Source organism: Pinus tabuliformis, chromosome 4_1 (assembly GCF_031772625.1).
Source record: "Pinus tabuliformis cultivar Carrire ecotype Pingquan chromosome 4_1, CPIR1, whole genome shotgun sequence".
In the NCBI taxonomy this organism is placed as follows: Eukaryota; Viridiplantae; Streptophyta; class Pinopsida; order Pinales; family Pinaceae; genus Pinus; species Pinus tabuliformis.
Window position 1 is genome coordinate 88,632,240 of NC_142303.1, and position 72,089 is coordinate 88,704,328.

General features: G+C 37.1%; 2 protein-coding genes across 2 annotated transcripts; both read left to right on the plus strand.

The window, feature by feature from the left end:
* Positions 1–23,826: 23,826 nt before the first annotated feature.
* On the plus strand, positions 23,827–26,982 carry LOC149174325 (LEAF RUST 10 DISEASE-RESISTANCE LOCUS RECEPTOR-LIKE PROTEIN KINASE-like 2.4). The gene is made up of 3 exons (XM_089420803.1): positions 23,827–24,658; positions 25,311–25,349; positions 25,469–26,982. Exons 1-3 carry the CDS (start codon positions 23,827–23,829, stop codon positions 26,581–26,583), a joined length of 1,986 nt encoding a protein of 661 aa, XP_089276929.1. The 3' UTR covers positions 26,584–26,982.
* Positions 26,983–52,447: 25,465 nt separating this feature from the next.
* LOC149174326 (uncharacterized) lies at positions 52,448–53,020 on the plus strand. The gene has a single exon (XM_089420804.1). It carries the CDS (start codon positions 52,448–52,450, stop codon positions 53,018–53,020), a length of 573 nt encoding a protein of 190 aa, XP_089276930.1.
* Positions 53,021–72,089: the final 19,069 nt, after the last annotated feature.

Here is a 72,089-nt window from a genome sequence, read left to right on the forward strand (position 1 = left end):
ATTTTATTTGATATGGACTTATTCATCAAAAATCCCTAACATTTTTTAAATTGAATACTCTTTTTGTCCATATCCTAACTTAACATTTTTTGAAATATATTTTCATTTTTTGACTAATTGATACTAACTTACCAAAACCAAAAAATGCTACAACATCGGCTCCAACTGGGGAATTCTTTCTCCTATAGAATGCAGAGAACCTGCAGATCCACGTGCCTTCTCCTCGGACTATGGGGTACTTGCTGTAAAAAATCACACTGACATCTTGAAAAGTAAAATAAATCGGAGTTTTTACAATGATAGTAATGAAATCTACTTCAACTTCTCAGTACTTAATGTAATGTTTGAGAAACCTTCCATTAACAGGATAAGTGGAATACCCTCAAGATTTTGTAGCACAAAAGTGTTGTTTCCCTTTACTTCAGTAATAGCTAAAGGTCCAAACCATAGGTTATCAAACTTGCCATGTTTTCCCTTATCTTCTCTTCTGGAATCCCATCTTAGAACTATATCACCCTCCTTGAAGTCCCTTTCCCTGGCTCTTCTATCAAACATGCTCTTCATCTTATTTTGATACTTTTTCAATTTATATTGAACTTCATCTCTATTTTCATTTAGTTCAATAATATGATTTACTCTCCTTGAAAAATCATCAGGTTCATCAGTTGAATCTTGCAGGAATTTTAGAACAGGGAAGGCCAAGTTGGTAGGGAAGATTTCATCTTTCCCATAGACTAACTGAAAAGGAGATTTTCCAGTAGATATCTTTGGAGTAATCTTGTTTGCCCATACTGCATAAATTAGATGAGAGTCCTAACTCTTTTTATGATCTGCTAAAGTCTTTTTGATCACCTTTACCAGACTTTTATTTGAGGATTTTGCAAGACCATTACCTTGACGGTAATATGGAGTTGAATGATGTAAAAGAATCTGATATTTCTGGCAACACTCAATCATTTTAACACTGGAAAATTTTGCTAGATTATCGGTAACAATTTGTGTTGGGCAACCAAACCTAGATAAGATATTTTCTTCAATGAATTTGATTACTACTAAATCAGTAGCATTTCTTACTGGAATTGCTTCCACCCATTTGGTAAAGTAGTCTGTTGCAGTGAGAATCCATCTATGATGATTTCTTGAAGTAGGATGAATCTCTCCAATAAAATCTAGCCCCCATTGGAGAAAAGGTGTTGAGACTATTGTTGGGATTAGTGGAAGAGCTACTAGTTTTTGCTTACCAGTAAACATCTGACAAGGGACACAACTTCTGACCTTTTCTCCTACTTGTAAGAACAATGTGGGCCAATAAAATCCTGCCCTCAATATCTTATATGTTGTTGCTCTCCAAGCATAATGTTCTCCACAAAACCCTGTATGAAATTGATAAATGATTCCTTCAGTTTCTGATTCTATCAAACATAATAACAAGATATTTAGTGGGTCCTTCCAGTATATATTTGCATTTATGATACAGTATTTGACTGCCTTCAATTTGAGAGCTTTACATTGACTTTTAGAAAATGATGTTAGACATTCAAAATGGATTAAGAAATTTACAATATCTTGATACCAATTTGAAGAAAGAAATTTCTCATCAATGTGTAAAGGGACGATCTGATCTGAAGGTAAAGGTTCTTGTGGATTATTTTCTTCTGCAAGAACATAAGGTTCTTGTGGATTCTTCCCTTCTGCAAGAACAGAAGGTTCTTGTGGATTCTTCCCTTCTGCAAGAACAAAAGGTTCTTGTGGATTCTTCTTATCTAAACTTTGAGAAGGTTCTTGTGGATTCTTCCCTTGTATTTCCAAAACAGAGTTGGTGCCAAGCACTTTACAGTTTGATTAAAATAGAAGCTTAGCTAATCCTTGACCCTTGATTAGCTTTGTAGTTTTGATAGTTAGATCAAACTCCATTATTTGAGTGATCCATCTACCTCTCTTCCCATCAGTGTTAGGTTGGGTTAAAACAATCTTCACAACATTGTTAGGAACATAAGCGGTAATAGGTGAATGTAGGACATACATCCTGAATGATTTGAGGGCTTGTATAAGGGTATAGGCTTGGTTTTCAATTTTTTCATACTTAATCTCGACATCTGCCATAACCTTACTGAAAAAGGCTATAGGTTGGTCATGGTAATCTAAATTATTTTGTAATAAAATAGTAGCAAGGTTGTTTCAGAGGCAAAGGAAAATATACTGAATGGCTTGGTATAATCAGGACTAGCCAAGGTTGGAGCTTCAGAGATAGCTTTCTTGATTTGGTCAAATGCATACCTAGAAGAGACAGTCCATTTAACTTCATGATCCTTTCGAAGCATATCAGTTATGTCTTTCACAATTTCAGCATAATTTGGGATGAACCTCCTTAAAAAATTAATCTTTCCTAGAAAAGCTTGGATCTCCTTCTTATTTCTAGGTAATGACAATGTTTTTATTGCAAAAACATGTTTGGGATCAATCACCACTCCTTATTTTGAGATTATATGGCCTAGCATCTTTCCTTCTTTGATAGCAAAAAGAGACTTTTTAGGATTGAGGGATATTCCAAATTTCCTACACCTGTCAAAAACCTTCATCAAGTGCTTTAGATGTTTCTGATTAGAATTAGAAAAAACAGTTATGTCATCAAGATAAATGACTACAAATTTGTTTACCTGTCCCACAAAATCTATGTCCATAGCTCTTTGAAAAGTTGCTCCAGCATTGGACAAGCCAAAGGGAATTCTAGAGTACATAAATGTACCCCAGGGTGTAGTAAAAGTTGTCTTCTCTCTATCTGCTGGATCAACATTTATCTGATTGTAACCTAAAAAACCATCAAGCATGGAAAGTCTTTGTGCTCCTGAAACCATCTGAAGTAACTGATCCATTTTGGGTAAAGGATAGTTATCTTTTAATGATGATTTGTTCAAATTTCTAAAGTCCACACAAAGTCTAATTTCTCCATTCTTCTTTCTAACAAGAACTAAATTAGCAACCCAATTAGAATATCTAAGAGGGAGAATAATTTTGGCATCTAATGTTTTCTTAATTTCCTTTTCTACAGCTGGTATAAGTGTTGGATTAATCCTTCTAAGTTTCTGTTTACAAGGTTTTGCTTATGGTTTTAAAGGAATCTTATGTTGTATGAGTGATATATCATAAGTTTTCAGATCAGCATAGGTCCATGCAAAAACATCCTTGTATTTTTCAAATAACTTAAGGTATTGAGCTTTAATTCCAAGATCTAAGGATGCATAGATTTTGAGGCTCCTAATATCATCATTTGTTCCAATGTTTACCTCCTCTATGTCATCTTGTGGAGAGATTGACTGTGGGTTTCTAAGGACATCATTTTGATCAAACAATTTCTCTAAAGGAATGAGACCTTTGGGAATAAAATTGTTAGACAATTGAATGATATCATGATTGGAAATTTTTGAGTTGAAATCTGAATTATCATTTTCATTTGAATTCTCAATTGTTTCTGTTGTATTTTCATCAATTTGTAGAACTGAAAATTCATCTATAACCTACAGAAAAGATTTTAACTGTTCATCATCTTCAAATATCTGCCAGTATTTTAGGTTATCTGGGATGGATGGCCTGTATTTGACTTGTATTTGATAGAGCACATTAGTTTGATCAGGGATTTTAAATGAACTAGCAGAAACAGCTAGGGAATTTGCATGAATATTCTAATCCCTTGGGATATAAGTCAAATTAAAATCATTGAAGAAATTTTCAACTGAATCCCAAACCTCATTTCGGTAGGATCTAAGCCTAGGATGTTTTGTTTGGAAAATATTTCTAATATGTTTAATAATGAGCTTTGATTCGGTAAAAACAATTAGGTTTTGTAATTTTAAGCTCTTGGCTAACTGCAGTCCTAAAACGAAAGCTTCATATTCAACTACATTATTTGTAACTTCAAAATCAAGACTGCATGATTGTGTAATGTTTTCTTTTTCTGGTGAGATTAATACTACCCCAACTCTTGCTCCATATTTTGTACAAGGACCATCAAAGAATAACTTCTAGACATCAGTCTTATTTGGTACAGGTCTTTCAATTGCATCTTCAATTTTTGCTTGAGTTTCATGTGTTTGGTTTGAAGAAAGTTGGAAACAACCAAAATCTTGATCAATTGCATATATGGGATGGTTTCTTGGCTGATCTGTTTTGCAAACAGTATGCACAAATCTCACCTCTCTATACACCCTTAGTTTCTCTCCACCATAAACTGTGATAGTGGCATAAGACATGTCAATCTGAAGAGTTGCCCCTAATTTGGCACAGCAAGACCTTGAAAAAAGCATTCTAAATTTGGGAGGGATATCTGTGACAACTATATCTAATACTACACTTTTTACTAGGATTTGGGTGAGAGTGACTACTAAATCCTTTATCAGTCCTAGGCAAGGCACCCTTTTGGAATCAAAGGTATACAAATCATGATAGGATCTAGTTATGTCAAGATTTAAATGATCCATGATAGTTTTTGGAATAAGATTATGTGATGCTCCAGAATCAAGCATACAATTGTATAACATAGAATCATTTGTTTTAAGAGTCACATAGAAAGGGGGTATTATTTCATCTACCATATCTGAGTTAGGACCAAAAACAACTGTTGGTTTTCATCTTGAAGACTAATGATATCACTTTCAACATCAACTGAGGTATTTTGTATCCATTTGGAGACTTGATTTTTATATCCAGGGTTTTTGGAAAGTTCTAAAAGTGGTATAGGGATTTTAACTCTTTCTAACTCCTTTTCAACATTAAATGCAGTTAAAACAATTTTTTCAATTTGAGTAGTATCAGTTGACTGATTTAATGGTCGAATAATAGTTGTTTGAGTTTCAACAGCTTTGGTTCGAGGTTCAATTTTTGGAGTTTCCTTAGGGGGTCTTCGAGGACCAAGTCTAGGCCTAAGATCATATCTTTTGTTTAGCTATGAAATTAGGAACTTAGAGAAGGCATGGTATTTGAAAGCTTGTGAGGAGTCTTGATCTTGTTGAACCTACTTTTGTTGAGAGAGAGGAATGATAGTAGTCTGACCTAAAGAGGTATCCATATTATTAATATATTCAGCTATAGTCATAGTATTCTCATCAGGCTGTTGATCATCTATCAATAAAGGAGTTGGAACCTGTTGATCATTACTAGGCCTTTGAAGAATTTGTAATGGTGGATTTATTTTGTATTGACCTTGATTTTGATTTTGGGGTCGAGTGACCATTTGTTGAACTGTTCTAGGTTGAGTCTCAATCTTGGAAATTCTATTGGACATATTTCTAAGAAGGGAAGTTATTTCATCTATTTTAGAGTCTTCTGTTTTAGTCTTAGAGGAAGTTGAGGCTTCTTGACTTGATTTAAGTTTTCTTTGTGCTTTTTCCTCTTTAGCCTTTAAAGTGGCTAAGGCAGACCTATTTTCTTCCACCTCTATAACATTACTTTGCATGTCTTCAAGAGTCCTTGAAGTTATTTCTCTTAACATCACAACAAAGTCATCTTCAAAATCTTTTGAAAACCTAGATTTAGCTGCTGCTATAGGTGCTTTGCAATCAGGGGGCATCCTATGATAAAGTTTGTTAAACCTTTTGATAAAATTAGAAACAGGTTCACCAAAGTTTCTTTTAAGTTCTTCAAACTCAGTCAAAAAGTAAAGAGCATCTTTTTCCCCCCCATTGATTTTTGAATATATTTGTTAATTATTCCCATTTTCTAATGGAATTTGCAGATAACTGCCTAAACCAAGTCCACGTTTCCCTCAAGGGACTGAACAAACAACCTCATGTAAACATTTTCTTGTTCTATGTTCATGTTATTTGCAAAGTCTAGAAAGGCTTGAAGGTGATCCTCAGCTGAGGGACCAGTTTCTCCATTGTATCTAGGAAGGTGCTTTAAATATCCATTAGGGAAAGCATCAAGGACTAGAGGTAAAACTAAAGCTGCATATATTTCCTGTACAATGGGTTGAAATGCCATAGTAGAGGATGATGAATGAGACGTTTATGAAGATTATGATAAGGAAGAGGGAGATGGTGAAAGAGGGGGATAATTACTATGTGGGGGTGAATAATGAGGGGATAAACAAGGTGGAGACTTCCTGAATGATTTTAAAGGAGTTTTAATAACCAACTTGTGGACCTGAGAATGAATATCTTCTTCAGTTTCAAAGAGTGGATTTGAATATATAGCAAAGGTCCCTTCAGGTTGTTTAGAAGTAGAAGATTCTGGTGGTTCATAAGTGGAATGAAATGAATAAGTGGTAGGGGATATAAAGTCTGTAGGTTTGTATTCAGGTAGATGAACACCTAGGTTAGACTCAGATTTAGGTGATCCTGATGGAAGTGGGGGTTCTGGATGAGATTCAAGTGAATGAATAAGGAAAGCTGATTTGAAATCAACTCCTCTATCCAAGATTTCAACAACCCTAGGTGATAGGTGAGTGTACTCTGGATTGGATGGAATGTTACTATAGGGATCAAATTGTAATATATCTTTAGATATATTACAATAGTAAAGTATGATATATATATATATATATATATATATATATATATATATATATATATATATATTTCATCCAAAGTTTAGCAACCCTAGGTGATAGGTGAGTGGAAAATTTTGTTCACTATGTCCATAATCATTACATAATGAGAAAATTGGATCAAACTTGGTCAAAGGATCAAAGGAGTTATAAGTCTTGACTTGTCCCTGCTCTTGAGACCACGTGGTTTGCTTGTTTGATCCTTCAATCTTGGTGTTGTATTCTTATGAGCCATGCAATGTTTAGCTTGATGACCAAATTTTTTACAATAATAACAATGTCCAAAAAAGATAGTTTGGTACCTATTGTAATAGCCACGATTTGAATCAACATTATTCCTTGGAGTTACTCTTTCTTCATTATTTGGATTTGAGATGGGCCTTTGATGAGATGATTTTTCTTCTTTTGGATTGCTGGAAAGTATGTCGACATAACTTATTGCATTATCCTTAGTACTTGATGATTCTCCTTTAAAACCAATCCCCGATTTGTCATATTGAGGTTTTTGAGAATTAAGGATATTGTCAATTGTTTGGGAGCTTTCCCAACTCTTTTTGACTTGCTACAATTCCTTCCTCGGAGATACTATTTCAACTTCACGATTTTCATAGATTTCTTCCTTTTTCTTTTAGCTTATTTTTCAAGAGGTCTTCCCTTCTTTTTGCTTCCTCCTTTTCTACCTTGAGAGAAATGATTTTATTTGGTAATTTCTCATTTTCTTCAATGGAACTCATTAAAAATTCATTTACATTTCCTTCTAGTCCTAAGTCATCATCATTTTTGAATGCCATGAATAATACTTATTGGATTCCAGCATAGTTATTTCCTTCATTTGATTTATCATTACCTCCTTTGCGATGAGGGAAATTTTTAGTTGATTTCTTTTTTATGACTAAAAATTCATCTTCATCAGACTCATCTTTCTTAGAGAATAAATTATTCTTATTAAACCCTTTCTTTTTGTATACCATCCTTTTAGAATCTTCCTCATCATCACTATCATGTTTATGAGGACATTTTGCAACATAATGACCTATTCTTCCACAATTGAAACAAATAAGAGGGTACTTACCTTTTAACTTGGATCCTTTCTTGAGTCTCTGTACAAATTGTTCTAATTCGGTTTCATCATCAGAGTCATCACTACTGGTATTCCATCCTTTCTTCCTCTTGTTGATTTTGAGGCTTTGAATGCTACTTCTTTGGAATTTGAGATTCCTTTCCTCATTTCATAGGCAGTGAGAATTCCATGAATTTCATCCATATTGAGGGTGTCTAGATCCTTCATTTCTTCTATAGCACTTACTTTGGAGTCAAATTTGTCAGGAAGAGATCTCAAAACTTTTTGAACAACCGTACTTTCTTCGACTTTTTCTCCTAACCCTTTAAGGGAGTTGACAACTTCAGTCACACAAAGAAGGTATGATGCAATATATCCTTTTTCATCCATTTTAAGACTTTCGGATTGTCTTCTATGAGTTTGAAGCTTTGCCTTTTAAATTTATAATCCCCATCATAGAATGCAATCAGCTTGTCCCATACTTCTTTGGCCAAGTCACAATTCATGACTTTTGTAAATTTAGAATCAATGATTCCACTAGTGATGGAATTTAAGGCTTTGGCATTTGCAATGTAAGATTTCCTTTCATCTTGATCAGTTGGAAGAGTGGAAGGAGAAGTGTACCCATTCAAAGCAGAATGCCAAACTTGAGGTCCAAGGGACATTAAATAGTAGGACATTCTTTTTTTCAAAAAACCAAAATTTGTGCCATTGAACAAAGGAAGCCTTCTTGACACTTCTTGATTTTTCATTGTGACTAAGAATCCTTCTTCGAGTTGTTAGGTTGATTATGAAGAAGCTCGCGCTGATACCAATTGTTGGAAATACTAAGAGGGGAGTGAATCAATATTTATTTTCAATTGTTATTATGTCTAGTTAGATTCTTCACAATTAAAATCAGAGAAATGAATAATATTATTATAGAAAAAACCTTTTATCAAATGAAGAATTACAATAAGATGTGAGGGTTCCAACCATTAAGAAATTTAGGCACCATCCTATTTCCAAGCACAAACTTGGACTTAATGAGGATCCGACCTCTAGGACTTCGACCCTATCTTCGCCAAGGCACCAACCTTGTGTTTATGGGCACCTACCCAAAGGACACCAATCCTTCTTTGTTGTTTTACTAAAGTTGTTAGTTCAATGATGCTTTATTTCACCAACCATAACACATCATCTTTAATTATTTATCAATACTACACCAATTGCACTGGAGACAATCCTGTATAAGTCTTAATCCAGAATACTATACATCTGAGTTCTATATATAACCATCAGTTTGTATATAAAGAGTTGCCCAAAACAGAAATGTAGACACAATGCTTGTGTACAGGCAACACAGTCTGAGAATATAGATAAGCATATGTGGTAAGATATAAAGCCTTGGCTGAGACATAATTCCATTCCTTTTATTGTAGAAGTCAAGAGACAGTCCTGCAGTGGGCTTGAGAATCAATCCTGTAATGAGGTCGACAAATAGTCCGTAGACAATGTTATACTCCTATACCAATAGGTGTCATATTTCATGATTGACTTGTTGAGCTCTGTAATATGTTCATTCCTTTCCTTGTTGCAAAGGTTTTCCATATTATCAAAAATAAAAAAATGTAAAAAATGTAAAGAGGGTATGCCTAAAAAGAAAAATCAAAGGGTAAAACGAATAAAATGGTCAAAAAAGTGAAATAAATGAACCCCAAACAAAGAAAGACCAGTAAAGTGTGTAAGTCCAAAATGCCACTACTTTTTCATTTTCTATAATAATCTGATTGTGTGCGGCTTGTTGGTTATGCCACAAGTGATGAATGGCCAAACAGCTTAATTTTGGCTAGTTCATATTTGAATTTCCTATTTTAGAGATAGAGAATAAAATCTGACCAAGTTTAATCTTTGTAGATAATTAGATAGGTAGAGTATATAAAAAGGAGCTCAACAATTTAATCTGAGCCCTTGGATGTGATAAGTGCAGACATAGGTAGGCTTACCATGAAAAGAAAAGGAAAATTGATACGGGTTTGCCAGTCTAAGTGCACCCAAATAAAGAAGGAAAAAATGCTAGGTTAAAGTATGCATGGTAGGTAGATGGTGTTGCAGAATGATACTTGTGATAAATTATGTCTCTAAATGTGTTAATCTTTATCTCTATCACAAGTGCTGGGCACATATTATGCTTGATGCAACTCAAGCAAAATGAGGTTAAATAACTAACTCCCCTTCATATTTTTCCCTAATCATTCACTAATTCCCCCAAAAGTATTAAGATCTGTGCTTAATCTCACCCATCAAATCATTCATTTCACTTCATGAAGTTTCTCTTAAGTAAATCCCTATTTTACTTAGGAAATGCATAATATCGCTTGAAAAACCCCTTTTCCCACTTTAGCCTAAGTTTTAAATGTAAATTCCTAACATTATAACTTAGCGCTTTCATTTTCATAATTCATATTAATTGTTAACATATATTATATAAATCCCGAAAACATTTACCCATCCCGTATTATATAATTATATTAAAAAACCCCGAATATTATTTATCCCCACCCTGGTCGCATACAACCCTAAACGCTGTTTAAATAGGAATTAACGATTTCATTGGAAATTCATTAAAAACCTTCCCGCCATGCACCATGGGATTAATTAACCATTTGGGTTAATTAATAACCATCCCCGACCAATCAAAATAACCCCGATGCAATTAAAACATGTTATATCATACCGGGCCCGCCACAGTTAACTCTCCGCCATCTCCAACGCCCGTCCGCCGTTTGATCATTCCATTCTCATCCGATGGTGGAAAACAATATCGCGACCCCCCTTACCTCTGCCCGTTAACTCGCGATCACCCGATGGTTTTGCGCCGTACTCTACCACACATCGCCTGTTCAACTTGCTCGCTCGCCCTCTGCTCAATACCACTTAGCCCCAAAAGCGGTGCGGGCAAAAACCGCTTACCGCCCTTTGCTGACGTCATTTGTCCTTTGCTGACGTCATCTGCCGTACAGCTTACGTCATCCTCCCAATTAAATGAAAAAGACCCGCCAGCCTTCGTTTTGTCAAAAAAAGGGTAAAAGGCCATTTTTGCTGTAATTCTCTCCACCCCGTGCTCTCCTACAAACAATGACCTGCTTCAGTTACAAACAGGGACCCGACCACAAAGACACCAGCACCAAGCCCGCAGCTTGTCAGCCAACCCACATTTGTATTGTTTTCCTCTTCAACGCAGAAAGCACAAATTGACAGAGATGAACAGGGTAAACATGGTCAAAGTGTATCAGATCAAAACAGGTCAAAGAGTATCAGATCAGGGTTAAAGAGTATCAGTTAAGACAGATAGCCAGCGCAGAGCTACTGAAGAAAGCAACTGCAAGCCGAATCCTAGAGCCTTCCTCCAGCACATTCAACAAAAACCGGACCAGCACACCATCAATTTATCTTTTTCCATTTTCAAGACTAGCTATTTCTATTTTGTTGTAAAACTATTCTTAGTCATCCTAGATATTATCTCACTCTGTTATGAGATATTTTGTTGTATAATTTTTGCATAAATACCCCTTCCATTGAAGTATTGGAGGTGGAATTCCTATACTCGGCTGTAATATTGATTTTTTGGAATAAATAGCTATTGGAATCAACTGTTGCATGGCCTACTGGATGAAGAATTGAACCAGAGGACTTGTCATAGACTTCTTGAATCAACCACCGGATCAATAAGTCCTCTATATCTTGTGTTTTAAAGTTTTCTTGTTTATTATATCATCTGTGTTTCACAATATGAATGATAAAGAAAGGATTAATTTCAGAATATGCTTGATTGCACTCTGTTTTCAGTCATTATTGTTCTCTGTGTTTTTCTTCAGAATTAGGGTAAGCAGTGAAATCTTAATTGCTCCTGTTTCCTAATTCTTTCATGTTGATTATTTGTTAAAGAATACTTCACTGCTTCTTATCAGTAATCATCCAATTTCCCTCTTTAAATAGGTTGAAGGACCCTTAACTGCCCTTCACCCAATTTGAGCCCATTCCATCTGTTTCAAGTCTTTATTTGTTCCTTGTTTGACTACCTTTCTTTGTGAAACCATCCTCTATTAAGAAACCAAATCCAGAAAGCAATCTTCTTTGACTCCATTAGCCCAATGGACTGAAGTACTCTGTCTTACCTCTCTGTTCTATTGAATCTCACCACCCAAACTCAAACAAAACCCTTGAACTTCATAACTAGCCTAATACCTTTAAAAACAAAGCTAAATCATAAAGAGAGAGCCCTCTCTGGATACAAATTGGCTAGATTTTGTATCCAAAAGATTGGTTAGTGGTTACCTCAGCCTCCTTTCCCTTTCTTACAATTTTTGGGAAAACTTGAGTGACAACAGACAATCCTACAGTGAATCTAAGGTGCAGTCCTGTAGTGATGCGGTCTTTTTGTCACATGTCAGAAGATTATTTATAAATTTTTACCCATACATACTTAGTCTTTAAAGCTTCCTCGATGGTTTAGTTCACGAGATGTGAACTGCTATGTTCCGTTCCTGTAATTTTTTCTTAAAATCATCGATGAACTGAATGAGATCATGCCATATATATATATATATATATACACACACTTATTTGTTAGTTTTGAACAGTCACGTCCGAATTGGTGGAGCCGACCAGTCACGTCTTTTTGAATTTAGATGGCCAACAGAATAGTTTGAGTTGATTTAAAAAAAATATTACCAAGACAACAAGCCTTTCACATATTTTAATATCAATACGATTTGCCATCACTATCACATTGTGTGTATTAACCCAATTCAAAAACATAGTAGTTAACTTCCCATGCCACTTTCGTTGATTGTTTTGGAGTGAATCAACGCAGATTTTATCATGATGTGGTGACCATCGAGGAGTGAATCCAAATGAGTGTGTATTGCATGGGGACTGTCGTATGGGTTTATTGGGACCACATGTATGAAATGAATGTCATATAAATATAATATATAATGGTTTTTTTTTACATGCCTTTTTTATTTATTCATGTCTTTATAACCCATCAACACTCTTTCATTAGTGTACCCTTTTATTAATATGATTTAAGGTTAGGGTTCTAGGTTTGTAGCATATTAGGGTTTTCATTAAGGTTTTATTAATAAAGGCTAGGCTTTCCTCATTTTTAATCATACTAGGGTTTCTTATTTTAGGTCTTTGGATGTAGGTATCCCTTGTAGGGTGTGCACATAGGATTAGAGCTTAGTAAAGCTAGGGTTAGGGTTATGAATCACAATAATATTTTCCATCTCAATAATGCCATATTATCATCAATGACAACCTTGATTAACACCACATGACCATAAATTGGGCTGAACCAAATCTTTCTTTTAGCCAATCACCCCTCTCCCATATTCCAAGCATGAATGTGGGACTCACAACAAAACCAATCAAGGCTTCCTCAGGCTTTACCATATATCCACAAGGGATTCCTAGGCCTGAAACCTTCATTAATACAACCAGGCTTTACCACAATCCCACCAGATCACTAGGCCCTAAACAAGCATGGATGCCTCCGAATCTCTCCATATAAACCGTGAGGAATTTGTCTGTCTCCACCTCTAGGATTTATCATATATCCTTCCATTCACCATTCGAGAATTCCTAAGCCCAGTGAGGCTCCACCCTCTATGATTTAACGTATATCCCGTCATTCACCGGTCGATGATTCCTAGGCCTATCGAGGGCATACATAATAAGGCTTTACCACAATCCCACCTTGACCGGTCCAGGGATTCCCAGGCCTTGTGTTTCTCCCTTGAGACCACCCCACTCAACTTTGAATCCATCTGACAATCCAACTCAACAAAAACAAGAGAACCTCATCACACCATGACTATCCAAAAATGGAAAGGCAAGGCCGGAAACCACTGTCAAACCTGGAAAAACCCATGCCAAAGATAACAAGAGAAAAAAAAACACACATGCATGTGCCATGCATGCCAAGAATAGTAATGAAATCATACATGCAACTCGATATCTGCAAGTAATCTTAATGTATTCGCTTGAATCTCACTTTTCCTTGCTTGATCCTTGCTTCCTCTTTCTTTATTGTTCTTCCTTTTCCTTCTTTTCCTCCAATGCTAGAATGCTCCAATAATACTCTAAGTGTCCAAGAGTATGAGAGAGAGAGAATAGAGAGAGAGCTCCAAAACTAAACTGACAAAAGGTTGTGAACTGATCCTCATAAGCCTTTTTATTAATGAGGCCTCTATTTCCTTTAATTTCCATTATTTTTCTTCATTTTCCGCCTCACATGTAACCTGTGACCATTCACCTTCCTTTTCTCCTAATTTCCATTATTTTCATAAATAAAATGCTAATTATTGTTTTTTCCTTTCCAAAATGTTTTCCTTTTCCTTTGCTTATTTCCTTAGCCATAATAAACCAAATGAACACCCATACTAAGATGTTTTTCCCAATATTCAACTTGGAATAGGTGTCCCATGACCTTGGTTATTATTTTTCCTTTATTAACTTTATTACATGGAATTTTGAGTAGGGATGTTACAATTATTGCACTAAGAAGTACTCTACAATGTTTTTTTTTTGTAAGCTTAGGTGGGACCTTCTCATTTTCGAGTTTTTACATGTCCGTTATTTCCAGGGTAGCACAAGAATCGAACCCAAGATCTCCGGTTCTGTGAGACTTCATTTCCACGGCCATTGCCACTTGAGCTACCCCATGCGGACAGAAGTACTCTACAATGTTGAAAATAGCAACAAGAAATGATAAAAATAGAATCCAGAATATTCCAATTTTAATTTGTCCTAGAATTAAAATTGTGAATTAAAATTCGAATTTAGTCTCACCAGCTACTTGGAAATAATTAATTAATTCATTATGGATTAATTAGTTGGAGAAATTCAAGTTAGAAGTCTTTCTGAAGTCACACAACAATTATCCCCTAAATTAAGGAGATTATCCCTTAATTAAGGAGATAAGATTGAGTTATATTTGAGTTGTAATTAGTTAGCTCGGTTTACTGAGTTAAGTCCAGTTAAATTAGTTCCAAACTGTTTGAGGAACTAATTGTGAGTTATCAGTCAGTTGATGCATGCATGCACTCAACCAGTGTACTTGATCTGGATTTAAACAGGAACGTAAAAAATTACAAAGATAACCATAAACACAAAGATGCAATGGAAATAATACTTCATTTCATTAATGTAAAACACTGAAATATGCTTACAAACAGAAATGGAAATAAACCAGCTAGGGTAACGGTAGCTTATCTCTGAGAAGAGATGTGGCGGCTACATGCCTTTGAACTACCTTACAATGAGGCTCAAGGGCCTTTTCATTATTGAACAATAAGAGAAAACCCTAAACAACCAAAACCCTAACCCAAGGAGATGTAACACTAAGAGTTTATGGGCCCCGTTGGGTTGAGTTGGACAACCAACTTCCCAGGGTCGCGACTTGGTCATATTATCTCTGTTTGATGCACATGATAGCTCGTTGGAAAGATCTCTCCGAGGACTATGATGAAAAAGACAATTTTAGACAGAAAATCACTCGCGTTAGATTTCCAAAAAATGTTGTTTAGGGCCTCAAAACAGCTCTGGAAGTTTAGGACCTGAAAAACTGCTAAAAATAGTAAACTGTGCTACAATTAAGGAAACTGAAAAACTAAAAGAAGCAATGGTGGGGGTCCAAGTGGAATTGGCGGGTGGCCACCAATATCCACATGGATCAGTACTCCAGATAACTGAAGATTCCCTCATTAGGAACTCATGCATGTATCTTCAGAGAAAGACCCAGTTGAGATTAAAGACAAGGACAATGTACTATCAGTTGCATGTGTTTTCCTATAAAGGAATCTCATGCATGCAATCAAGGGAAGGTTCCTTGAGGATTGTGTAGTTCTAACAGTGTGTTAGAGCAGTGTGTAAGAGCAGTGTTCCACTGGGTGAAGGAGATCATCGCAGAGGAACTGCACAAGGAAATAGGAGCTTGGATGGCAAAGGAGAAGGCTTGTGAGAAGCTTTGATTTCCTGTGAGAATCTAGGAGGATTGTACTGAGAGTTGGCTAGCTGTGAGAGCTAAGGCTTTGTATAATTCTGATGTATTTCCACCTTGTATGATAATACAGACAGTGGGGCTTTTAGCTGAGGCTTTCCCATGAGTATTTTATGTGTTTCATGTGCATTGATTCTTCTTCTTCTGGTTATATGTGTTCAGCTCGATCTTGCTCAATCTTTAAGCTTCCTTAAATTGATAGTAGAAGTAGATTATGGTATTTTGCTTTGGTACATTGCATTATCGGGTTAATCCACAGTCAGATTTTCTACATGGTCTTAAACGAGATTTGTAGAGAATTTGCAGAATTTCTACATGGTATCAGAGCTAGTTGATCTATAGAGAAATTTATACATGGTATCAGAGCCAAGTTTATTGGAGAAAATTTTATCAGAGTTGTGAATAGTATACGAAGAAGAGAATTCAAAGTTTGAAGTTCGGGGTTGCAGGTGCAAATCGAATTCTTATCATACTTCAAGGTTGGCCAATGGCGTTCTATGGCTTGAGACTTAAGTATGCCTTGGAAGGTAGCTCGAATTACATAGCATGGAAAGATCGCATGGAGGCTATATTAGAAGACAACGGCTTGAAGGATTTCATTGATCAAGAAATCCCAAAGCCAGGTTCAACTAATGCACAAGAGTTGGTTGAGTGGAAGAAGTGTGTGGCGAGGGCGAGACAGATCATCCTTGAGGGAGTTCGAGACCATATTGTCTCGAGTCTCCATGGGAAGGATACTCCATATTCAATGTGGAAGACATTGAAGGACCTCTACCAAAATAGTAGCGACTAGAGGAAATTGGCGCTCAAGGATAAGCTTCGAAGAATCAAGATGGAGAATGGCGATACTATTTCCACATATCTGAACAAGATCACCACTTGTAGAGATGAGCTTGGTAGTGTGGGAATAACTACTGCCGATGATGATATGGTGAGCCTCGCTCTCCTTGGCCTTCCAAAGAGCTGGAATAGCTACCAGGACTCTGTGAATGGAAGGGAGAAACTACTGGATTGGGAACGATTGTGGTCGGATCTAATGTCGAACGAGATCAGGAGGAGCACTCGAGATGGTTCTTCATCCAAGGATGATGATGAAGAAAATATAGCCTTAGCGAGTAAGGTAAGGAAAGGGAAGGGGAAGGATTCCCATTCCAAATCGAATTCTTCTCATGGAGGGAAGAAGGGTGACAAGTCTAAAGTGAGATGCTTTAATTGTCACGAGATGGAATATTATGCAACTAATTGCCCATCGAAGAAGTCCAAGAAGGGATCCTCGGAAGGACCAGAAGGTGAGGCATTAGCCTCTCAGTTCAAAATGGACATTACCCTCATCGCATGCATGGTGTCATCGATGATGGGTTGTGTTTGGTATCTTGACAGTGGAGCCTCATTCCACATGACCGGCGATAAAAGTTTATTTAGTGCCTTGGAGGAGAAAGACCTCAAGATGCACATAGAGATGGGTGACAACGAAAGGTATAGTGTTTCAGGAGTGGGCACAGTTGCTTTTCAGAGGGAGCATGGAGCTCCTATCACCTTGACAGATGTGAAGTATGTGCCTGGACTGAAGAACTTGGTATCGGTCGCGATGTTGGAGGAAAAAGGCTATGATGTTGTCTTACATAAATGAAAGGCGTTCCTTAGACACATCACCACGAGACAAGTGAAACAAATTGGTTCATGAGTTAAGAACTTGTATGCTCTTGAGGTTCAAGATGCATGCAAAGCCTTGAGGAGCAAGGCAAATGTTAGAGACTTGGTGGTTGAGAGGGAGAGTAAATTACCTCTCAACATTTAGCCCCAGAAGAAGTCCCAGATAATTGTGGAGGAGCCACAATTGGAGAAGTGGGCAGAGGGATCACATGTAGCCATACCTCTAGGTGTGAGGTGGGGCGATGTGAAGTGATAGTCTCAAGAAGGTTGAAATTGGGTAGGGTCCATTGAGAAGTTTTATCTCATGGATCGTACCTTGCTACGGGAGCCCAAAGTACATAGTAGTGGGAGGAATAAGTGGGATTGGCGTGGTCAGAGATCAAAGTGACAAAGACTAGAGTAGTCAAATACTGAAGAGCATAGAGAAGGATTGACAACAGTGCAGAAAGGTAGAGTCAGCCAAAGCACAAAGTTTTCAGTTGACAGAGGCAATAGCAGTCAAAGACTTTGATGACAGATGCATCATACTGATTTAGGTTGGATGTTTTTTTGTTTCTGGAGTTGCTAGAGCAACAACACTAGAGAGAAGTGTTGCATGCATAACATTCCAAAGGTTCACGATCGAGATCAAGTTGAATTCCTTTCTTGTTGAGAGGGAGTGTTGAAAATAGCAACAAGAAATGATAAAAATAGAATCCAGAATATTCCAATTTTAATTTGTCCTTGAATTAAAATTCGAATTTAGTCTCACCAGCTGCTTGGAAATAATTAATTAATTCATTATGGATTAATTAGTTGGAGAAATTCAAGTTAGAAGCCTTTTTGAATTCATGCAACAGTTATCCCTTAAATTAAGGAGATTATCCCTTAATTAAGGAGATAAAATTGAGTTATATTTGAGTTGTAATTAGTTAGCTCAGTTTACTGAGTTAAGTCCCATTAAATTAGTTCCAAACTATTTGAGGAACTAATTGTGAGTTAATAACTAAAGATTCCCTCATCAGGAACTCATGCATGTCTATTCAGAGAAAGACCCAGTTGAGATTAAAGACAAGGACAATGTACTATTAGTTGCATGTGTTTTCCTATAAAGGAAACTCATGCATGCAGTCAAGGGAAGGTTCCTTGAGGATTGTGCAGTTCTGACAGTGTGTTAGAGAAGTGTGTGAGAGCAGTGTTCCACTGGGTGAAGGAGATCATCCCAGAGGAACTGCGCAAGGAAATAGGAGCTTGGAGGGCAGAGGAGAAGGCTTGTGAGAAGCTTTGATTTCCTGTGAGCATCCAAGAGGATTGTACTAAGAGCTGGCTAGCTGTGAGAGCTAAGGCTTTGTATAATTCTGATGTATTTCCACCTTGTATGATAATACAAATAGTGGGGTTTTTAGTTGAGGCTTTCCCCTGATTATTTTCTGTGTTTCATGTACATTGATTCTTCTTCTTCTGGTTATATGTGTTCAGCTCGATCTTGCTCAATCTTTAAGCTTCCGCAAATTGATAGTAGAAGTGGATTATAGTATTTTTCTTTGGTATATTGCATTATCGGGTTAATCTACAGTCATATTTTCTACATGGTCTTAGAACAAGATTTGTAGAGAATTTGCAGAATTTCTACATGGTATCAAAGCTAGCTGATCTATAGAGAAATTTCTACATACAATTCAGTATGGGGAATGTTGTAGTACTGTAAATGTTCTTTTGTAAACATTTACATGTCAACTCAATTAACATAAATAAAAATAATAAAAAAATACAATGTAATGTGAGACATAAGAAAACACAATATGTATAAATATACAAACAAATCACAAAAATCAGTTGTATGTACTCTTCTTCGCTTAGTTCATTAGATTTGCTTTCTCTTGATTTCTCTTATGTTACTGGATTCATTCAATTTCTAATCTGTCACATACCGCAATAACTAGGTAAGAACTAATGCATATTCTTTTCTTTGTAAATTTCTACACTGTGCAGAGAGACATCTTACTCTGTAAATTTTCAAAATTGTCTCTTTTAAATGCCACGCATGTGAATTTGCTTGGAAAATAAAGTTCCCCCTAACTATTATCAAGTTTCTACCATAAATATTATCGAAATATGTTTTAAAAACCTAGAAAGTGACTAAACAGATCCAACTATGTATTAAAATACTAAACTTTATATTACATCATCTTACCGCACAACATTGTATTCATATAATCATGCAGAATGTGATATTTTGCAGAGGTGCAACAACCTAGAGTTTGCTAAGAATTATGCTTTGGCACAGAGATGCAGCGGTTACCATAGGGTAAAATACATTCTGGACACTATTGAATGTCGGTTACCTAAATCCTATGCAACGATTCAAAATTTGTGTACATACGGGTGTTTTTTAGTTACAAAATAATAACAAATTCACGATGTTTTTGTTAGGTATATATTATGTTTCTACATCCTCGCAACCAGGGTGTGTTTGTTAGGTATTTATTAGGGTTTCTTCATCCAGCTAGGGTTTCTTTCCCAATTTTATAGATTCTCATGCACCTAATTCTTAGTAGTTGATTATGAGGCGCATAAATGCATAAATTATTAAAATCAGATGAGGCAAAGCATCAGTTTTCATATTTTGCTTTTCCCATACATTGTTTGGATAACTGAGTCATTTTTTGTTCTCCCAACTTTCCATTAAAAGTTGTGAAGGTTGTTTTGGGATTGATTGTAAAGCCTCCATGGATCTTTCTCAAACAATTATAATAACCTAAATTTGTTGTGACTTGTCTTTTCATTTTATATGTTTTGCATGGTCTCAAAGAATTATCCAACTCAGTTATTAGGTACTCTACATCCCAATATGACAAATATGTTGTTAAATGTTATGTAATGTAATGTTACATTGACTTGATCAAATTATTTGAAATAAAATTAAAACCAACTTAAATTCATATTAACTTTGGATCTATCTAGCACCGAGAGGGATCAAATCTACTAAGGTGAAAACCTATTTTGAGTGCAAAACTTGAGGATGGTTTGCACCTCAAGAGATTTGATCCCTCTCGACACTTGATAAAGCCAGAATTAAGATAGATCTAGACTCGTTATGTTTGATTTTATGCAGTAATTTTTTATATTTGAAGTTGGCATTTTTTTATAATATTTTAAACAAAATAGAAAGAGGGAATTTGTTAAAATTTTTATATGTTACATAAATTTAATGTTAAAGTCATTTTTTTAATTGATATAAAATTTTAATTAATTTTATGCTTGTTTTTCCCCTAAATATTGTTTATCCGCTAAAAGATTTATGTATTATTATTTTTTTTAATAATTATTTTTTTCATTCTATTCTCTATTTAAATAAAATTTTATTTATGGTAATTTTTATTATAAATTGTAATTACATTATCAAAATTATAACCAATTCTTGAGTTCTCATCCCTCACCTACACAAGCTCTTCAATTTAGTTGTGAAGTATTGGACATATTGTACTTGTTTTTAAATGTAAGGATAAAAACATTTTCTCTAATTATAAGACCATTATGATTAACCTCATTTTAGATAAGCTATATAAAATTATTGTGGAAAAGAAGATTAGCCTACGGCTAGAAAGCCATGGAAAAAGAGCTAAAGGCTAGGCCAAGTTATGAGATATCATTCAATTGAGGACCACCTTGTCACTCTAAGGATCATTGTGGAGGACTATCATAATAATAAAATTAATATCTTGTATTATTTTGTTGACTTTAGAAATTATTTTGACACAATACCAAAGGCAAATCTTTGGAATATGTTGGAAGATATAAAGGTTCCTTTTTAGTTGAAGGTTGGTGTGATAAAGTTGTATAAGAATGTTATCGACAAGTTTATGAACACTATGGGTTGGTTGGGAAGAAATTACTTGCAATATTAGAGTAAAGAAAGGTTGTTCCTTGTCCCCTACCCATTTTGGCATATACATTGACAAGTTAGAAGATCATTTGAAAGAAATAGGATGATTGGAAGAAATTAACTACAATATTAGAGTCAAGAAAAGATGTCCCTCATCCCCTGCCAAAACTCTTGTCGGTATAGTCATCACTCTTATTATTTATACTGTCTTATTCTTTATATTCTCGCTAGTATAGTCATCGCTCTTCTTCTTTACATTGATGGTATTATTCTTGTGATGAGGGGGATCTTGCAAGAAACTAAGAATCCTTTAGGTTTTCTTCTTCACTATAGTGATGACTATTAATGAAAGCCATGATAATTAAATACAACAATATCATCTACGATATTTTTGTATATGAAAGAAACTACTTTGTGAAAGTGTCTTCATATAAATATCTCGGAATTGATATTCAATTGGAATTATGGCATTGATAAAAAATTAAAAGGATGGAAAACTTATTATTGGCTTGAAAACAATTGTAAATTGGCAAATATTTACACATGAGATAAAAAAAACTCCTCTTTGAGACTCTTATTACTCCTATTATTTTATATGGATGCAGATTCAAAAGAATGTTATAACTTATAATCTAAAAAAAAAATACTCCTTGTCTTATCCTCCTCATAAAAGTAAGCATTTTCCCATTGAACATGACTACTACCAAGATTTCTTTAATTCCTTCAAACTCAAGCCAAAACAACATTTTCCTCAAGAGGAGATGGCATAAGGATAACAAGTCTTGGCTAAACCACTGAGGAATAAAGGAAGAGATCATATTGTTGAATAATGATTATATTAAAATTATTATTACATCAAAATTTAAAGAGAAAGATTTTTATTCCATAAAGAGGGGAAAAAATAAATTAATATATTATAAGGAGGTAATCAACCCTAATATTGAAGATCAAAAGTATCTCTATGTCTTGATTAGTGTAAAGAAGAAAATAAGAATTGTTAATATACACAGAAATTCTCATGAGCTCCATAGTGAGAGTGGTTGTTGTTTGATTCCCAAAACATAGGGACAAACCAGTTTTTCACCTTTATGACATTAAATAGGTTGAAAAGGAAAATAGCTTTTTTGTTAAAAGATATACCTAAATTAAATCTCAATTTCAAGAAATTTGTCACACTACCAAGTCGAACCAACCTTCCTAACATTTTAATATAGTAAAAACTATGGTGATCTTGGAATGCTCTTCTTAATGCTTGTTAAGCATAGAAATACAATTCTAAAAAATTCCAAATAATTTTTTACTTTAATGTTGGATAAACTAAATTCGCTCTAAGTGGACATTTATGATCATCATTATCATCCAGTACATCTCATAATTTGAATTTTTTTAATTTTTTTTAAATAAAATAATAATTAAAATTAAAAATTATTAATGATTAGCTCGTTTGAGTGGATCTAAAGGTTAAAAGTATGTATAAAATTTAGAGATAAATCCCTTATTTCATAAACAATAAGATTTTGTACACCAATCTAGTATTTATCTTAACAATGATCTAAAATTAAATTACTATTATTAGTATAAAGTACAAAATAGAACAAAAATAATTTAAAAAATATTTATTAACATTAAAATTTGTTATTATGATGAATGTTATTATTATAAAATATGAAATATAAAAAATAATATTAAAATAATTAAGATCTATAATCTTAATTTATGTATAGTATATCTGAAAATAATTAGAGGGTTGTCAATGCTCTTAAATCATGTTGATAATTTTTATTACACAAAACGCACATACATTAATAAATTTCCAAACCCTAACCATTACTTTGAAAGTGGGCCAATAAAACGCACATATATTAATAAATAAACTTCCGAACCTAACTATTACTTTGAAAATAGGCCAATATTCCAAGTAATCAATGATTATTCCGAAAAATGTGGCGATTAATTCAATACAAAGACTTTTCGAAATGAAAATACTGAGCTCGAATACATGTGCAGTAAACCAAAATTAGTCCAGAAGACGACTGAAACTTTAACTCGAAATTCAATGGACGCATGTGAGAAGCACAAAGTTACGAACTGTCGGCATAAAGAGCCAAGCAATTTCTATTTGACGACTCGAAGTCTTTTTAGTGCTGCACTTCCATGGCGTTCTCCTTACGCCCCCTGAGTCCAAACCCATCTCAGTCTTACTTGACTTGTGATGCTCTGAAGTCCTCTGTGATGCAATCCCATGCCGTTTCCCTCTCGCCCACTCTGTCCAATTCCACCTCCCGCGTCTTCTTAACCTATGCATTTTAATCCCTTAGATGAATTTATGCCTGTAAATCAAGAATGGATGTTAAGACCAGATCAAAACTTTTCAAAATTCAAATCATGAGTTTCTCTAGAAGAAGATAATTTTTTCCCTCACCCCTGTCACCGAATCTTTTAACTCTTAAATTCTATGGTCGGATATGAGAAGAACCACATTACTGACTTGCGGCAAATTCTACATTGGCGTCTTGACTGCCAAGTCTTCTGCGCTGTAATTCCTTGCCGTGTCCGTGGCCTGTCACACCTACTTTGTCCAATTCCACCGTGTTCGTCTTCCTAATCTGTTTGCAGAACTCTTCTTCGTACATTTATTGTCATTGGCTGTTTCTGGTAAGATGAATTGGCCAGTGATTAATCTTCTTGGCCAACGGGAAGACCAGAGCATGAAAATGGCCGTCCTTCTTCTTCCCAATTCAATGCCTCTTACCATTCATCTTGCTGCCCTGCTCCTCCTCCTCCTCTGTTTCCCCATATCATGTCTGGGCACTCAGTACGATCTTTGTCTTTCGGAGAATACATGTGGTCACTTTCAGTTAAGCTATCCCTTTGGTACAAATAACAGAGGCTGCGGCGACCCTGAATTTCAGCTGAAATGTGGTCCAGATGACCAGAGCGGCCATTTTTTGCTCACAATAGACAAACACGAATATAGAATCTTGAAACCCTCTTTATTGGGCAATAACAGCACTAACACCATGACAATTGTCCACGACCATTACTGGGGGATAAAATGCAGTCTTTACAGTAACTACTCTTCATTCTGGTCATCCGCCTCTAATTTTCGTATCCTCCCTGATACTTACACCAATCTCTCGATTTGGGGGTACTGCGATCGAAGTACTGGGCATAATTATACATCAGCATGGCATAATTTCACTTTCTGTGGCGATATTTGGTACTACAGTTTGGTACCAGAGGCGGCACCCTTCTGTCAAAAGTATTTGCAACTACCAGTTAACAAGAACCTCTCTGTGCAGCGCATTACTAATTCCACTATAGTAGTGCAGGGTTTTGAGGTAACATGGCATGTCGACCGGAACAGAGAACTGAGATGTGAAGATTGCCAGAAGAGTAAGGGCGTTTGTGGTTATAACATTTCGGAACCAACAGCGTTTCTTTGCTATTGTCCTGATGGTACCACGAATTCAGACAAATGCCCTGAGAATGGTATTGTTACTTTTCTCAATCCCTTCCTCCAGATTTGATTACAAACCTCAAAGTTGTATGATCTTAACATAAAACAATGTAAGAGAGTGAGGATTTCTAGAATATAATTTCCAAAATGAATTTTATAATTTGTTTAGGTGGACACTGAGTAAAGATTTCCACAATTCTATTTATGGTTAGGGATTTTGCTTTAGAGAGGGAAGATTTCCACAATTATTTAACCTGTTAAATAGAATTTCCGAAATAAATTTTATAATTCGTTTTTAATAAACACTCCACCCATCTTTAATGACTTGAGAACTTTGCTTTCTAGTTTCCAATGATAAGTGGATGGAGTGTACATCTAAAATATCAAACTGATTACAAAACCCATTACACTAGATTTCCCTTTTACCAGTAACCTTGAATGCTGATATGCATTTATGTTGCTCTATGTGTTAGCTCTGCATTTTCTTCTCAAAGTCTGAGGTCCGTTGGAGTGGCTAATAATACTTGCCATTTACAAAACCCATTACACTAAAAGTTCCCTTTTACCAGTAATCTTGAATGCGGATATGTATTCCTGTTGCTCTATGTGTTAGAACTTAGCTCTGCATTTTCTTCTCAAAGTCTGAGGTTCCGTTGGAGTTACTAATAATACTTGTTATGGCAGGGGTTACAGGTCATGAAAAGAAGACCGGCATTCTAATAGGTAAATCTGATTAATTCCAGTCTGCAATCTTAGAACTGCGAATTTGTATCTTGTTTCCATTTTTCTCCTCGGGATTTGACAAAGCTTACAGTGATATCATTCCCTTGATTTGTCCACAGGTTGCTCCTTTGGAGGAGTTGCCCTGGCTGCAATAGCAGTGCTGTTCATATTGTATTACAGAAAGAGGAGAAAACCTCCTCCTGGGAGCTCTAATTCAAAGGTGGAAAAATTCCTAAAGGAACATGCTTATGAAATGCCGATGCCAACCAGATATTCACACTCTCACCTCAAGAAGATCACAAACAACTTTGCAGAAAAGTTGGGAGAAGGAGGGTTTGGTGTGGTCTATAAAGGAATGCTTCGGAATGGCGCTCTAGTGGCTGTAAAGCTTCTTGATCGGCACAGGCATACCGAGACCCAATTCATGAATGAGGTTGCTACCATTGGACGGGTCCATCACGTCAATCTGGTTCGTCTGTTGGGGTACTGTTTTGAAAACCCTATAAGCGCACTGGTATATGAATACATGCCCAATGGATCTCTGGATAAAATTTTATTTGAGGAGGGGCAAGTCTTAAGGTGGGAACAATTGTATTCAATTGCTTTGGGTGCGGCCCGTGGAATTGCATATTTACACCACGATTGCGACAAGCGCATCATACACTTCGACATCAAACCTCACAATATATTGCTGGATGCCGACTTCACACCAAAAGTTTCTGATTTTGGTCTGGCAAAACTTTGTGGGAAGGGAGACGACCATATTTCAATGACAGCCTGGAGAGGGACGCCGGGATATGTTGCGCCGGAGTTGTGCCATAGTGATGCCGGTCCTGTTACAGATAAATCAGATGTCTATAGTTTCGGAATGCTGTTGCTAGAGATTGTTGGGGGCAGAAAGAATATTGATGTGCAGGTTAACCGGTCCAGTCAGTTATACTTTCCTGAGTGGGCTTTCAAGCTGATTGAGAGTGGTGAGTTGGGGATGAGATTGAGAGGAGGAGAAATGGAATGTGCAGATGAGGAGAAGGCGAGGAGACTCACAAAAGTTGGATTGTGGTGCATTCAGTACAACTCCAGAGATCGTCCTTGTATGATGAGGGTTGTCCAAATGTTAGAAGGTGATGAAAACGATGTGACAAATCCTCCATTGCCCATCAATTCCTTGCCTTCACCTGAGAAAACTCTACCATCTTCTTCTGGAATATTTTCTTCCATTGAACTTACATTGTAGTTTTCTCTATTGGACGGGCTTATTCAAACCATTCTTTGAATTGTTGCAAGTCGATAATCCATTCCATACCATACTGTGCGACATTGGGTGACTTAACTAGAGAGGGAACTGACAGGCACTTGAGACCTTAAAACCTAACTGTTGTGACAGCTCCCAACTCCCTTACCATTTCTGTTGGGCTTCAAGAATACACAGTTATCTGTGGTTAAAGATATTTGTAGGATAAGTGCTACCTAAAACCCAATGAAAGACAGTGAACTTATTGTGGTTGTACTGGACGACTGAATAATCTATGATGGTATTTTTGGTCCGGAGGGAATATCTAGCATTGATTTTCAGTTTCACTCATTTAACATTGAGTTTTTTTGTCAAATTGAACTTGGGAACAACAATTCAAATTTTGCCTCGTTGACCCAATTTTTTGTAACGGTAACGGTACGTTAAAGTTTAATTTATTAATTCTCACATATATATATATACTCGTTTAAAGGGTGTTAAAAAGGTATGATGCAGTGTGCCTTGGTTCCTTTATGTCATCTAAGGGGTAGTGGTTGAGTAGACAACATTGTGTTTTATTGAAACGTCCGGTACCTCCCAACTTTATATCCAACCACCGGACGTCATCCAGTTGCATAAACTATAATGCATAAAACACGGAGAATCCATGGACGCGATTATGCCCCGGACTTTCTTTTCCATATATATAAAATACTATTGTTTCTCATTGGGGAAACTGTTATGAAATGATTCGAAATTTGAAAATGAAATGGCTGGATTTTGATCACTGCATTATCAGTTTGCCATATTTTAGAGTGATATTGGAAAATTTTATTTATATTTACAATTATTTATCCATTAAATTTTATCTATCGACATTTTATTTCAAACTAAAAAAATTACATTTCTACAAGGCGGGTCATGAAAATTCGTACATGTTCTAATTTCAAACCAAATTCAGCATTTTATCTATCGACATTTTATTTTAAAATAAAAAATTACATTTCGTTGAAGTGAGTATGAAAATTTGTACATGTTTTAATTTCAAACCAAATTCGGCAGTACTTAATTGTCAAGGAAAATTTTAGGAGCTAATATTTCCAAGTGGGTTAATTTTTCATGTTTTTGTCAAAATGAAGATTAGCCAATTTCCATTTTTTTGAAAATTGATTCGCCCAAATTTTATAGTATAAAATTAGTTTACCCTAAAAATCGCCAAAATTTTATATGTACTAATATAAAATAATTAAAAACCTAAATATATTTACAAAAATATCATAATTTTTTTTTACCATTTACATATGGGGGACTAGTAATGTTCGCCAAAGTTTTTAAACTTTAAGATAAACTTCCTTAAAATTTTCCTTGTTAATTAGATGATTTTTTTATAGAATTTGAAGATATTGATGCCCGGGATCCCTTGATTAGATGTTTGAAAAGCACTGCTTTCATAGTTGTTCATTTAAATAGATTTTTCACCTCTAATTAGGGTTGGAATTTCAAAAATCAATAATCTATTAGATTGAACTGTTCAAACACGTTTTTATTTTGATAGTTTTAACTATAGTTACCAAGTTATTCGGATTTGATATGATAAAAATTCAAATGTAAAATTTTTGATTTGGAAAAAATTAGATAATATACATCTTAAATATTTAGATATATATACTTTTTCTCTTCATAATATTTTTCTCTTCTAATTATGAAATATTTTCATGATTCCCACATTTTCTCTTCCTTCCAAAAAAATTTAAATAATTTCTAATAACACTAAATAATATAACAATGTTATAACTATAATTTAACAAAAATAATATAACAAGGTTATAACTATCCTTTAACAAAAAGAAAAAAAATCCACATTTCCTTTTCCATCTAAAACTTAAATTTAACCTGCTTTTTTAAATTCAAAATTTATTTCTCCAAAATTCTTATATAATAGATAAATACAAAAATCATTATATTAATTTAAATTTGTCCCAAAAAAAAATGAAATGTGAAAATTTTCTGGCTTAAAAATGATTTTTAAATAAAGCCAACTCTTCAATTTAAAAAATAAATAAATAATTATTTCTAAGAATCAGAGTCAGCCCTTCACGGAGCCGAAGCCGGAGCCAGAGCCAACGCATACTGACCCGTTTCATGTGTAACGAGAAAGTCCAGCACTCCAAACTCTTTATAAAACAATCCTACGTTAGACGTGCTCGAATGGAATACTCCTTATAAAACAGTTCGAATAATGGACGTGCTCTAATCGACAACACCATGGAAGAATCGAATTTCATCCAATAATTCACGAATTGCCGATTTTTTCCCTCTGATTCCGCCAAATTTGGTAGCGATGGTTTTAACAACTGTTTTTTATTTTAATAATTTTAATAAAGAATATTAATTATTATAAAAACAAGTATTCTTATTTTAATAATTTTAATAAAGAATATTAACTATTATAAAAACAAGTATTCTTATGTAATTGACAAGTTATTCCATGATAAATAAGATTATTTATTCACCAAATTCTATATTTATTATTAATTATTGCTATTTTAATATTTATAATTAATTTGTTTTGATGATGAATGATATGAGAGGGTTCTAAATTTTGACTCAAAAAATTGTTTATTATTAAATATGGCTATTTTAATATTTATAATTTGAAATTGTGATTCATAATTGCTAATTACATGAATAAGTACTTTTATTTTAAAATAAAAAATCCACAATATAGATTTTCTATTATTATCTAAGATTTAAACAATAAAAAAAATGATAATTAAAATAAAAAAATCTACAATATAGATTGTGTATCTTGTTTGACTCATATGTTTCTAAGTAATATCCAACCAATTGGGTGAAACAAAAAGGGAATGAAAGATTTTCTTTTTCAAATAATTTGACATTCTTCCTCTTCCAAAGACACCAGAATATAAAAAAAGATAATGTTTTATGTGTGTGATTCTGTTGTGCCCATTCCAGCAGACAATCATTAATGGAGAGTTGATTCTAATTTGAATGGATTCTTAACATTATTCATCTTCAGATTCACACAATGTGCACATACAAGGTCAAAAGAAAACCCCTTTTTTATTGTTTTTTTATTATCCCATGTGAGTATACTGTCTTTGAGGGTCAGCCAGACGAATAACTTAATTTTTAATGGTGCTTTCCATCACCATATTTTAGTAAACCACCAGTCTCTCCTCTGGTGCACATGTTTTTGCTGTATGTGAATATTCATCTTTGACCGAAACAACGCCATCAACGCCAAATCCTTTCAACTAATGTTATCTACATGTTGGTTTAGCAAGATCCCAGCATGTAATAAATGTTGGGTATATGTCTACCTCTCTAGCCTGTTCACCTCATAGATCAATCAATTAATTTATAAATTTGACATAAATAAAATATACCTTTTAACCTGAACGTATATGTCTCCTTCAATTGTGGAGATAAGTTAACCTACCATGATGTCCCAACGATTTTATCCTCTCCACCAATATAAACGGTCCCGAATTGGCAACCCATTGGATATTCCCCAAAACCCATTGTCCCACAACATTCCATCTATGCATATCAAATTTGCTACATTCATTATATATGTGGATTAATGATTTCGATTTACCTGGATTCAAATAATTTTATGTTCGATTTCCTAGTTTCAATTTGTGGATGCTCTATTTGTATTAAAATTTTGATTTTTGATTTTGCAGTTCCACGTTCAATTTCATTGCGCGTAGGATTAACAATTTGATTTCGATTTTGCCGAAGTTTGAATTTTTTTTTTCAGGTTCAATGTGTAGGTTTGATTTAATTGTAACAATACATTAGTGCTTCTCTATGATGCAGATATTAATAAACCATACTTGCTCAACGTCAATGTCGAGAAATCTAAGGCCTCTACGCCTGTAAGAAAGGACGCCATATTCAAGGGCTCTGTGCCTGCAAAGTCGCACAACGCTGATAACGAAAGTAGTAGATGCTATGGATGTTGGTATTCTTCCTCGGGCTGGAGAAGGATTGCAGAACGGCTCAATCTAAGGCGAGAAGTATTTGAGGTTCGTCTGAACAACATATTGTTCCATCCTTCGGGCTACAAGGTATGTTTCAGATATCCTGTGGAGGTTTTTGATTTCTATGGGCATCTGGTATTTGGCTCTGTTCCACCCTGGTTGACTCTGTCTTCGAATGCTGAGTATATGGGTTGCAATAGAAAAAAATTCCCCATATGCTATTTTTCTATATACTTCTAGGATTCTGGGTTTGATAGCATGTTTCTATACAACCTCATGCACTCTGTTCTCTGTCACATTTTGTTTATTTTCGCCATTGCACTTTATATTCTCTTTTGTATATATGTGACCCATTTCCACCCTTTGTGACATCGTCCATATGCCATCCGGGTCTGATACAATTCAAGACACTTGGTCGGCCTTCTTCACTGAGGAAGAACCTTGTCTTCTCTTTAATGTTTTTTCTTCCATCCGGGACCGGTGGCCGTGCATCTGCTATATCACCAGACCTTGCAAAAATTTTGGCTTCCGGGTATGTAATTTTTGGATGACCTGCAAAGGCTGTTATTGCTGCTGTTGCAGCTAAGAATCTGTAATTTTCTCCATCCTCTGGTCTTCTCCCGCCTGAATTGGTCATTCGGCTCTGGTCTCTTGCCAGTTTCATTTTCCCGGTACCGGAATTGTTCTATTCTCTGGCGGTTTGTATTGTCCCAAGGCTAGTAGGTGGCATTTACTACCAGGATCACATCCCATTACCAACACCTGTCTGTCGGACACTTCCCCATGTGCTCCGGGATCCTCGTATATCGCCCCTATATATCTGGTATTATTCCCCGTGTCAGCATCTGCATTTTTGCTTGATTTGGATGACCTCCTAACGGCGTACTTCAATTTTGGTTGTATGTGGGTTTATTCTCCACACGAGTCCATATCCTCGTGAACATTCCTTCCGGTTCTCGAGGGGGTCGTAGTTATTTCTGGAACCTGTTTATATCTTTTCACAGCTACCCACTTGTACATCCCCATTTATTGTTGTCAGACTACGCTTTTGGGATCCGTTTGTGGTCTTTTCGTGCTCTGTGGGGTTATGGCGGGACACTACTCTGACTCATCTGCCAACGAGGCCCTTATACGAGCCACGATGGATGCCGAGTCACACCTCCTGCATTATGTTGGTGTTGACCACCAGGGTGGCCCACGATCTCTGATGCTTGGCACAACATTTTGGGTGATGTCCGTATGCCAGATGGCGACCATGCATCCCTCCTTTCGTAGGTTGGCGAACATGATGCATGGGGACGATGTTCCAAACACAAGCAACGTTCTATTAAAACCACATCCCTGCCACCTGCATTGTCTTTGGACAATGTTGTACTGATTGACAGGATTACCAATCTGCAGAAGCGCGCTCTCGTATGAAGGTGGTACTTATCAGAAGTTAGTGAACCAGACATGAGGGACTGAATAGAGAATAAGTGGAAATCGATGCTAGGATATACGTCGACTGTCATGCGGCTTTTGAAAGGTTGGTATAGTTTCCATTTTCTAAGTCAGGAGGACTTGGAAAAAATCAAATCAGTGCCATGGATTAATGGGAAGAGTTTCCGAGCACTACATCACTAGTACATTGGATACAATTCACTCCACAACACACCACAAAAAAAGCTCATCTGGGTGAAATTACCGGGTTTACCAATTGAGCTATGGACGAAACAGGTCCTTATGGATATTGGTAACGCTATCGACAAATTCATTTATGTAGATCCTCGATGCTTGGGGGCTCCAGACAAATGGGTGGCTTGGATCCTGATTGGAAAGGAATACCGTGGTGGCTTTCCGGACCATATTGATTTGTTCTAGGGCGAGACTCAACTATCATAGAGATTGGACTTTTGGGGGGTTCCTTTCTGGTGTTCACACTGTCACCACACCGGACATCTATTAGCACAATGCCCACATTGGCGGGAGGACGATTACATGGCAGGCCTTTCTCTGGTGCATTTTCGAAGTCTCATTATGGGGGAGGTCGGCCTGCACAAAACATTCGACATGGAATTTCTGCTCGGCAGCATTCAGGTATTCCCCTTGGCTCCTATCCTCCCCGCTCACATACATTTGACTCTTCATTAAATGGTTCATCGCCCATTCTGGTTCCTTATTCCCCATTATCTTCATTGAAGTCTGATTTCCCGACCCCCTCTAGTCTAGTAATACATTCCCGTAAACCCTCTCTGGGATCAATCCACCCTGGCCCGGAAGACCCGCCACCTTTCTCGACTCCATACCCGACCCACGACTTACCCTCCACCACCCAAATCACGTACGTTCCATCTTCTTCACCTTCCATTTTCGCTAACAGGAATTAGGGGCCTAGGACAAGTGTCACTCCGCCCAACTCGCCACTAGACTCACCTGCAAACTTAGTGGGCAGTGACCTGGACTTTCTTCTCGATAGGAAATCATTGGAATTGCGGACCCTTACCATCCACAATCCATATGGCTCTCCTACCCCCCACCTCAACCCTACTTCTATAGGTAACATCACTGTTTGGCGGAAACAAAATTGAGGAAGTTAGCATTTTAGAGGATGTCCCAAGCCTAATCCTCTTTCCTCCCCTATGGACCGATTTTTGGTTGATGTGCCTATTGCTGACATCCCCCCCTCATGGGCCCTTAGAGCACGGTTGCCTGAGCAGGCATCTCCATGACGTTCATTTTGTTGCTAAATACACGGGGTTTGGCGGCTACCCCGAAATATCAGGCCCTCAAGAGTCTTTTATCCTCTCTTCACCCATATATCATTCTACTGCGAGAATCCATGCACTCTGTTCCTCAGGCTGTACAATATTTCTGGAAAATGCTCTCAGAATGGCATATATCTGCTACTGTGGCTATGGGTCTCTCTGGTGGTTTATTGGCTATTTGGGACCCTAGATGGGTCAGATTTAAAGCTTATAGATGTTTCGCGGGCATCCTCCTTGAAGGACATATCCGTGGAATGGGCAGCCGCATTCATATTTTGAACGCCTATGCTCGTTACAGAGATAGGACCATTTTCTGGGACCATCTGTTTTCTTTTGGTATTATGGAGTTGGCCTTCCTCATCATTGCTGGAGATTTATACTATACTATTTCTTTGGAAGAAGTATGGGGACGGTCCAGAAGGATGGACCCTTTGGTGGGGATGTTTCATGATGCTCTACTAGCACACAACTTTGTGGACATTTTCCCGGATGAAATGGATCCCACTTGGGAAAATGGGCGCGCAGGCGAGGCATATGTCGCCAAGAGATTGGATCGTTTTTTAATGCATGAATAGTTGGTTGCTCACCTAGGAGATGTGCAGACAGAGATTATCAGGGATTTCTTATCAGATCACAGACCTATTACACTTGTTTGGAAGAGGTCGATGGTGCACCTGGGCATGCCATTTAAATTCAACAGAACCTAGCTAGATGCTCCGAATTTTAACACTATGGTGAGGGATACATGGTGCCGCAATAGGGATATTGGATCCTCCCCTATGGATCAAATACTAGACAAACTAGAGACTCTCTGTGAGGAAGTGAAAAACTGGCAGAAGAGGAAAAATTAGTCCATGAAAAAGGAGATTAAGGATATTCAATGTGAGTTGGACCTCCTCCTCCCGTTGATGGCCAAGAATAATCTTCCAGATGCTACCCATTCTCACATTCTAGAGTTGGAATTAAAAAGGAAAAGACTCTTAGATTTTGAAGAAGCCACTTGGCGCCTTAAGAGCCGGGCTATCTAGATTAAAGAGGGAGACATAAATACTAATTTTTTCCATCATTTTGCAAACCATAGGTGTAAAGAAAATTCTATATGGGGGACTCATGATGCTGAGGGAAACCATATCCAACCACAGGAGGAAATCTCCAAAGTTGTAACCTCACATTTCAAAGTGGCATATGAGCGCAACGAAAACATTATTTCCGAAGATCTCATATGGGGGATTGAGCACTACCCGACTATGTTTGACCAAGATTCAAATGATGCACTGTACAAAAACATCACTGAGGAGGAATTACTTAGTGTCCTTAAATCATTCAATGGTGATAAAATCCCAGGGCCGGATGGGTGGACTCTGGAGTTGTTCATGCATTTCTTTGATCTTTTCAAAAATGAACTACTGCAAATGGTGGAGGAGTCTAGACTCACTGGGAATGTACACCATCGTATTAAGTCTACATATATTGCCCTTATCCTGAAGCGCAATCCTCCTGCCTGTTTTGAGGACTACAGGCCAATCTCACTGTGCAACCTTATCTACAAAGTTATCTTAAAAACCATTGCTGGGCGTATGCAGAGTACTCTATCGCGTCATATATCTCATGAGTAACATGGATTTCTACAAGGAAGACAAATCCATGACGCTATTGCAAATGCACAAGAATGCATGCATTTGATTCATACAAAAAACCTCAATGCTGCCATCATGCAAGTAGATTTGAAGAAGGCTTTCGACTACCTGGATTGGGGTTACCTCAGGCTAGTCCTATTCAAAATAGGCTTACATCCCAAATGTGTTGAATGGATTATGGCATGCATGATTAATATTTATTATTATGTGATTATAAACGGATACCCTACAGAAATTCTTCTAGGCGGGGCGCAGACTAAGACAGGATTTCCCTTTGTCGCCGTTATTATTTATCTTGGGTATGGATGACTTGAGCCTGCACATTTCAAAAGCAGTGGAACGAGATCATTTCCAGGCTTTGCATATGGGCAACAACATCAACATATCACATGGTTTCTTTGTAGATGATGTGCTCATCATGGGTATGTTGAATCGTTTTTTATGGTTGTGCCTTTTTCATATTTTTAGGATATTTTCTAATGCTACTGGTTTGTATATGAATGCACACAAATCTATTATTTATCATGGAAATTGTGATTTGGACATCATTGCATATATAAAAATATGTTTGGAATTGAAGCCGAGTTGATGGGTCATGGTATGAAGTACTTGGGATACCATATCAAACCCTGTAAATATAGGAATGCCGATTGGCTATGGCTTGTAGATAGATATTTTAAGAAGATTTCTGGGTGGGAATATAGATGTTTGTCCCTGGGGGGTCGTGTCATCCTTTCACAAGCAGTCCTTAATCAACTAGGGGTATACTAGGCCCATCTTTACCATATTCCTGCTGCCATCATTCACTGTCTCAACCGTATTATGGCTAATTTTATATGGGGTGGTAGTCATGAGCATAAGAAATTTCACTTGTCTAAGATGTCCAAGATCACTCTGCCAAAGGTCATGGGGGGATGGGGAATTCTAGACCTCCGTCATTTTGGATGGGCATTATTAATCAAGTCTCTATGGAGAGGTATTTTTGGGATAGGAACATGGAGTCTGGTCATCAGAAAAAAATACTTAAAGAACCATGATTTCATATACTGGTTCTGAAGGGGTTCCATTGGGGTTACAAATGGATTGGCTATCTGGCTCAGCTTCCAAAAAGTCACTAAGATCTTCCTACAACACCTAGCTTGGAACATTGGATCGGGCCACAACATTCTCATTGGCATCGACCACATTCTGGGTGCTGGCAATGAGGATATGATCCTGGAGCAACTTATACATACCCTAAATAGAAGAGGCATATACTTCTGGTGTCAAGCCATTTCACTATGGAGGGGTCCATACCCAGTTTGGAAGAGTGCACAGGAATTGGGTCTATCTGGACATTGGGACTGGATTGTAGCCGGGATGAAACAACTCGGGATATGTCGTGCTGGCATTCATGATAAGTTAATCTGGTCAGGGAAGATGAAGAATGATAACATTAAAGTTGCAGATATATACCTCACTCTCTGTTCCGTGGATGCACAACTGAGTGAGAAACATGTTTTATTTGCCTTTTGGAAAACTAAAATCCCAAACAAAATCATCCTCTTTACTTGGTTGGTTTTCCATAATAAAAATCTTACTTGGGAAAACTTGCAAAAGAGACAATGGCAAGGACTTGGCATCTGTCCTATCTGTAAAGAGGAATCGGAAAATAACAATCATATTTTCCTCACATGTCAACATACAGTTCAGGTATGGAAAATACTTTCTTTATATATTGGTTTTCCGTATATTCAACATGAATGCATTATGGATTGTTTACGTGGTGGAGCTCTCAAAATTATGTCTGGAGAATCATTCCACCTATCATATTTTGGGAAATATGGAAGTGGAGAAACATCTGCATCTTTTAGAATTACACTGGAGATTTCTATAAGATAATTGAAAGTGTTTTAATCAACCACACACTGCATACATCAAATGAAATATGCTCCAAAGCACCTCGTTACAAGAGGACTGAACTTCAGATGGAATACCCTATGGGTTTTTTTGATGGTGCTGCTCAACGGCACACATGTGGTTGTGGTTTTTGGCTTGCCATCTCAGAGGCATTGACATATAGAACATACTGGCATGGAGGTAGAGGCACTAACCGAAAGGCTAAATCAATGGTCTTATGGGGCCTCCTATGTAATAGATCTGACCTGGAAATACATAAAAATACAAATAGACCCAGAATAACAAGAGAGAAATAGATAAACTTCATATCTTTATTAATAACAAAACCCTTAAGGTAGGGCAACACCATATACTCCTTAAGGAAGGAGAACACTCCACAAGCGGTATGCTTTTCAATACATTATTCTTTGACATCTCTTAATGGGGAGTCTTTAGCCTCTATATATGATTCATACATACAATACCATGGGTCATTACCATGGTTCTCTCAATACCATATATCCAATACCACGGGCTTACCTTATAATTATGGCCCATCTCATTATTACATTATTCTCTTGGGTACCTCCCTCTGTACCCCATACTATCCCCCCTAGGTATACTACATTCCACCTCCCTTAAACATGTTTCGTCCCCGAAACATAAGAAGAACACAAATAATACGGTCTACTCAAAAGAGTAGTCCACTGGTCCCATGCACATGCATCTAGCCATCCAAGATAAAGGTGAACCTTCAATCTAGTTGGTGCCTCGCTCGCTTGAGATGAAAGTTGACCCTCGCGGCTCTTTTGTGTTGATGTGTTGTGGGTGGATTGTCACCCCTCTCTATCTGTCATGCAGAGGTTGTTGTCCTTGTTGCTGATGCATTGCCATCATGTTGGTTGTTTTCTCACTGGGTGATGTGGGTGGTGATATGCTGAAGTTTTAACCAATGGTGTATCTTGCTTTAATTCACCACCTAATTGAGCCTGATTGGTATCTGGTACATGTTGTGGCGTCTGTTATTGTTTTGTAGTATACCTAGGGGGGATAGTATGGGGTATAGAGGGAGGTACCCAAGGGAATAATGTAATAATGGAATGGACCATAGTTATAAGGTAAGCCCGTGGTATTCGATATATGGTATTGAGAGAACCATGTAATGACCCATGGTATTGTATGTATGAATCATATATAGAGGCTAGAGACTCCCCATTGAGAGATAGAGAGGGGCGATGATCCACCCACAACACATCAACAAAGAAGAGTCGTCAAGGTCAACTTCCATCTCAAGCGAGCGATGCACTAGCTAAATTGAGGGTTCACTTTTCTCTTGGATGCCTAGATGCACGTGCATGGTACCAGTGGACTCCTATTTTGTGTAGATCTTATGGGTCTCTCTGGTGGTTTATTGGCTATTTGGGACCCTAGATGGGTCAGATTTAAAGCTTATAGATGTTTCACAGGCATCCTCCTTGAAGGACATATCCGTGTAATGGGCAGCCGCATTCATATTTTGAACGCCTATGCTCGTTACAGAGATAGGACCATTTTCTGGGACCATCTGTTTTCTTTTGGTATTATGGAGTTGGCCTTCCTCATCATTGCTGGAGATTTATACTATACTATTTCTTTGGAAGAAGTATGGGGACGGTCAAGAAGGATGGACCCTTTGGTGGGGATGTTTCATGATGCTCTACTAGCACACAACTTTGTGGACATTTTCCCGGATGAAATGGATCCCACTTGGGAAAATGGGTGCGCAGGCGAGGCATATGTCGCCAAGAGATTGGATTGTTTTTTAATGCATGAATAGTTGGTTTCTAATCTAGGAGATATGCAGACATAGATTATCAGGGATTTCTTATCAAATCACAGACCTATTACACTTGTTTGGAAGAGGTCGATGGTGCACCTGGGCATGCCATTTAAATTCAACAGAACCTAGCTAGATGCTCCGAATTTTAACACTATGGTGAGGGATACATGGCGCCGCGATGGGGATATTGGATCCTCCCCTATGGATCAGATACTAGACAAACTAGAGACTCTCTGTGAGGAAGTGAAAAACTGGCAGAAGAGGAAAAATCAGTCCATGAAAAAAGAGATTAAGGATATTCAATGTGAGTTGGACCTCCTCCTCCCGTTGATGGCCACGAATAATCTTCCAGATGCTACCCATTCTCACATTCTAGAGTTGGAATTAAAAAGGAAAAGACTCTTAGATTTTGAAGAAGCCACTTGGCGCCTTAAGAGCCAGGCTATCTGGATTAAAGAGGGAGACATAAATACTAATTTTTTCCATCATTATGCAAACCATAGGTGTAAAGCAAATTCTATATGGGGGATTCATGATGTTGAGGGAAACCATATCCAACCACAGGAGGAAATCTCCAAAGTTGTAACCTCACATTTTAAAGTGGCATATGAGCACAACGAAAACATTATTGCCGAAGATCTCATATGGGGGATTGAGCACTACCCGACTATGTTTGACCAAGATTCAAATGATGCACTGTAAAAAAACATCACTGAGGAGGAATTACTTAGTGTCCTTAAATCATTCAATGGTGATAAAATCCCAGGGCCGGATGGGTGGACTCTGGAGTTGTTCATGCATTTCTTTGATCTTTTCAAAAATGAACTACTGTAAATGGTGGAGGAGTCTAGACTAACTGGGAATGTACACCATCGTATTAAGTCTACATATATTGCCCTTATCCTGAAGCGCAATCCTCCTGCCTGTTTTGAGGACTACAGGCCAATCTCGCTGTGCAACCTTATCTACAAAGTTATCTTAAAAACCATTGCTGGGCGTATGCGGAGTACTCTATCGCGTCATATATCTCATGAGTAACATGGATTTCTACAAGGAAGACAAATCCATGACGCTATTGAAAATACACAAGAATGCATGCATTTGATTCATACAAAAAACCTCAATGCTGCCATCATGCAAGTAGATTTGAAGAAGGCTTTCGACTACCTGGATTGGGGTTACCTCAGGCTGGTCCTATTCAAAATAGGCTTACATCCCAAATGTGTTGAATGGATTATGGCATGCATGATTAATGTTTATTATTATGTGATTATAAACGGATACCCTACAAAATTCTTCTGGGCGGGGCGCAGACTAAGACAGGATTCCCCTTTGTCGCTGTTGTTATTTATCCTGGCTATGGATGACTTGAGCCTGCACATTTCAAAAGCAGTGGAACGAGATCATTTCCAGGCTTTGCATATGGGCAACAACATCAACATATCACATGGTTTCTTTGTAGATGACGTGCTCATCATGGGTATGTTGAATCGTTTTTCATGGTTGTGCCTTTTTCATATTTTTAGGAAATTTTCTAATGCTACTGGTTTGTATATGAATGCACACAAATCTATTATTTATCATGGAAATTGTGATTTGGACATCATTGCATATATAAAAATATGTTTGGAATTGAAGCCGAGTTGATGGGTCATGGTATGAAGTACTTGGGATACCATATCAAACCCTGTAAATATAGGAATGCCGATTGGCTATGGCTTGTAGATAGATATTTTAAGAAGATTTCTGGGTGGGAATATAGATGTTTGTCCCTGGGGGGTCGTGTCATCCTTTCACAAGCAGTCCTTAATCAACTAGGGGTATACTGGGCCCATCTTTACCATATTCCTGCTGCCATCATTCACTGTCTCAACCGTATTATGGCTAATTTTATATGGGGTGGTAGTCATGAGCATAAGAAATTTCACTTGTCTAAGATGTCCAAGATCACTCTGCCAAAGGTCATGGGGGGATGGGGAATTCTAGACCTCCGTCATTTTGGATGGGCATTATTAATCAAGTCTCTATGGAGAGGTATTTTTGGGATGGGAACATGGAGTCTGGTCATCAGACAAAAATACTTAAAGAACCATGATTTCATATACTGGTTCTGAAGGGGTTCCATTGGGTTACAAATGGATTGGCTATCTGGCTCAGCTTCCAAAAATTCACTAAGATCTTCCTACAACACCTAGCTTGGAACATTGGATCGGGCCACAACATTCTCATTGGCATCGACCACATTCTGGGTGCTGGCAATGAGGATATGATCCTGGAGCAGCTTATACATACCCTAAATAGAAGAGGCATATACTTCTGGTGTCAAGCCATTTCACTATGGAGGGGTCCATACCCAGTTTGGAAGAGTGCACAGGAATTGGGTCTATCTGGACATTGGGACCTGGAATGGGACCGGATTGTAGCCAGGATGAAACAACTCGGGATATGTCGTGCTGGCATTCATGATAAGTTAATCTGGTCAGGGAAGATGAAGAATGATAACATTAAAGTTGCAGATATATACCTCACTCTCTGTTCCGTGGATGCACAACTGAGTGAGAAACATGTTTTATTTTCCTTTTGGAAAACTAAAATCCCAAACAAAATCATCCTCTTTACTTGGTTGGTTTTCCATAATAAGAATCTTACTTGGGAAAACTTGCAAAAGAGGCAATGGCAAGGACTTGGCATCTGTCCTATTTGTAAAGAGGAATCGGAAAATAACAATCATATTTTCCTCACATGTCAACATACAGTACAAGTATGGAAAATACTTTTTTTATATATTGGCTTTCCGTATATTCAACATGAATGCATTATGGATTGTTTACGGTGGTGGATCTCTCAAACTTTTGTCTGGAGAATCATTCCAGCTATCATATTTTGGGAAATATGGAAGTGGAGAAACATCTGCATCTTTTAGAATTACACTTGAGATTTCAATAAGATAATTGAAAGTGTTTTAATCAACCACACACTGCATACATCAAATGAAATATGCTCCAAAGCACCTCGTTACAAGAGGACTGAACTTTAGATGGAATACCCTATGGGTTTTTTTGATGGTGCTGCTCAACGGCACACATGTGGTTGTGGTTTTTGGCTTGCCATCTCAGAGGCATTGACATATAGAACATACTGGCATGGAGGTAGAGGCACTAACAGAAAGGCTAAATCAATGGCCTTATGGGGCCTCCTATGTAATAGATCTGACCTGGAAATATATAAAAATACAAATAGACCCAGAATAACAAGAGAGAAATAGATAAACTTCATATCTTTATTAATAACAAAACCCTTAAGGTAGGGCAACACCATATAATCACTCCTTAAGGAAGGAGAACACTCCACAAGCGATATGCTTGTCAATACATTATTCTTTGACATCTCTCAATGGGGAGTCTTTAGCCTCTATATATGATTCATACATACAATACCATGGGTCATTACCATGGTTCTCTCAATACCATAAATCCAATACAACGGGCTTACCTTATAATTATGGCCAATCTCATTATTACATTATTCTCTTGGGTACCTCCCTCTGTACCCCATACTATCCCCCCTAGGTATACTACATTCCACCTCCCTTAAACATGTTTCGTCCCCGAAACATAAGAAGAACACAAATAATACGGTCTACTCAAAAGAGTAGTCCACTGGTCCCATGCACATGCATCTAGCCATCCAAGATAAATGTGAACCCTCAATCTAGTTGGTGCCTCGCTCGCTTGAGATGGAAGTTGACCCTGGCGGCTCTTTTGTGTTGATGTGTTGTGGGTGGATTGTCACCCCTCTCTATCTGTCATGCAGAGGTTTTTGTCCTTGTTGCTAATTCATTGCCATCATGTTGGTTGTTTTCTCACTGGGTGATGTGGGTGGCGATACGCTGAAGTTTTAACCATTGGTGTATCTTGCTTTAATTCACCACCTAATTGAGCCTGATTGGTATCTAGTACATGTTGTGTTATCTGTTATTGTTTTGTAGTATACCTAGGGGGGATAGTATGGGGTATAGAGGGAGGTACCCAAGGGAATAATGTAATAATGGAATGGACCATAGTTATAAGGTAAGCCCGTGGTATTCGATATATGGTATTGAGAGAACCATGTAATGACCCATGGTATTGTATGTATGAATCATATATAGAGGCTAGAGACTCCCCATTGAGAGATAGAGAGGGGCGATGATCCACCCACAACACATCAACAAAGAAGAGTCGTCAAGGTCAACTTCCATCTCAAGCGAGCGAGGCACCAGCTAAATCGAGGGTTCACTTTTCTCTTGGATGCCTAGATGCACGTGCATGGTACCAGTGGACTCCTATTTTGTGTAGATCTTATTATTTGTGTTCTTCTTATGTTTCGGGGACGAAACATGTTTAAGGGGGGTGAAATGTAGTATACCTAGGGGGGATAGTATGGGGTACAGAGGGAGGTACCCAAGGGAATAATGTAATAATGGGATGGGCCATAGTTATAAGGTAAGCCCGTGGTATTGGATATATGGTATTGAGAGAACCATGGTAATGACCCATGGTATTGTATGTATGAATCATATATAGAGGCTAGAGACTCCCCATTGAGAGATGTCAAAGAATACTGTATTGGCAAGCATATGGCTTGTGGAGTGTTCTCCTTCAAATAGACCAAGAGTAACAAGAGAGAAATAGATAAACTTCAGATCTTTATTAATATCAAAACCCTTATGGTAGGGCAACACCATACAATCACTCCTTAAGGAAGGAGAACACTCCACAAGCCATATGCTTTCCAATACAATATTCTTTGACATCTCTCAATGGGGAGTCTCTATCCTCTATATATGATTCATACATACAATCCCATGGGTCATTACCATGGTTCTCTCAATACCATATATCCAATACCACGGGCTTACCTTATAACTATGGCCCATCCCATTATTACATTATTCCCTTGGGTACCTCCCTCTGTACCCAATACTATCCCCCCTAGGTATACTACATGTTTCTTATCTTCCAGTATTACTTCAACCACAGATTCCTCATCTGATGTCTCAGACCCTGGAACATCTTCTGCTTCAGTCTCCTTGGACTCTACCCGTTTATTGATGAAAATATCCTGTAATGTAATTTTCTTCTTTTTATACCAGAGCTTAAGGAATTTCTTCTGCACATTAATATTGATAGTACCAACAGATTCCATCCAAGGGTATCCCAAAACAACATCCAGATTATCCATATCTGAAGCATAAAAATCAGAATGCAATACATACTTATCCATAGAAATCTTCAAATTTTTATAAACTTGAACATCTGCATTATCAACCTGTGTGTTTTCCATGTGTTTTGCTGGAATTTGCAATTTTTTTGCCAAATTGACATTTATAAGATTTTGTTTGCAACTAGGATTTATAGATACAATGATCTTCTCCTTCTGAATATATCCATGAACCTGTAATAAGGATATACCATTAGAAAATAACCCGTTACATGTCTCATTCCCCTATTTTCTAGCATGAGACCATTTGTCCAAAAGGAGTTTTTCAAATTCTTCATTCGAAAGTTTGGACCACTGCTTGGTGTCAAGTGAGTTCCACCATATGACAGTCTCTTCTTTCATACTAAGCAATAGTAAACATTTCCAATGTTTTGGCCATAATGACTTTTCTATTTCTATGAATTTTTCAATAGTAGGACCATTATCTTTCCTTGTAAAATATTTCTTGCTAGAAGCCATGAAGAGGGTTTTGAAAAAAAAATCAGGCGAAAATTTAAAATAGCCACAGTTCAGTTAATATTGCTCAGAATCCTTATTATGATCTGTTTTCAGAAATGGAACGACTATTCTACATCTTCTCATGTGATAGAAATCTTGATCTAGGCACTGGAATTTCAGATTCGCGCTGCAACTGTCCTATCGTCACAAAAAATTCTGAAAAAAAGAGCTGATTTTAAATCAGTGATATCTCCCGCATCCAGACTCCAATTCGACCAATTGTTTTTTTGAAATTGGATAATTTTTCAAGAGGATCTAAAATATGCAATTTGTTTCTCAAAATTCCCCACAAAAACGACAAAAATTAACTGGAGATCCATCGTTCACGAATTTTTGTCAAAAATGTTTTTGCAACGCAGCGGATTTTTAAATCAACGATATCTCCCTTATCTGGACTCCGATTTGTTTTTTGAAATTGGGTATTTTTTTGCAAAGAATCCAGATCTGCAATCATATTTTGCAAATTTTGCACTCAAACTTACAGATCTGATCTGCAAACTCGCCGCTCCAAAAATTCGTGCAAAAAAAAAAATCTTCTTTTCTCAAGAAAGTGTTCCAATACCACTTGTAATAGATCTGACCTGGAAATATATAAAAATGGAAATAAACCCAATAACCATAAATAATCTCAAGAGAATTACAAACACAAAATATAGAAATGCTTCTTTATTGATCAAAACCCTTAAGGTAGGGCAACACCATACAATCACTCCTTAAGGAAGAAGAACACTCCACAAACCATATGTTTGTCCATACAATATTCCTTGACATCTCTCAATGGGGAGTCTCTAGCCTCTATATATGATTCATACATACAATACCATAGGTTATTACCATGGTTCTCTCAATACCATATATCCAATACTACGGGCTTATCTTATAACTATGACCCATCCCATTATTACATGATTCCCTTGGGTACCTCCCTCTGTACCCCATACTATCCCCCCAAGGTATACTACATCCTATGGTTCACTAATTTCTTTGATATCCCTCTCATACATATCCATGGGGATTCAAAAATTATAATTGATCAAATAATGGGCAATGCAAACATCACAAACCCATTATTACATGGTTGGCTGAGGAGAATTGAACTACTATGGAAACAACACAACAACTCCACTATCAGGCATGTTGGTAGAGAACAGAATATGGATGCAGATGAACTATCGAAGAGGGGCTTAAATGGTAACTCTGGAAAAATGCACTTAGAAATTATCCTGAATCAGAAAGTCATAGATATAGGAGACTTCCCATTCCCTGGCTAAGTTTCTTCATCCCCTCTTTTTTTGTATAATTTTTTGTAACTCTACTAGTCTTATAATTGTTTTAGCTTTCAATCATCCGGAGGGATGGACATGTTGTTATTTCAACATTGTACAGCCGGCTAGAAGAAGCAGATGACATGCCGAATGCATACTATTTTCTTCTATGGTTTTGAATTGCATACAACTGTGTCATGCATGTTTATAATTCTGGATATGTACGTGGTCTATGGACTGTTATATCTCTTTTTATGTTTTGTATATGGAAATACTTGGACAAAATGCTGAAATGGCATCTCCAAATAGAATTGTAATGATGTGGAACATTTGAATTGCATTGTAATTTCCTGATTTTTGAACTATTAATATATAATCATGCTTTTTTCGTACTGAAAAAAAGTTTGATTTAATTATGCCATAGGTTCGATTTTGTGTTTCAATGTGCCTGGGTGCATGAGTTACAGTATGATGAGTTACGCAGGTTTCATTTCATTGTGCGCAGGTTCAATGTGCCCAAGGTTGATGCGCTCAATTTGGATTTTGTGTTCGATGTGCCCAGATTAAGGGGTTACAATATGATGGGTTTTTAACATCGCAATTTATCAAATTATGGTTTTTGTTCACAAATTTTTCATTTGTACAACTATTGTTAGCTCTGTTACATGTTGCTGATGTTCAAGGAGTGGAAGTAAGCTTGGTCCTTGGTTTCTTGCTCAAAAGAGGTCTGCACCGGTTATCGTCATCCTTCTCCTTCACCTTGCTTACTCCCATTCACCCTGTTGCCTCCGCTTTTTCCTTCATACCCATCATAAACCTCTGTTCTTAAAACCCCACACTTCCATAACCTGTCGTCGTCCTTCGATAGCAGACGTTGCTCGTTCCAATCCAACGGTCCCCACTGCAAATAACATGCCCACTTGTCTCCCTTTATCAGTCTTAAAAAAACAGCTAATTCCTTTATCGGGTCCAGTTCTAATCGCTATCGCAAATTTCATATGTATAAAGGCTCCATTATGACCCCTCCACGAATAGAACAACATAATATCTTTGTAAAGAAACTCTATATATACCCATAAAACAGATGTAATCTGGGAAATGGGTTGATGGTTGTTGTTTTTATGTAAGGTTCAACTTCTGGAGACTGTAACTACTTTGATATTTGCAGCATCTGGTCTTCATTTTCAGCTAATACAAGCTTCTTTTGCTATTAATTGCGCATTTTCCATTTCTACTCTGTTCTAGGCTGTGCCTGTTATGCATTTGTTCATGTGCTCTTGATATTTAGCATTAGAGGGGTTGTCATCCCACCTCTGTGTTGAACTCTAGTATGTATCATTGAATTTGTTATGCAGGTTTCTGTTTACTTAATGCCAGAAAGCTATCATCCTGTCTGTGCATTAGGAAATAGATTTGCAGGCCTCTTTACTGGTTGTAGCCGGCCATCACATGGTCTTGTGCATCTGCTGGTGTGGTCAGTATTCTCCATGTTCACCTAATCCTCCAACTATGAGTAATTGTTGGTCTAAAGCCTTGTAGTCTGGGGGTGTTCACCCATGTCTGGAGTTAAGCATAGTAGAAGTGGTTATCTAGCTTGGACAAACATCATTCCTTCCATTCATCCATTTCCAACATTTTTTTGAGTTTGTAATGTTCCTGAGCATCTCCAAGATACAACCTAGGAGAGTTTCTTGGGGTGATTACATTAATTGGTGCCATTGCCGGGGAGAGGAGATTGAAGCTCAGCTTCCCTAGGAGACGACAAAGTTCCAAACTTTGATGATAGACAAGGTCTGGACACATTTATGGTTGTAATCATCTATCGAGCGACTCTACTGGAGGAATACCAACCTTTGGCGACTCCACATTACAGTCCTGGCTCAGTTTGTGAGGCATACTCGAAGAAATCCTCAGAAATCACCAGCTGACCCAGTGCCTGACCCTGAGAAGATTGTTAAATCGAAGAAAACATCGCAGAAAGGAGCATCAGGATAAGGTAAGCCCAAGAAGTCTTATGAATCTCTGCAAGAGAAGGTTATAGTTGAGAATATACAATTTGAAGATATACGACCTAGGACTGCTAGTGAAGAATCAGCTGCAGAGATTCATAAAGCTCCTTATTCATTTAGTTCCCATTTGGATCTTAGTCCAAAGATAGCATCCCATACAGTCCAGATGAGAACACACAAAGAGGGGTTGAAGTATAAACTATCTCTACCTGATAAGATCAAATGCTCTAAACTCTTTGAGGTAGAGGATCAAATCAACCCAATTTTGCAGATCTTTGATGAGCCGGCTGATAGGCCGGCCGAGAGGAGGAGAAACAGTTTTGATGGTCCAGTAGATGGCCAGTTTTTGAAGAATTACGTTGTTTAAGGTTTTTGAGCCTTAATGATTGTAAGCATGTTCTTTTACAGGTTTTAGCGTAGACTTAATTAGACTCCATGCCCAATGGAATATTAGGCAATGTTTTTAAGCTTGTTTTTTATGAAGGCATTGGTATGCAGTTCCTGAGACCTCACAGGGAGGATCTCATCCCTAGAAGGAGCCAGTGTTAGCTCTGCTACATGTTTCTGATTTTCAAGGAGTGGAAGTAAGCTTGGTCCTTGGTTTCTTTCCTAGAAGAGGTCTGCACCGGTTATCGTCCTCCTTCTCCTTCACCTCGCTTACTCCCTTTCACCCTGCTACCTCCACTTTTTCCTTCATACCCGGCATAAACCTCTGTTCTTAAAACCTCACGCTTCCGTAACCCGTCGTCATCCTTCGATAGCAGTCGTTGATCATTCTGATCCAACGGTCCCCACCGCAAATAACATGCCCACCTGTCTCCCTTTATCAGTCTTAAAAAAATAGCTAATTCCTTTATCGGGTCCGGTTCTAATCGCTATCGCAAATCGCATATGTATAAAGGCTCCCCCCGTGACTTCCGCCGATGCGATATTGCGATGCGATCTAATCGCTATCGCAAATCGCATGTGTATAAAGGCTACGCCCCTGACTTCTGCCGATGCGATATTGCGATCGCTCCTCCGCTGTCCGATCAGTCTCGACAAGATCCAACGGCTCACGTTTGTTTGCTCCCGCTTCCGTCCGATTCCTCTTGCCAAGAGATCGCTGCCGTCCATTCTCTTGATCCAGCGGCTGATATCTGTTCCCGTCGTGCTCATTTGTCCGCCATGTAGTCTTCGTGTCCTCGACCTGTATCATGCTTCCGAAGGACAGAGGGGGCCAGTGTTAGTACCCGGTGCATTTCATCTCCAACCACTACATTCAAGAAATAGAATGGCCGAGAACGAGAAGGACCATCCTCGAGCAGATCAGAGCATTTATCAGTTATGGGGCTTCTTTCATACAACACTCCACCTGCTCGAGAAGGACAACAGAGCACCAGAGAATGTCAAATTCATTCATTAAAGCAAGCAGATTGTAGCAGAGACTCCATCAGAGAGTTAAAGCGGTTGGTGGTCCATTATGACCCCTCCACACATAGAACAACATAATATCTTTGTAAAGAAACTCTATATATACCCAGAAAACATATGTAATCTGGGAAATGGGTTGATGTTGTTGTTTTTATGTAAGGTTCAACTTCTGGAGACTGTAACTACTTTGATACTTGCAGCGTCTGGTCTTTATTTTCAGCTAATACAAGCTTCTTTTGTTGTTAATTGCGCACTTTCCATTTCTACTCTGTTCTAGGCTATGCCTGTTATGCATTTATTCACGTGCTCTTGATATTTAGCATTAGAAGGGCTATCATCCCACCTCTGTGTTGAAGTCTAGTATGTATCATTGAATGTGTTATGCCGGTTTCTGTTTACTTAATGCTAGAGAGCTGTCATCTTGTCTGTGCATTAGGAAATAGATTTGCAGGCCTCTTTACTGGTTGCAGCCGACCATCACATGGTCTTGTGCATCTGCTGGTGTGGTCAGCATTCTCCATGTTCACCTAATCCTCCAACTGTGAGTAATTGGTGGTCTAAAGCTTTGTAGTCTGGGGGTGTTCACCCATGTCTAGAGTTAAGCATAGTAGAAGTGGTTATCTGGCTTGGACAAGCATCATTCATTCCATTCATCCATTTCCAACATTTTGTTGAGTTTGTAATGTTCCCGAGCATCTCCGAGATACAACCTAGGAGAGTTTCTTGGGGTGATAACAATTATTATAAAATTTCCATTGCCTGATTTTTGTTCATAACATTGCAATTTCCATGTTGAAATGAAAATCTATTTGTAATTTTAATAGTGTTTATACTCTTATATGTCAATTACTAAAATAATGTTTAAGCTAGAACATTTTAATCATGTTAAAAAACTGTTTTAAACCAGATCCATTTTAAGATCTAGAACCATTCTAATAAATGCTGAAACATCTTTAATAACCAGTTTAGACAAGAGCCATAGTTAATTTTCGATAGTTTTTAATTAGGTTTGAATATTTTACTTTTGAATAGTTTGGATTTAACTTAAATTATATTTAATCTTATAGTTTTGGTATTTCCATGCGTATATTCATATTTAGTTTTGAATACTTATGGCTTAATCCATGTGATCTTTACGTTTGGCAAGTTTGATGCAAGGACGTTTAAATTTTCAATGGAAATAATGGCAAGCTTGATGAAATGAATTGGCCAGATTAAACATTTTATAACTTTCCATGTGGATCCTGATGTTTGAAAAGTTTTTATTTATCCTTTAATATATAATTTATATGGTCGCAGATAACATAGACCTAAGTAAGGAAATGTCTTTATGCCAACATTTCTTTAGAACGTTACTTTTAATGTATCCATTTGCCTAGAGAGCTCAGGAGCCATATATATATATATATATATAAAAGTTGTGATTTAAGTTAGCATTATGTTTAAAAATAGCAATAAATCGAATTATATTCAGAAGAGAGAGGTGAGAGAGGTGAATGAATGTTGAGGTTTTCATAATATCAAAATTTGAAAGTATTATATACATATATAACCTGTGATTTAAGTTAGCATTATGTTTAAAAAATAACAATAAATTTAATTAGAAAAGAGAGGTGAATGAATATTGAGGTTTTCATTACATCAAAACCCGTAAGTATTAGTAAATTTCCAAATTATTATGATTATTTTGTTGAAGATAATGGAGAATATGTAAATCTCCAGAGATTCAGTTCACTAGAGCCTTAGATTAGGAATTAGTTCCTACTTTTTAGGCAGTTGTTCTAACTTCCCTAGATGTGTGAACACTATATATATTTTTTATTGTATGATGATTCGTTGTAGAGCGTTCTGCTAGAGGCAGTATCCAGGTGGAGCTCCTCACCTATGAGTTATCCAATTCATCAATAAAATTGATTCTTCAGTTTGTTAACATGGTATCAAAGCTGCAGGTTTGAGAGGGTCTGCAAATCCCTGAGTGGGGAACTGGTGTGAAGAACGCTGGCATGGTGAGAAGGCTGAGAAGCAGCACAATTTCCTTTTTTAATTTAATTCATGGTAATCATCACTCCTTCTGAAGGAAAGAGAGCACTGACCATCGCGGATTCAAAGGGGAAAAGGGCGATGGATGTTGCTTTCCTTAGAGCAAATCTGTCCATCACTCCCAAAAATCACGTATTTGAGAGTGAAGATCGCGATGATCTCTGTTCATTGTAGTTTGATCGTGGATGGTGACCACCGTGTGCGAGCGAAGATCCTGCACTTAATATCCTAGGCATCTGATTTGGTGGACAATCTCTGTGAAAACAAAATTGATAGGTCATTCATGCAGAGCAGATCTCATTGACCGCGTTGCTGCTTGACCTCGGCATTTTCGGGTAGCTAACGAACTACGCTGAAGTGGTTATAGGGTTGAGAAACGCATTCAAGGGGATGGTAATGTGGCCGATCTCTTTGTCGCAGAACGAAGCGTCGACTTAGACTGCGATCTCGAGAAGCAGGCGGTCCTGCTGTAAGACGGCCTCGTTGAGAGTGAACTTCATAACGTGGTTCCAGTTGGGATCGTTATTGTGGTTGGAGAAACCAGCAAACAGAGGATCCGTAGGTAGCAACATTGTTTGCGCTATCAACTAAGGAGGAGATCTATTCTGTTGTTGCTCATTGACAATGTTGAAGGAGAGAGAAGGCCTGAGAGGCGTTTTGCTTTGTCAAGAAAAGCATTGAGACTGCATTCGGTCATGAATCGTGCAAAAGAGAGCCGTCGAGGGTGCTGTCGATCGGTGGAGGCTGAGGGTGTTTCTCCAAGTAGAGGACACAAACCCAAATCCCCTGCCCTACTCACAAAATCGGAGAGGAGTCGTGTTGTGTCACAGTGGAAGCGTGGTGTGAGGTGCAAGGGAAGCATGGTGTTATGTGTTGGCTACATGGTGCTGCTCTAGGTGCATGGTGCTGCTCCAGGTGCATGTTGCGTGTTGCTCCACATGTGAGGCCGAGGGTGGCCATTTACAGGCACGAACCCACAATTGCCTAATTAGAAGTTAAACCTTTGAGGCCGAAAAACGGTGGTGTTGGGAGGCTGTGTAAGGCTCTCATTATTGTTTTCCTTTAAAAAAATTTGGGGTTTCAATAATTTTTTTGTTTAAAAATTCATGGGCACATACATTCAAAAAGGGAAGAGGGTTTTTTTTAAAAGGGATGTTTTTTTGTTTTTGTTTTAAAAAAACAAAGGGGTTCTTTTGTAATTGAAGGTTTTTGAATTGGGGCAATTTTTTTAAAAATTGAATCTTCGGATCTGGGATAGATCTGGTTTGCTGGAGGTCATTTTTTGTGTTAAGATGAACAATCAGATGGCAGAGGCCTATCTGAACAAGAGCAATAAGCTCGACGGTTCCAATTATTCCAATTGGAAATTTAAGTTGCAGACCCTGTTGGAGGGGAAAAACACATGGATGATCACAAACGGTGATGAGTTGAAGGCAAGCCTAGCTACAGGTGGAACAATAGCAAAAATCCAAGATTGGGAAAATAGGGAGAACAAGGCAAATGTGTTGCTCGAATTGTCTATGAAAGATTGCATTATTCCTCACATTCGAGATTGTAAAGCTGCAATAGACATTTGGACAAATCTCAAAGATTTGTACGAGATCAAGAACACAAATCGCCTACTATTTCTAAAGAGCAAGATTCTATCCATTAAAATGGAGGAGAATGAATCAGTAGCAACATTCATCTCTTGTATTAAGGAGCTTAAGACAAAGCTAGGTGACATTGGCGAAATAGTATCAGACACTGATTTGGTCACGATTACCATGAATGGTATGACTAATGAATATCAGATGCTCATCACTGGGTTGAATGCGAGAGAAAAAGTCCCCAAGTTCAAAGAATTGACAGGGATCCTAATGTAGGAGGAAAGGCGAATGAACCTGAAACCCCAGAGCTCAGATCTTTCCCTAATGGCAAAGAAGAAGTCCTTTAGAGGAAAGACAAATGTAGCACACAAAAGCGGAGGAACCCCACAAAGAAAGCCACCTCCATCTCAAGGTATATCTCCAAACAGAAGTGATTCAGGACCAAAATGTTTTTATTGCTGTAAATTTGATCATATGGCTAAACATTGTCGAAAGAAGAAGTTTGATGAAGGTCAACAGAGACATAAGAATCATGCAGGCCATCTTGCTGATGCAGATCAAAATTTGAATATCAGATTGTTCGTATTTGATTATGCGCTGTCAATTAAGGAGGATGAAGCAGAAATCTGGTTCGTGGACTCAGGAGCCTCCTCCCATATGACAGGTAAGAGGCAATGGTTTAAAATTTTTAGAGAATCCAACACTGGTACAAAGGTCTACCTTGGAGACGATACAGGGTATGAAATCAAGGGATATGGTGATGTCCCTATCATACTACCTGATGGAAACATTAGGCATATTCATGATGTTATGTATATACCCAGGATTAAAAAGAACCTGATTTCTATATCTAGAATAACAAATCAGGATCTTAAGGTAGAGTTCTTTAAATCTCATTGTGTAATTAAAGACATGCCGGATCGGATGAAGTCCATTGCAACATGTGTACGTATAGGAGGATTGTATAAAATGGATGTTAGAAGTTCGTCACATCAAGCGTTGGCATCATCAGCCATGTCTGCAGAGAATCTCTGGCATCAGAGATTTGGGCATATAAAATTCAGTGACCTACTATTTCTTAAGAAAAAAGGTATGGTGAATGGTCTTCCTGTTTTGAAGAGTATGCATGTTGACTGTGAAGCATGTGCCCCTGGTAAATTACATAGAGATGAATTTCCTGCTATTGTTGATAGGAAGCAAAGGGATATACTTGAACTTGTACACATTGATCTATGTGGGCCAATGCATATAAGGTCGTTAGAAGGGGCCTACTATTTTCTTATTTTTGTTGATGAATGTACAAAGTTCACCTGGGTGTATTTCCTTAGGCAGAAAAGTCATGCTTTTGAATACTTCAAGCAATTCAAAAGTATGATTGAGAAGCAAACAAGAAAGTTCATCAAAATTCTTCGCTTAGACCAAGGTGGAGAATTCAAGAAGGGTGACTTCATCAAATACTGCAAAGAACACGAAATACAACAACAATTCACAACACTTTACAGTCCTCAGCAAAACAGGGTTGCGGAAAGGAAAAATAGAACCCTCGTGGAGTGTGCCTGTAGTATGTTGAAAGGTAAGAATCTGACCAATGGTTTTTTGGTAGAAGCTGTAAACACTATAGTGTATCTTAAGAATAGGAGTCCTACTAAGTGTTTGGATTATAAAACTCTTTTTGAAGCATTTTTTGGGTTCAAGCCTTCAGTAAGTCATCTTAGAGTCTTTGGATGTAAGGCTTTTGCTCATGTCCCGAAAGAAGATAGGAAGAAGTTAGATTCAGAAGACATTAAGTGTACTTTTGTTGGATACTGCATTGAATTGAAGGCTTATAAGTTGTTTAATCCTTCGAATCACAAGGTGTTTGCAAGCAGAGATGCAGGATTTCATGAACATGTAGATGATGGGAACCCTATTCGTAGTGATGAAGAATGTCATATTCCCTTACTGTTAGAAGAAGGTGATGAAACAGGGGTCAGTGAGCAACAACAAAAACAACGGCAACACCAGCAACAAGAGAATGAAGAAGTGGCTGATCAAATCAGGTTTGAAACTAGTCCGCAGAGGGGAGATCAGAAAAGGTTTGAAGCCACTCCACCACTCAGAAGATCAAGCAGGCAGATACAATTGCCAACCAGATACAGGGATCATGCACTCATTACTGGTATGTTGAACACTGCTGAACATTCTAATTTTAATGAAGCTAGTAAAAGTAATGAATGGAGGGAAGAAATGCAAGAGGAATATTAATCTATCATTAAAAATAATACATGGGATTTAGTTCAGCTTCCTGAAGGCAAACAACCCATAGGGTGCAGATGGCTATACAAATTAAAGTTTAAAGCAGACAGATCTATAGATAAATATAAACCTAGGTTGGTCGTGTTATACTCCTATACCAATAGGTGTCATATTTCATGATTGACTGATTGAGCTCTGTAATATGTTCATCCCTTTCCTTGTTGCAAAGGTTTTCCATATTATCAAAAAATAAAATAAAATAAAAAGTTTAAAAAATGTAAAGAGGGTATGCCCTAAAAGAAAAATCAAAGGGTAAAAAGAATATAATGGTCAAAAAAGTGAAAGAAATGAACCCCAAACAAAAACAAACCAGGAAAGTGTGCAAGTCCAAAAAGCCACTACTTTTCCATTTTCTATAAATAAAGCATTGTGTGCAGTTTGTTGAACTTTTGCCACAACTGATGAATGGCCAAACAACTTAATCTTGGCTAGTTCTTGTTTGAATTTCTTGTTTTAGAGATAGAGAATAAAATTTGACCAAACTGTTTAATCTTGGTAGATAAGCAGATAGGTAGAGAAACAAAGGAGCTCAACAGTTTAATCTGAGCCCTTGGATGAAATAAGGGCAGACTTAGGTAGGCTTACCATGCAAAGAAAAGAAAAGTTGATGAGGGTTTTCTAGTCTAAGTGCACCTAAAAAGAGAGAAGAAAAAATGTTAGGTAAAGTAGGCTGGGTAGGTACATAGTGTTGCAGACCGAGACTTGTGATAGATGTCTCTCAAAGTGTTAATCTAACCTCTATCACAAGTGCTATGGCAGACATTACTCTTGGAGCAGCTCAAGCGAGGCAGATTCATAACTAACTTCCCTTCATGTTTCTTCCCCAAATCATTTACTAATTCCCCCTCAAATATTAAGATCTGCTTAATATCACTCATCTCATTTCATAAACCCCTTTTCACTCCAAAAAACCTAAGTTTTAATGTGACTTGTGAACATTGGCTTAGCACTCAAAATCATTTTTCATATTAACTCTGACTTTATTATATAAATCCCATGCAAAGTCATTATTACCCCATCCCGTATTATGTATATATAACAAAAACCCCGATATTTTAATATTCCCGCCCCTGGTTAGTTATAATCATAGTCACTATACGAATGTAGATTGATAAGTTCATCTAGAGCTTATTAAGAACCTTCCGCCGTGCTCATAAGGAGTTAATTAACCGCCTAGGTTAATTAATAACCTAACCCCGCAGACCAATCAAATCCGCCTCGATACAATTAAAAACCTTAATTTATTGTGTCAGGCCCGCACATTAACCCTCCGCCATCTCCAATGAGCGCCCGCCGTCCGATCTGCCCCTGTTCATCTGACGGCCTACGATCATTTCGCACCACCCTCAACTACCGAGCTTTAACTCCCGGGGAAATGGTGGTTTTGGCGCCGTACCTTTGCCACGCGTCATGCACCCGCTATGCTCGCTCGCCCTCCGCCCGATACTGCCCAGCCCCAAAAGCGGTGTGGGCAAAACCGCTTACCACCCCCCCCCCCCCCATCCGCTGACGTCAGCTGTCCTTTGCTGACATCATCTTGCCACATCACCTGCCACATCATTTATCCTGTACCACCGCTGACGTCATCTGTCCTTCAAGTCATAAATTCCTGCCAAAATTCATTTTTGTTCAATAAAAGGGAAAAAGGGTCATTTTGTTATGTTTTTCTGCATATAGTGCCACGCACGGTCCAGGTATGAAATTGATCGTAATCAAATATGTTAGTTTCAGACCGCCTTCAGACTAGAAAAGGCTCCATCAACGAGCTTGTACACTTTCCCGACCCACCATCTTACGGCTTCTTCCTCCTCAAACATAGTTAAAAGCAAACCGAGGGGCTTCCGAGCTCACAGAAAGAAAGAAACAGAGATATACAGGGATATTTCGTTACCCTAGCCAGCCGACCTTCAGAAACATAAAAGGCCAAAGGAAAAGCGGTGAACAGGGGTCATCTCAGCATTAAAGAGCATCAAAACAAGTCAAAGAGTATCAGTTCAAGCATTAAAGTGTATCAGATGAGCATTGAAGAGTGTCAGAGCAGACTTAACAGCAGCAGATAAGAGTTGAGGAGTAGCAGATCAGAATTAAAAGGCCCATTTAAGATGAACAGTCGGCGCAGAGCTACTACAAGACAGCTGCAAGCCGAACCCTAAAGGCCTGCATCCAGCACAACATTAGATATTTTTTCCTAGCTATTTCTATCTCCACTTGTAAACTATTTTTAGGTTAAAACTAGATTTTATCTCAAAGCTGTTATGAGCTATTGTTTGTACATATTTTGTTGTATAAATACCCTCTTCATTAGAGTTTTGAAGAGGTTGGGTATGTGTAGATTTTCTAGACTCTGCTGTAATACTGAATATTTTGAATACAAAGCTGTTGGAACCAACGGTTGTCTGGCCTACTGGATGAAGAATTGAGGCAAAAGACTTGTCACAGAATTCTTGAATCAACCTCCAGATCAATAAGTCCCTTATATCTTGTGTTTTACAGTTTTCTGGTTTATTATATCATCTATGTTTCATAATCTGAATGATAAAGAAAAAGGTTAAATCAGAATTTGCTTGACTGCACTCTGTATTCAGTCTTTGTTATTCTCTGTGTTTTCTTCAGAATTAGTATAAATAGTGAATTCTTAATTGCTCCTGTTTTCATATTCTCTCATCTTGTTTATTTGCTAAGGAATTCTTAACTGCTCTTTATCAGTAAACATCCATTTTCCCTCTTTCAATATGTTGAAGGATTCTTAACTTCCCTTCACCCATTGGAGCCCATTCCATCTGCTTCAAGTCTCCATTTGCTCCCTGTTTGACTACCTTGCTCTGTGATGCCATCCTCTGTTAGAAACCAAATCCAGAAAGCCTTCTTCTTTGACTCCATCATGCCCAATGGACTGAACTATTCTGTTTTACCTCACTGTTCTATTGAATCTCACCACCCAAACTCAAAACAAAACCCTTGAACTTCATAACTAGCCTAATACCTTTAAACAAACAAAGCTAAATCATAAAGAGAGAGCCCTCTCTGGATACAGTTTGGCTAGATTCTGTATCTAAAAGATTGGTCTGTGGTTACCTCAGCCGTATTCCCTTTCTTACAACTTTTGGGAACAACTTGAGTGATAACATCATTGGCGACTCCACTGGGGACCTGAATAATTATTTGTTACTATTGTTTATTTCATAAAGCTACAGATGGAGCCTGAAGTTAGCCAGGTAGCCTTTGAAACTGCTTTTGCTTTGCAATTGCAGAAGTAAATGAATGCTGCTTCAGTCTATCTCCGGTCTAGCTTATGAACTGAACAGTTGGTTTCAAAGACTTGATCAATCCCTCTTTTCAAATAAATCTTTAGGAAAGTTCAAAACTCCCACATCTAAAACCTCCTAGAAGAGACTGTTAAAGTTGTATTAATAAACTATTTCAAGAAAAAACCAAAAACACACCTAGAAACTGGCTTCAGAAATGATTCATTACACCAGATCAAATCCTGATCCTAATCCCCCAGCTGTGTTTGAAAATCCTAATCTGATTCCTAGGATTCTTAGAAGACAAGAGAACCAAGAAAATTCTGCTAGTTTACACCTTGACAGACATTTGTAGAAATCCATTCGATCTGAGCTTACCTTTGAAAGAACACCAAACCTTTCTGTGATTTCTACAGCTTCTCCAAGTTCACCATCAGCACTTCAAGCCACCCTTTCCACTCCTCCATTTACAGCACACATTCCCATTGTTATCCCTACTCCCCCAATTGTCACAGTTATTTCTGCAATCATGGCAAACCGATATACTCCCCTAAACTTACCTGCAAATCCAGGGGCTATGCCCCAAGATTATCAAAGTAAAATCACCTATTTTGACGGTACTAGCACTTACACAGCTCAACAACATACCAAGAAAATAACCAACTATTTTGAAAACTATGAGATTGATGATGATGATGTTAGAATGAAAGTATTTATTTAGAGTTTAACTGGAGATGTTAGAACCTGGTTTAGATCCCTCCCTGCAAACAATATCAATGACCCACAAGCTCTTTATCAGACCTTCTTGAACAAATGGGAAAAGAAGAAAGATCCTCTCCACATTTTATCAGAATATGAAAACCTAAGAAGAGGCACACAAGAAACTGTCCAAGACTACTGTACCAGATTCAATAATGTCTACAATTCTATTCCTCAGAATCTCAGACCTCCTCCAGATTTGGCCTTGATTAATTTCCCTGATGCATTTGATTCTGATATGGCATACCAACTTAGGGAAAGAGCTCCTCGAAACTTAGAAGAGATGCAGAGTGTAGCTGTCAGCGTTGAGGCCAATCTGATATCCAAACGATCTAGAGCCAGAGCGGAAAGAAGAACACCTTTCAAAGGAGAACTTTCTGCCTTTGAACAGAAATTAGATGCCATTATTAAAGGAATGGACAGACTTGGAAATAGAGTAGAAACAATTGAGAGAAAATCCCCTTGGGATGGCCAAACAAACAATATTGGGAGAAATCCAAATTTCAGGAAGAACCAAAATCCTAACACTAGAAAGACAGGGCCTGACCAAAATGTTAGGCCCCCATTTCAAGAAAATTATGCTGAAGCCTCAACTTCTGATGAACCAACAGAAGATACTTAAATTAATTTGATGGGACTCAACAATGAACAACAAGTTTTCTTGACCTAAGAGGATCAAGAAGCTCACATTGTGAAACAATTCCAAACTCAGTCAGGTGAAACATTTGACTTTAGGGAGGGATATGATACAACCATTTATGAAGTCCACAAACAATGTTAGAAAATTATATATTATGGAGCAATGGAACACATAAAATACTGCAGAAATATAAACACAGAAAATGCACAAAACAAGAGAGACACAGATATACGTGGTTCACCCAGTTTGGGCTACGTCCACCCCGAACAGCCAGTCCTTCCTTTCTATTATCCAACAAAATGAAGAGACACAACCTACAACAAATCCGTTGTAATATCCTCTGTTTTCTCTCACAGTCTCACCTCTCTGTTTCTCGCTCACAGAATACTCATCTATCACATAGCCTCAAATACAATACCCTCATACAAAGAGAGGGGTTGCCTTCTAGGGCAAAAAACCCTAAACTAAACATAAGTTCTACCGTCAGATCGTCTGCCTAATGAATGGCCCAGGTTGACTAGAAATTACTATACTTTTACAAGGCAATTTTATAGCTGTTTTTAGCTTCGGGGGCGCTGCGCCCGAAACCCCCCGCCAGGGCGGGGGGGCTCCCAAAGGTCGCAACCGCCCCCTCCGGACCCCCCCTGCAGCGAATATTTTACAGGCGGCATTGCCGCCCCCATTTCGAACTGGGGTCCTATGTGGCGATACCTTTGAATATAGAAGATAATCAGGCTCCACACCCAACAAACAATACAATTTGAGGAGCAGAAGAATAGATGTCCCTGAAATCAGCAAATAGAAAGATACCAAGCAGCCTAACAAAGGTAAAAGCAATAACCCCCCTGTACATATTCTTTCTAAAACAGATCCTAACCCTATTAATCCAATTGTTGAAGATATATCAGATAATCAAATACCTAACAGACAACCTTCCACTTCCATTCCTGCTAAAGAAAAAGAAAAAGAGCCTCTAGAACTTGATTTGGAAACAACTCCAGCCCATAATCCCACTCCTGAAGAGAAGAAAAACGCAGAAAATCCAGCTGTCTGAAATACAAAAACTCAGACCGAAAAACCTTTTAATCTTGAGACAGAAGTAGGCAAACTAAAGATAGTTGTTCCATTATCAGAATTAGCTAAACATGATGTCTACAGAAGTCAAATCAGCACATCACTCAAAATTTCTGTAAATGAAGATTCAGTAAACGTTTTTGAGGACCAGCCTGAATTGATATTTGGCCCTGAAGTAAATGGAAAAACAGCAGAGGGACAAGTTCCTCCTTTCTATGTGGGTTTAAACATACATGATAAAATACTCCATAATGCTATGTTTGATTCTGGTGCCTCTCATAACTTAATGCCTAAATCTGTAATGGAGAGACTCGACCTTGACATCACCAGGCCATATAAAGACCTTTTCTCTTTTGATTCAAGTCAGGTCAAATGTTTAGGTTTAATCAAAGACTTATGTGTGTCACTAGTCCAATATCCTGCCAAAACCATCTTAATGGACATAGTAGTAGCTGATATTCCACCTAGGTATGGTATGTTATTGTCCAGATCTTGGGGTGCAAAGCTTCAAGGATCTTTACAGTTAGACATGTCTTACGCTACTATTTCAGTGTTTGGTCAACCCAAGAGACTATACAGAGAAACCTTAATGAAGTATGTAGTAAGTAGTCAAGAGAAACCTCAAAATTTCCCTATCTACTCAGTACATTCAGATATGGATTCTTTTATCCTTTACAATGCTGAAATTGATCCCCCACATACAATGAAAAGTCTGGCAGATGAAACAGAAAAAATTGCAAATGAGAGGTCTAGTGCTCGAATCCAAGAAATTTCTGAAAATCATGAAAAATCAGATGAACCAAAAGAAACAGAAAAACCAGATCTCCCTATTAAACAGATCCCTGAAATATCAGATCATAATTTCAAACATGAAATCCTTTGGTACTTAGAATTTGATGGTTCTGTGAACAAATTAGGAGCAGGAGCAGGAGTTTGGGTGCACAATCTTGAAAGCAATCATGCTGAAGGCCATGCCTACAGGTTAAACTTTAGATGCACTAATAATATGGCTGAATATGAAGCTCTGTTGCTAGGTCTTAAACTGGTCAAGAAATTGGGAGCAACTAGAGTGTTAGTCCTAGGAGATTCTGATTTAATTATTCAACAGATAAAAGGGAACTTCTTGACAAATGATCCCAGATTGAGAGAATACAGAGGAACAACCATAGAAATCCTTAATACATTTTTGGAAACTCAGCTTGCCAAAATCCCAAGAAAACACAACTTGCAAGCTCATAGCCTAGCAATGTTTGCCAGCACTTGTAAATTACCATTTGAACCAAATCATCAATTCACAACAGAGATTAGACACAGGCCAGCCATACCTGATGATGTGAAGAACTGGCAGGTGTTTGACACTGATAAACAGATCAACAATTTTTTAACCCTAGAAGAGGAATTTTTCAGCATTAACATGGATGTAGATACAGTCAGTGAGTTTGATACAAATCAGATAGAAACAGACATTTCAGCAGAAAATGCAACTCAAATGCTTCATCCAACTAAATTTACCAAACAGAAAATGCAGGATCTTAAAGAAACATATGTTGATGAGATTATTGAAGGAGAATTTGAAGTTATAAATTTGAAAGACAATCATTTGCCCAAAGGATTAACTCCTTTGGAAGATCTCTTTGATTTGAACGACATTCCAAAGAAACCCCAGATGGAACCTCCAAAAGCAGACATTGAAGACTACAACATAGGAACTAAAAAGAATCCAAGAATGGTAAAATTGTCCAAATCTTTGCCCCTTGATCAAAAGCTTAAGTATGTTGAACTGATCAAAGAATTCCAGGATGTTTTTGCCTGGAGCTATGAAGACCTGAAATCTTATGACACCTCTGTAATTCAGCATACAATACCCCTCAAGGAAAATCAAAAACCATTCAAACAAAAGCTCAGAAGAATCAACCCTGTACTACTTCCTTTAATTGAAAAAGAAATCAAACGAATGCATGATGCAAGGATAATTGCACCAATCAGATTTTCAGAGTGGGTATCTAATTTAGTGCATACTAGGAAGAAAACAGGAGAAATCAGATTATGTGTTGACTTAAGAAATGTAAACAAAGTTTCTTTGAAAGAAAACTACCCTTTACCTAAGATGGATCATATTTTACAAAGGGTAGTAGGTGCTTCTAGGATTTCACTATTGGATGGGTTTTCAGGTTTTAATCAGATTTTGGTTCATCCTGATGACCAAGAAAAGACCGCATTTACAACACCATGGGGTACATTCAAATATGTTAAAATGCCATTTGGACTTAAGAATGCAGGGGCAACCTTTCAACGAGCAATGGACATAGCTTGTGCAAAAGAAATTCATGATTTTCTGGTTGTATATCTAGATGACCTCACTGTGTTTTCTAGATCAGATCAGCAACATTTAGATCATTTGAGACAAGTGTTTTTAAAATGCAGACAGTATGGTATTTCATTAAATCCTAAAAAATCTTTGTTTGGTCTAGAAGAAGGCAAACTGTTATGCCACATCATCTCCAAAGATGGCATCAGAATTGATCCTGCTAGAATAGAAGCTATTCTGCAAATACCCCACCCCAAAAATGTCAAAGAACTTCAAGATTTCTTAGGGAAGATTAACTTTTTGAGAAGATTCATACCTAATTTGGTTGAATTAATTAAGTTGCTGAACAACATGTTAAAAAAGGATTCAAAGGTCAAATGGACAGTAGAAGCCAAATAAGCATTTGAAGAAATCAAATTGACTTTGACCAGAACACCAGTCCTCACAAGTCCAAAGTTCGATATAGACTTCATAATTTTCTCATTTGCATCAGAACACACTATAGCAGTTGTTTTACTGCAGAAAGATGATCAAGGATGTGAAAAACCCATAGCCTTTTTCAGTAAAGAACTTAGAGATGCACCTCTGAATTACAAAATCATGGAAAAACAGGCCCTTGCACTTGTGAAAGCTATTCAAGACTTCAGAGTCTATATACTGTACTCCCATGTGGTAGCTTATGTACCAAATGATGTTGTCAAAGACATCCTAACTCAGGATGGAATTGAAGGCAAACGAGGTAAATGGATAGCTAAAATATTGGAGTATGACATTGAGATAAAACCTACAAAGCTTATAAAAGGACAGGGATTGGCTAAACTCATGACTGAAACAAACTTTCAAGCCATGGATATAAATGAACTAGATAATGAACAGGAGATGGCGACTCCACAAATCAGCCAGGCCTTCTTAGAATCACCTTGGTATGCTGATATAATTCATGTATTATTAAACCTGCAGGCTCCTACAGGGTTATCCAGAACAAAGAAAAGGTTTTTAAAGATGAAAGCTTCAAAATTTTGTATTTTAGATAATGCTCTTTTTTGGAAAAATCATGAATGTATTCTATTGAATTGTTTAATAAAAGAAGAAGCTAACAGAATTCTCAAAGAATTTCATGCAGGGGACTGCGGTGGACACATCTACTGGAAATCAACTGCAGACAAAATCCTAAGGGTTGGATTTTACTGGCCAACCTTGTTCGCTAATGTAAAGAAATTTGTCACTGCTTGCCACAAATGCCAAATTTTTGAAGGCAAAAGGAAAATGTTACCCTTACCCTTGAGACCAATTTCCACTGAAAATCCCTTTCAACAATGGGGTTTGGACTTCACTGGAGAAATACACCCTTCCTTTTCTGGCCAACACAAATGGATTCTGACTGCCACAGACTATTTCACCAAATGGATAGAAGCCATTCCTGCTAGACAAGCCAATGATACAATGATTATAGGATTCTTAGAGACCAACATATTGTCTAGATTTGGCTGTCCTGAAAAGATCATAACCGATAATGTCGTTGCCTTCAAGTCCAAGAAACTGATAAATTTCTACAACAAATACCATATCACTTTAGGCCATTCCAAAGCATATTACCCTCAAGGTAATGGTCTAGCTGAGTCCTCCAATAAAAGCCTGATAAATATTATTAAGAAACTACTGGAAGAGAACAAGAAAAACTGGCACAAAAAGCTTACAAATGCACTATGGGCAGAAAAACTTACTACAAAGAGATCTATTGGAACTAACCCTTATGAGCTAGTTTATGGCATGGAGGTTGTGTTTCCTTCATCTTTAGGAGTTCCTGTAATGAAATTGCTACAAGAAGCTCAGGTGGGACCAAATGACATTCAAATGAGATTAAATCAAACCATCCATTTGCAGCAGACCAGATAAGGAGTGAACCAAAGATCCCAAGTGTTACAAGAAAAACTCAAGAAAATATTTGATAAAAGGGCCAAAGCAGAAGACTTCTACATTGGAGACAAAGTTCTAAAGTGGGATTCCAGGAGAGAAGACAAAGGAAAACATGGGAAGTTTGACTTCCTATGGAAAGGACCATTTATCATCCAGTCATTGCAAGGGAACAATACTTACTTTCTGAAGAGCCTGGATGGTACAGAAACAGAAGAAGGACCAGTGAATGGTCGAATGCTAAAACATTACTTTGATCCAGTTTTTTGATGTATTCTGACTCTAACATGTACATACTATATCCTAAATAATGTCACAGGGTTGATTGGATAGTAACTTGCTGCAGTTGAAGCCCGAAGAGAAGGCCCTAAGCTTCACAAGTGTGCTATCATATATACAATAAAGCAACCAACAAAGGGAAGATTTCAGAACACAGTCCAAGTTATTCATAAGGCCATCTGACCTGTTGTTCTTGACTTTCCACCAGGGAAAGCCATCCCCAAGTGGAGCCACTGTTATACTCCTATACCAATAGGTGTCATATTTCATGATTGACTGATTGAGCTCTGTAATATGTTCATCCCTTTCCTTGTTGCAAAGGTTTTCCATATTATCAAAAAATAAAAATAAAAAAGTTTAAAAAATGTAAAGAGGGTATGCCCTAAAAGAAAAATCAAAGGGTAAAAAGAATATAATGGTCAAAAAAGTGAAAGAAATGAACCCCAAACAAAAATAGACCAGGAAAGTGTGCAAGTCCAAAAAGCCACTACTTTTCCATTTTCTGTAAATAAAGCATTGTGTGCAGTTTGTTGAACTTTTGCCACAATTGATGAATGGCCAAACAACTTAATCTTGGCTAGTTCATGTTTGAATTTCTTGTTTTAGAGATAGAGAATAAAATTTGACCAAACTGTTTAATCTTGGCAGATAAGCAGATAGGTAGAGAAACAAAGGAGCTCAACAGTTTAATCTGAGCCCTTGGATGAAATAAGGGCAGACTTAGGTAGGCTTACCATGCAAAGAAAAGAAAAGTTGATGAGGGTTTTCTAGTCTAAGTGCACCCAAAAAGAGAGAAGAAAAAATGTTAGGTAAAGTAGGCTGGGTAGGTACATAGTGTTGCAGACCGAGACTTGTGATAGATTTTGTCTCTCAAAGTGTTAATCTAACCTCTATCACAAGTGCTATGGCAGACATTACTCTTGGAGCAGCTCAAGTGAGGTAGATTCATAACTAGCTTCCCTTCATGTTTCTTCCCCAAATCATTTACTAATTCCCCCTCAAATATTAAGATCTGCTTAATATCACTCATCTCATTTTAGAAACCCCTTTTCACTCCAAAAAACCTAAGTTTTAATGTGACTTGTGAACATTGGCTTAGCACTCAAAATCATTTTTCATATTAACTCTGACTTTATTATATAAATCCCATGCAAAGTCATTATTACCCCATCTCGTATTATGTATATATAACAAAACCCCCGATATTTTAATATTCCCGCCCCCAGTTAGTTATAACCATAGTCACTATATGAATGTAGATTGATAAGTTCATCTGGAGCTTATTAAGAACTTTCTGCCATGCTCATAAGGATTTAATTAATCGCCTGGGTTAATTAATAACCTAACCCCGCAGACCAATCAAATCCACCCCGATACAATTAAAAACCTTAATTTATTGTGTCGGGCCCGCACATTAACCCTCCGCCATCTCCAATGAGCGCCCGCCGTCCGATCTGCCCCTGTTCATCTGACGGCCTATGATCATTTCGCACCACCCTCAACTGCCGAGCTTTAACTCCCGGGGAAACAGTGGTTTTGGCGCCGTACCTTTGCCATGCGTCATGCACCCGCTATGCTCGCTCGCCCTCCGCCCGATACCGCCCAGCCCCAAAAGCGGTGCGGGTAAAACTGCTTACCACCGCCACCGCCGACATCATCTGCTGACGTCAGATGTTCTTTGCTGACATCATCCTGCCACATCACCCACCACGTCATTTATCCCGTACCACCGCTGACATCATCCGTCCTTCAAGTCATAAATTCCCGCCAAAATTCATTTTTGTTCAATAAAAGGGAAAAAGGGTCATTTTGTTATGTTTTTCTGCATATAGCGCCACGCGCGCTCCAGGTATGAAATCGACCGTAATCAAATATGTTAGTTTCAGACCGCCTCTGGACCAGAAAAGGCTCCATCAACGAGCTTGCAGACTCTGCCGACCCGCCATCTTACAACTTCTTCCTCCTCAAACATAGTTAAAAGCAAACCAAGGGGCTTCCGAGCTCACAGAAAGAAAGAAACAGAGATATACAGGGATATTTCGTTACCATAGCCAGCCGACCTTCAGAAACATAAAAGGCCAAAGGAAAAGCAATGAACAAGGGTCATCTCAGCATTAAAGAGCATCAAAACAAGTCAAAGAGTATCAGTTCAAGCATTAAAGTGTATTAGACGAGCATTGAAGAGTGTCAGAGCAGACTTAACAACAACAGATAAGAGTTGAGGAGTAGCAGATCAGAATTAAAAGGCCCATTTAAGACGAACAGTCGGCGCAGAGCTACTACAGGACAGCTGCAAGCCGAACCCTAAAGGCCTGCATCCAACACAACATCAGATATTTTTTCCTAGCTGTTTCTATCTCCACTTGTAAACTATTTTTAGGTTAAAACTAGATTTTATCTCAGAGCTGTTATGAGCTATTGTTTGTACATATTTTGTTGTATAAATACCCTCTTCATTAGAGTTTTGAAGAGGTTGGGTATGTGTAGATTTTCTAGACTCTGCTGTAATACTGAATATTTTGAATACAAAGCTGTTGGAACCAACGGTTGTCTGGCCTACTGGATGAAGAATTGAGGTAGAAGACTTGTCACAAAATTCTTGAATCAACCTCCGGATCAATAAGTCCCTTATATATTTTGTTTTACAGTTTTTTGGTTTATTATATCATCTATGTTTCATAATATGAATGATAAAGAAAAAGGTTAAATCAGAATTTGCTTGACTGCACTCTGTATTCAGTCTTTGTTATTCTCTGTGTTTTCTTCAGAATTAGTATAAACAGTGAATTCTTAATTGCTCCTGTTTTCTGATTCTCTCATCTTGTTTATTTTCTAAGGAATTCTTAACTGCTCCTTATCAGTAATCATCCATTTTCCCTCTTTCAATATGTTGAAGGATTCTTAATTTCCCTTCACCCATTGGAGCCCATTCCATCTGCTTCAAGTCTCCATTTGCTCCCTGTTTGACTACCTTGTTCTATGATGCCATCCTCTTTTAGAAACCAAATCCAGAAAGCCTTCTTCTTTGACTCCATCATGCCCAATGGACTAAACTATTCTGTTTTACCTCACTGCTCTATTGAATCTCACCACCCAAACTCACAACAAAACCCTTGAACTTCATAACTAGCCTAATACCTTTAAACAAACAAAGCTAAATCATAAAGAGAGAGCCCTCTCTGGATACAGTTTGGCTAGATTCTGTATCTAAAAGATCAGTCTGTGGTTACCTTGGCCGTATTCCCTTTCTTACAACTTTTGGGAACAACCTGAGTGATAACAGGTCGCAAAGGGGTATTCCCAAAAAGAAGGTATAGATTACGAGGAAACCTTCACCCCTATAGCTAAATTAAACACAATTAGAATGATTATTGCATTAGCTACTAAACAACACTAGAAAATACACCAACTAGATGCAAAGTTTGATTTCTTAAATGGAGATCTGAAAGAGGAAGTATATCTAATGAAACGAGAGGGATTTGTCAAGAAAGGGGAAGAGCATTTAGTCTGCAAATTAAAGAAGGCTTTATATGGACTAAAACAGGCTCCCAGATCCTGGTATGACAAAAAGATTCATTCTTTCTTAAGCATGGGTATATCAGGAGCAAAAATGATCCTAACTTGTATACTGTGTATGATGATGAGGGGCGGATTGTATTGATTTATTTGTATGTAGATGATCTGATTATGACAGAAAATGCAGACAAACTCATTGAAGAAATCAAGCAGCAATTATCATAGATGTTCGAAATGAAAGACCTTGGAGAACTACATTACTTTTTGGGCTTAGAAGTCTGGAGAGATTCAGGCTAGACTTTCTTGTCCCAAGGTAAGTATGTCAAGAGTTTTTTGAACAAGTTTAAAATGGATTAGTGTAAGGCTACATTTGTACCACTCCAGCAGAACAACAAATTATAGGTTAATGATGGTTCGAAAGAGGCAGACACAACGTTGTACAGAAAGCTAGTTAGGAGTTTGATCTATTTAACTACAACTAGGCCTGATCTGGCTTATGCAGTCAGTGTATTGAGCTAGTATCTGTCTCAGCCTCATGAGAATCATTGGATTGTAGCAAAAGGAGTGCTAAGGTATCTACAATGAACCTTAGATTTTGGCATTTATATTCTGATCCATTTGATGTTAGACTGGCAGGATCTACAGACTCTAACTGGGCAGGAAACTTGGACGATCGAAGATCCATTACAGGATACGCCTTCAACATTGGATCTAGGGTCATTTCATGGTGCAGTAAAAAGCAACATACTGTAGCCTTATCCTCGACAGAAGCAGAATATCAAGCCATGTGTGCAGTAGTATGTGAAGCAGTTTGGTTACGAAGACTTCTCCAAGATGCAGGAGAAGAGCAAATAGAAACCATGATTATCAAATGTGATAATCAAAGTTCTATCAAACTTGTTTATAATCCAGTGTTCCATAAAAACACCAAGCACATAGATACACAATTTCATTTTGTCAGGGAAAAGGTGTAGTCAAAGGAAATATGTGTTGAATACTGTAATTCATGTGATAATGTAGCTGATATATTTACTAAGCCTCTTGGTAGAATCAAGTTTGAATTGTTTAGGGAAATGTTAGGAATACTTGTGAACCCCTTTCTCCATTAAGGGGGAGTGTTGAAGATAATGGAGAATATTTAAATCTGGAGAGATTCGGTTCACTAGAGCCTTAGATTAGGAATTAGTTCCTACTTCTTAGGCAGTTGTTCTAACTTCCCTAGATGTGTGAACACTATATATATATATATATCTATATATATATATATATATATATATATATATATATATATATATATATATATATATATATATATATATATATATCTATATTTGTAAGATGATTCGATGTAGAGAGTTCTGCTAGAGGTAGTCTCCAAGTGGAGCTCCTCACCTGTGAGCTGTCCAATTCATCAATAAAGTTGATTCTTCAATTTGTTAACATATTTTTATGAGTGGTTCGAGAGTGGATAGAGAGTAGCAGTTAGTCCATGTAATTAATTCTCAATAAGGTGAGTGTGAAAATCCAACATCCCTCAAACTTAATAAAAATCCAACAATAAATATATTATTACGAGATGAAGTCAAATTATAAAAATATATATTTTATTTAATGACTATTAATATTTATCCAATTTTGTAATCTGAAAAAAGTTTATTAAAAAATATAAATTGTGATTTTTATTTAATAACATAAGCTGATTAATACAAAATAAAATTACATTATTTTTTAAAACAACTTTAAAATATAAATATTATAAAAACAATAATTTAAAATCAACACTATTAAGCAATAAATAGTTTATAAAAATAACAAAATTTAATATAAATACTTTAAAAATATTTATAAAAATAATATTTTCACATCAATATAACACAAATATTTCATAAAAATAAACACTTTAATCTAAACATTTTAGAAGCACTTTTAAAAATTTAAACTTAAATATGTACACTTTGAAAAAATATACACTTAAGAAAACCTAAGAATAAATACTTTATAAGAAGTTGAAACCCTTATAAAATAAAAATAACAATCTATATATATATAAACACTTTTAAAATTAAAATTTAATATAAGCATTTCCAAAAATATAAATATAAATACTTTAAATTAAAATTTAATATACACATTTCAAAAAATATAAATATAGACTTTTTTTTTTTTTTAATAATTAAATAGTTCTTTATTTATATAATTAAATATGATGTATATTTATTGTTTTTGAAGATATAAGTATCATGTGTAAGAAGGTATGTGGTTCAAATCCGCTAAATTTATTTATGTATGCGAAAGGAGCATATATACATATTTAAAATTCATAATGGTAGTGATTAAAATTAGCTAAATATCACGTGAGTCTAAGACTAACACAATTATTGATTCCTCTAAATAAATAATATTTATTTTATAATTGTGTTACATAAACAATTATCATATAAATATTATTTTTTAATATATAAACATAAACCATTATTTTATAAATCTTTTGTTTTAAGATATATACTTTGATATATTGATAATTTTATATAAATATTGTTATAATTTTTTTTAATAATTAATTTACAAAATACTTTAAAAATAATTTATTAATATTTTTATATATTAATTACATTTATTTAAATATTCAATATAGGCTTATAACTAATTTCTATAAAATAAATTAGCTTAAAAACATAATTAATTGATATTAATAAAATAATAAATATAATATTTAAAGAAATAGTGATTGTAATAGCCATTATTAACATTATGCTCAATAATATATCATGCTTAAGTGAAATATAACATTATTGCTCAATAATATATCAGTGTATCATGCTCAAGTGAAATATAAATAGTCTTATGTAGACGAAAATATTATCTTGTTTGGAATGAAAATATTATTTTGTTTGGAATGAAAATATTATCTTGCTTGCTAAATAAAAAAGGAATTAGGAAAAGTAAGTATTTTCGAATTTCATGTAATTTTTTAAACCAATATAGATTCATCTTAACTTCAGATGTATCAAGCGTCGAGAGGGATCAAATATCTTGAAGTGCAAACATTTTTCTTGAGTGAAAAACTTGAGGAAAGGTTTGCACCTCGAGAGATTTGATCCCTCTCGACGGTTGATAGATCCAGAGTTAACATGGATCTAGGATGGTTTCAGTTGTGTGTGGCCAAGGAAAATCTATCGAACATATGATTAATTTTATCAATAATATGTAATTACATCTAAGATTAATATAATCACTTTAAATATGTTAAATATGTCTTAGATTTCTCTAGTCATTTTAATTTTAAATTTGCTTAGTTACCTCAATTTGTTGAGA

Coding starts and splice junctions, on each gene's coding strand:
- LOC149174325 (XM_089420803.1), top strand. CDS start 23,827: ATGAATTGGCCAGTGATTAATCTTCTTGGCCAACGGGAAGACCAGAGC. Junction 24,659..25,310: donor AGACAAATGCCCTGAGAATG/GTATTGTTACTT, acceptor TTGTTATGGCAG/GGGTTACAGGTCATGAAAAG. Junction 25,350..25,468: donor GAAGACCGGCATTCTAATAG/GTAAATCTGATT, acceptor ATTTGTCCACAG/GTTGCTCCTTTGGAGGAGTT.
- LOC149174326 (XM_089420804.1), top strand. CDS start 52,448: ATGAACAATCAGATGGCAGAGGCCTATCTGAACAAGAGCAATAAGCTC.